This window comes from Biomphalaria glabrata, chromosome 7 (genome assembly GCF_947242115.1).
Source record: "Biomphalaria glabrata chromosome 7, xgBioGlab47.1, whole genome shotgun sequence".
NCBI lineage: Eukaryota > Metazoa > Mollusca > Gastropoda > Planorbidae > Biomphalaria > Biomphalaria glabrata.
In genome coordinates this window covers 33,071,329-33,133,822 of record NC_074717.1, presented here as the reverse complement: position 1 = coordinate 33,133,822, position 62,494 = coordinate 33,071,329, and the positions used below count along the sequence as shown (strand labels likewise).

Below are 62,494 nucleotides of genomic sequence, written 5' to 3'. Positions count from 1 at the left end.
TATATTATATAGCTGAATCTTTTTTTTTTTAGAATAAATATTTTGTGTAACTAAATGCGTGATAAACATCACTCCTGTATGTACTTTCTTATGTTAACATCTAATTCTAAGCCATCAACATTGTTATAAGTGTTTCATATTTCATTACAATATTGACTGCCTACTGTCCAATTGTGTTCACGTCCAAGGGATATTACCCGTGCTGTTTTTAGTGACTTTGCATTAAAAACGTATTTACATGAGTTATGAAACTTTGCAGAGTTACAAAAAAACAACCACAACCAAAAAAAAAAAAAAAAAACGAGCCAACACAAACCTTTAAATGAAGGAAAGTAGAATAGACGATCGAGAATCTTGATCTAATTATTTAGATCAGTGGCTTTCAAAATGGGGTACGGGGACCCCCCAGGGGTCCTCGAGACAACAGAAAGGGGTCAGTAGAAAGATGAAAATTGTATACAATTAAAATAACTTCTTCGCTAAAAGCCAGTTTATCCGATGGGATAATTTAAATAATAATCAGCTCGCCGCACACTTCTGTTTACTACTGTTAAATATGCCTTTGTGCAGGGGCGGACTGGGTGTTAATATCGGCCCGGGCATCTCTATACAATCCGCCCCTTTAATTATTAATCATATGATGGACATCCATTTCTAGGTCTACCTTTCCTCAAAATCATTCTGTTAAGTTAGATAATGTATCCATAACTGTACACATGCATACAACTCTATGTCTTTTAAAGAAATATAGTAGACCCTATGTTGCTTTTTAATCGCTAAAAATGTGGCCCTAAAAAGGATGAAGCCTACTAGTAGCACTGTCTATCGATGCAGACTATTATATTATTTCGGAAAATGTGTTACATTAAATTAACATTACACTGTAGAGTCTGTAAAATATGTTTTTAAACACAACGCTCAGAGTGCCTCCTTTACAAGAGAATATTATAAAACCTTGAATAATTTAAGACGTTCTATAGTGACATTCTAGGTGACCCTACAGCTCTACAATCTAAACTTGAGATTTGAAAACATTCTTCACTTGGATACTCCCACTGGATATTGAAACCTTTTGCGCGTGAAGAACCTCAGATCCCAATCACAGATTCTTCTTCTTCTTCGTTCTCATGTATATGTTGGAAGGTTCAGACAAGTTGTCTTATAATATTGCCACGAACTGCACATTGTTTCCAGATCTGGCAGCTCTACATATAGTTTTTGTTCTATTGGGAGTTTGGGTCCAGAGTCTTGTTCGGGCCTCTCGATAGAGTATGCAGCTTTGAAGGACGTGGTCAGCATTCTCTGGGGATACTCCACAATAGTAAATGTCATAAGTCCCTATTTTTACCTTCCGGAACATATCATACATTGTCTCATTCTGCTGTGTCAGGTTCTAAGGCGAAATATTCTATGTTGGTCATGTCGGGACAAGCTTGTAATAGGCATCTTTTTTCTTGAACTGGTGCATTTCTTGTTTATTGAGCTCTCTATTTTTTTTTATTTCTTCCGGTAAGAGAGGGACTTTGTATTGTTTAGTCATTCTCCAATCTTTGGTCAATATGTCTGCTTTTTAATCGCCTTCTATTTCAATGTGGCCTGTGATCCAAACAAGGTATGTTACCTTGTTGGTGTTGAGATTCACAAGAGTTGTCCTAGCGTCAGTCAGGAAGACAATCTAGCTGTTTGGCTTGCTTGGGTGGTTTATTATCGTGGTCGATAAGGGCTCCTCTTTCTGCTCTGTGGCTGTCCAAGAGATCACCAGTTGCAATGGAGCAATCACAGATGAATTTATACTAACGTAATAGCAGCTTATTGAAATGTGCTCTAATGAGGAACTTGAAACCGAGGTGTTGACAAGGATCTTTTGCAGAGCCGATCAATAAAATAGGGCAAGCATCTTGAGGGTCGGATCGAATGGTAATGACAGGGCCGTTTGGAAACCCAGTTTGCCCAAGAACAAAATCAAAAGATAAGAACTTTAACTTCATACAAATTTGCAGCCCTGATAGAAAACTATATTTAGAACTGCAGTTCAGAAAGAAAACTATAATTAGAATGCATAAACAGATTTTACAGGTTTGTTTGCGTTCTGTTTCCATTAACCCCCGTAAATCTTTTTACAGACCTGACCGGCCGTAACCTCATTATCTATGCTGCTGACCCCGAGGTGCCTCGGGTAAGAAATTCACTATTTCATTTCAGCAGCTCGCTCGTGCGCAATTGAGCTGACACCTTATCAAAAGTCTGCCCTAAATCAAGTACGTGAGCAGGTAGATCTTCTTTTAGAACACTAGCGACACCTGGTGGTCTGTTAACACGCCTGATCTCTGGAAAAGTTGTGAGTTTTCACATTTAGAATTAAATCAACACACGGGTGAGACGTTCTCTGCAAGATACCAGCAATGCTGGAATTTCAAGGTCTTTGGTCTGTAATACCTTGCATAGCTACTTGTTTTGATTTCTTCTGTTTGCTTCGTCTCAAATTGAGGCTGTCACCGTGTGCATGTACTTAGGTAACAAATGGGGGAATGTTGACGTTTGTCAACAAAGTGGTGATAAAACAGGCTCTTCATCACCAAGTGTTCAATGCAACTGCCTGCAAATTCTTAATGACATTGCACAGTGGTCTCTCAACACCCCCCCCCAAGCAATTTCATCCCAAACACCTGCTACGCCTTTGTAGGAGTGATTGTGATTGTGTGTTTAGGAATGTAAGACCTAGATATGCACGAATCTAACTTTAGCCTTATACGTATATTACGAAGAAGAATAACGTGACTTCCAGCTGAATAACAAAATGCAGGGTCTCTTGTCTACAAAACAAATGAGTTGGGCTTTCGAAAACCTGGACAAAAAGACAAAAGTCCCATGTTGCCTGTTACAAACGTTTGCTCTATGCTCAGAGACTTCGTGATGACACTTAAATATTTGCAGTAAGTCAGCAGTTGTTTCAGGGGGATGGCTCCTTACAAGAGGAGACCCTCTTTCACGACTGTTTAGACGTATGCCCAGATTGAGCTGTGAATAATTTAAGTGATTTGCAATTTAGCAGCTGTGCCTTAAAGGTTATTCCTATTACACTATTGTTTAAGTGATAACTGTCGCTGTTTTTTTTTCTCTGTGTGACATCAACGTTTTTCTTATGTCTCTCATCCATCTGTTTCTGTAACCCTGTCAATGGATCCATTAAAAGACGGGGGAGGGCAGAAGCAACAACAAATGTGAGTGCCATCGAACGTCCATGCCGACGAGCTAAATGATTAGGTCAAACACAAACTCGAGGACATCAAAGCAGTGTTGACGTCTATTCCACTGATTCATAGAATGGAAGAAAATCAAAGTACCGGGAACCGTACCAGGAAAAAGAAGAAGCGGGAGACAGAGAAAACGATGGCAAGACGACATAAAAGAATGGACAGGCCTGTCATTGAATATTCTATCCAAGGCAAAAGGCAGAGAGGAAAGGAGAAAGACGGTTAACAGATCGTGTATGGTGCCAACAATGGTTCAACAGATTAAGGAATAGGTTATATGTGATATTTGAAATAAAATAATGACAAATTAAAACTATGGTTTCATAATAATTATTATTTAATCAAATAGGAAATAATGCAATCTTTAAAAAAAAAAAAAAATAAAGTGTTCCGCTGAATGCCCCGAAGATTCGACGTGTTCCGTTACAGCAAAAGTTTAGGAAGCACTGCTCTAGAGCATGCAGACTAAAGCAAAAAGTTCCCTTTTCAGACCTTGCGTTCTATAGGGCAGATGATGTTTATGTCATCTGTTTCTTTGCCTATGGGTAACGAGAAGGAGGGTGTCAAGTGGCCAGCACAACGACCAACCACCTTTACTTTCCCCAGCTAAATTCAGGTACCCATTACAGTTGGGGGGGGGGGATCAGGGGCGCCCTAAGAATCCCGAAATTCAAAATCCCTTTCTTTACCGAGATTTAAACCCAGGACCACAGGTTCGGTCGCGATTAACCACGTCTCAGCCACGTCGCAGACTAATATATGTGATTACTTGAACGCCTCGGTGTTGCATGTTTGTAGGCCTATGAATGAAATGACGTCACAAGCCTATATTTTATAAGTCAAATAGGCCAGGTGTCACTGGGATTTTCACAATTCAATAAACGGCCTTTCCTAGCAATGAGGCCAAAGTTCATCACGACACAGCTTACGAGCTGTGTAATCATCATGTTTGAATTCTTGTTTTCTTTCTTTGTAATGTTTTGCTTATTTTTAATTTTTTTTTTAGTTTTCAGTCCGAGATTTACATCTAGAACTTTCACGTTGACTATTCCAGTCAATCTAGCAATGAACCCGACCTCTCGTGGGGGTCGGTCTAATCAGCTGAGCATGCGACGTGTTTATTATTTACACGGGGTCACGTGACTATATAATGCCGCGCGCGACCTTCAGCTACACTACCGATATGTGCACCAATGTCATCATTTCTGTTACACGAGTTTATTAGAAACTCGTTTTAAAACTAACATTTATTGCAGACAAAATGCTAGAGATTTAATTGTACTATATCTTTCTGTCGAAAACCAAAGAATTCGAGCTTTTAAATAAAGAACAAGCGAATTTATTCCTCTGTTTTCTAGATGTTTCAGAGGCGACCTTCATTCGCGCGTCCTTAACCCTCGGCTAGGTTATTTTAAACCCAATGTATTGTGGGGTATGTTTGGCTCCGCGATCGAGTGTGTGTGTGCGTGTCAGCAGGCAGACAGCACATCTTTAACACCGTAAGCAAAGTGTTGTGTACGGCAGACGAACAACCAACTTCTGCTTTAGGGGAATAAATTTAGTTGGCCTATTTTTTTTCCCCCATTCGTTAGTTGTATAAAATAAAATTAAAACCTAACAGAGGAGACTGTTCACATTGAGTGTGGTCCAGGCCGGCCGCTGTGATCGCCCTCGCTGGTGTGTCGTCCAGGATCTTAGCAGACGACATAAAGGGAATGTAAATGAAAACAATTGTTCATTATCGTTCACAGTCGTCACAAAACTGTTATCGGAATATTTTAGCGACTGAGGAAAGACGTGGTTAGCACTGTACATACCAGTGTTGGAAGAATTCTTTCAAAGTTTCCTGCGTCTAAAAAATTGTTGTGGTTTCTTGTGGAGCAAGTTAATTTATTATCAAGTTGAATCAAGCTCATCTTAACTTGTAACCAATGTAAGTAGCATGATTACATTGTCTAATAAACTCATTTTAATACTAAAATCTGAAATTCTGATCTGTATACATATACCGTGGTACGCAATATAAATTAGATCTACATCTTTAGATATATCTAGAGACTAGTTATAAAACTAATTATTTATTTATTAGATCTAGATCTAACATTTTAGCACTTATATCTAGTGGTACTTTGTCGGGAATTTGTCAATATAGAAAATTTATTATCAAGCTCTTCTTCACATACAGTCTATAGGCCTATTTAAGCAATATGTTTATAGAATATAGATTCTCTTATTCTAAATAATTACGTAATGGTTGTAAATTTAGTTCTTTAACTAGATCTAGTCTATAGTATTAAATTCTCCATCAAAAATATTATATAATAAAGATATCTATAAATCTAGAATAGCTTTTTTTTTCTATTATAGAGTCGAGATCTATTCTACGCATTGATTTGTTTTGGTGCCTACCGTTGCTCTGGCACGAGCTTAGCGCGTGCATTTCATGTTTTTATTCTTCCTTTTTTTATCCCTCTTTGACCTATTTCCATGAGTGAACTAGGTCACCCGAAGTGGCAGGATTCTCAAAATAATTGTTTAAAAAAAACATGAAACTGTGCAATGCGTGTTTTGTTGGCCCGGCTGTTTTCACTGACTCAACACATTTTCACACTTCTCCCAGATCTAGTCCACTCAATCTATTTCTTCCTGAAGCTATCGATTTTAACTCCCACTCACTAGAATCTCAATCTAGCTGCATGGTCTTGAGGCAGCAATGTGAGACCAGCTATGTTATACATGGTTTTATATCTAGTTAGTGACGTTGTATTTTGAAGCTTTAATTGGTTATATAAGAATGGCCATTATAGTTGTGCTGTGATAATGGGAAGAGAGGGGTGCATTTTCATGTTACTATTTAACGATATTTAACTCTGGTACCGGTTAAGTAATATTACACAGAAAATTAAGGTAATTTCATAATCATGGTGCCTGATTACGATGCACCCATTTAAAGATAATTGTTTGATAATGACTTATGAGAGCTCCTTCTCGAAAATAAAAATTATGCGTTTATAAAGAACAAGAAGAATTAGATTTATTTAATATTTTTGGTCTACACCTGTATGAATGTCATCATGACTTTATATGTTTGGTTAAAAATAAAGCTTCTTGTTCATGAAAAATCTTTAAGCTAGAATCATTTAATTCCTCTTGCTTCTTATTTAGAAAAGTTTTCATTGGGTTTCCTTTTTTTATTTTACAAAACCTCTATTTAATCTGTACCTTTGTGGAAACCTCTGGGTAATACTTGGGCTCACAAAACTTGGGTGGAAACGGATCTCCTAAAACGGCTCCAAACGATCTTTCAATAAACTTGACAGTAAATCATTGGGAAAAGACTTGCAAGCTCGTCGGCCACACTGGGAAAACTCTCTCTTTTGACCGTTATAATTTTTCAGATATAAAAAGAAATTAATTTAAATTCGGCTTGAGAACAAGAAAACGTTTATCTTAAACGGGCTATATATGTCTTCGGGTATTTCCGCATTCTTTCAAGAGTTTAACTCAATGAATGTTTAGGAACATTTTGAGCATCGTCTTCTAAGTCTAACTCTAAAGGTCTATCGGTGAGACATTCTCAAGTCTACAGGTAGGAAAAAGGTGTGCCTGTTTGTTTTTTTTTAATATAATTTTCTTGGTAAAGCATTAACCTGACCAGACTTGAATCAATTAAAAAAAATAAACAATTACTTCATTATATTTATAGCTTTTATAAAGCGCTACTTTCATGCTTATAGCATGCTCAGAGCGCTTTGGTCCAATCTCATTTGTTAATTGTTAATTATTTGTTTTTTATTAATTATTTTGTTTGATTTCAAAATAAGGGAAATAAATGATGCCGAATGAGAGATGTGTGTGTGTATATATATATATGGATTTAGTCCCCTTATGACGTTTTGACACGTGTTTTCTCCCACTTCCCATTCTCGGATTAAGTTTAAATTTTGCATAATTATTTATAGTCGATCAAACAATCGATCTAAAAATTAACCAGTTAATCATATAGCACTAATCAATTAATTGTGTTTTATGTAAAAGAAATGGAGCTAAACCGTCTTAGGCTCTAATTTTCAGAGAAATGGCAGTAATTGGCGGTTCTTTCTCCTTATATAAGCTTTGGTTTTAAAAAGTAGTATTTTCTATTGCTTGCTTTTTTTACATGAATGTAACATCATAGTCATATCTCTTAATCAAAATACCATTTTTCAGCGAGGCCAATACTTTTAATTAAACGCACTATGTATAAAAAAAGTAGTCTACTTGATAGGATGTGCTCTCATTGTAAGCCAAATCCCCTTTTCAGCAGTTGAACCTGGTAACCCATACCCAATTGTATGCGGATATTATTCTAATTTAGATGAGGAAATTTCAGATCTCTACCAAATAGAACAATTTAATCCTTCAAGTAGATATCATGAAAAGATTTCAAAACACTATACACCAAGTAGTAATTCACTTCAGTTCATAATTCAAATTTAATACCAGATTCACAAAGGTAGACTTAACATAAAGCTTGAAACGTACTAACTGAATGGACCCTGATATAAGCTTTTCTCTTCTATTTATAGTTTTTCAAAGTGAAAGTTCTATTACATTTAAATGAAAATACATTGTAAACGAATTTTATTTATAATTTCCCTTTTATTATTTACGCTTCTGTGTGGAAATACCTACAAATACCTACGTCAGCATAGTTTACAGGAACTTTTCATAGTTTTAAAGAAATGTTCAAAAACACCGGATGAACCATCAGATTGTGCTATTTAATTATTCCGGAACCAAATAAATTGTCCTTCTATATATACCATGAGAACTTGCAAAAAGACTTTTTTAAAATAACCTTAATGTCTGTTACAAATGCATCCAAACTCTGTGATGAATTGAGAAGCACTGCTGAAGATGTATGCACATTCAGATTTAGACATTTGTTGACCGAGAAGAAATAAATTGGCTTGACTTTGACTTTTGATATTAAACTCTTGTCTCTCTTTTTTTTTTCAACTGGGTCAGTTTACAGTCTTGTTGACACAGCTCAGGGATAAAAAAAAAGTGAAACTATAAAAACAACAAGGGGTGGGGTGGGATACCATAACGTGATAACAGTTGTTGGGGGAGTGGGGCTGTGCTATATTTAGACTAGTCTGGTCGACTTAGAAGGTAAAAATGGTCTTGTGCTCGTTAACTATCAAAAATGACTATTTAAACTAATCCTGCTGTTAGTAAAAAAAAAAAAAAAACTAGCTAAAATAATGACTTTGGTTAGAGTTTGAGTCATTCTGTTAAACACATTGCAGAATTATTTGTAATTAGAATTTCGTTTATGTCATCTTGTTATCCTCCCAGTCGTTGCGTTGTCCAGCCAACATTTGAATGTCTGCATTTACATGCACTTAGTCTACAACTTGTTTAGAGATTGATTGAATTTGTTTTTATTGTCTTCAGAATGTAAACGATGATACAACTTCAAGATAGCTAGGGTAAATTTTATGTTATTTTTAAATGGCTTTACTTGTAAGTCCCTACTCTAAATGGATCATGGTCACTCTAGGCATCAGTTGAACTGGTCTGTTTTCTCTTATTAATGTAGCCGAGACAATATATCCAGTCATTAATCAAACCTCGGTGATTGCCTATTTAGTCATTAGTTTTAATGGTTTATTTTGTGAGGGGATGCAGCAATAACAAAATTTTCTTGCACTAGATGATTATTTCTGATTCTGCGTTTACCGCTGTCATTAATTAATAGACGAATTCGATTGTTGTATTTTTATTGTCAAGGTCGAATCTGACACTTAATATTAATGTTTTTAAATTTTTATTTTCTGTATCGATTTAGAGATGTGGTTGTGATGTTTGATTTTCCGCCACTGTTATTTGGTTTAAATCAATTTCATTTTCGCACTAGTAATGGTACTAGACTGATTGTCGTATGGTGCAGTCACTTTTCTGAATTATGTTGTTTTTAATTACCCAGATCTAGCTCTTTTTTTTTTACGTACACACCATAAATGTAAGCATCACGTGACATAGAAGTCATAGTATCGTACTGAGTGCACGTTCTGTATATCTTATAGTGTAGATCAATAATTTTGTTAGGGAGTAGCTAGGAATTTTCCATCGTTTGTGGACCGGGGGGGGGCTTGACCTCTTCCCCTGGTTTTTGCGTAATATTTCATTTTTAATGTAAAAACACTCATTTAAGTGCCCCCCTCATGTGGTGTTCCGGGGGGGGGGTTCAAATTATCCCCCTCCCCCCTACACTATCTACGCCACTGAGTTTTGTGTTATTAGAAACATGTTTATATATATTAAGAATCTGTTTAGATTACGACTTGGTCTATGCAGACATCTCTTTCACCCTCAGGTGCACCGCTTAGCATCATTCTGAACTCTTTGAGGAACCGGGTTTAATCTGTAAAAGGATGAGTTCATTAATGACTCCCGTGCATGTTTGAATCAGTCTTCTACTTGCCCCATCCCGACATGTTTATCTAGCTTTCTCTAGCGATAATAAAACTCAACAGTCTGCTCGTGTGATGCCTACGAGGCGGGGAGAAAGGGAAAGCAACAATCTTGGCACTTAACGAACTTACTCGTTGGTTCAGTTGTTGTGTGTTAAAGGATGTTGTTATTTGCTACAGGATCTGATGAAACGTGCTGTGTGCTTACATTGGTGAATGCTGTGTACACATGTTCGCATGCAGAGTCGATTAAAGTGCAAGTACCAAGCAAACAATTAGTCAAATTCCTATTTCCGTTGTTTTGTTCAACTTTTTATCTGTGGGTCAACCTTTTCTGCTACGACTGTTTCATTGCAGTGCTAAAGCTCCGCTGTATAGAGGCAAAGCAAAGGTTTATGGTATACTTAACTGGGAAGTGTTTGCAATTTGAGAGTGCTGGAGTGTTGTGTCCCTTGGAAGTGGTCCATGAGGGAAAAAAAGCAGATGTATTTCATCCTTAAAGGTCCACAACAATTAATGGGTCTCAAATCAGAAGAATGGGCGTTACACTACGGACCGTTCCATCAAAAAATTGGGGAAAAACGGGAAGGGGATGATTTCTGTCAAAGTAAACAACATATAAACTTGGTTAAAATAAACAACATATAAACTTGGTTAAAATAAACAACATATAAACTTTGTCAAAATAGACAACATATAAACTTTGTTAAAATAAACAACATATAAACTTGGTTAAAATAAACAACATATAAACTTTGTCAAAATAGACAACATATAAACTTTGTCAAAATAAACAACATATAAACTTGGTTAAAATAAACAACATATAAACTTTGTCAAAATAGACAACATATAAACTTTGTCAAAATGGACAACATATAAACTTTGTTAAAGCCAACATTTTGTTTTCAAATTGCATAAAATACATTTGTTTTATCAGCCAAGTGTGTAAAGCATTTTCTTAAAAGACACTTGAAGATGAGAAAATAATGATGTGTAACGTTTCCTTCAGTAGTAGGTCTAACCGAGGCGTCAATGGGATAAACTCATTCTTAGGAACTTTAGTTTTATATGTACCAATCCATTGGCTAAATGTTTAAGTGTTTTTAGTCCAACCTTAATAACGAAATCCTAATGGTAAACATATTGCAATGGGATATAAGGTATTCTAGTTTAGCAACCGATCCTAAGCTATATAATAAGTGCCATTGGTTTGTGTGTGTGTGTGTTTTAAACGCATTTGAATCGATGGGCAGAAGAAAGGCTACATCACACAGAGGCCACTTTTTTATGATTCCGATAATTTCATGCCTAGGGAATACCACTTATTTTTTCAGATTGAATATCGAACAGAATAGAAAATCTTTAAAACACAAATAAATGGTCGTGTTATATTAATAAATTAAGCATTCATTTTCAGGCTGATTCACACAAGAGATGAACATTTGCTGACTCCTTGATTAAATTCTTTATGTGTTCATACCAAATTTTATCAATTTATTTTATTATTTAATTAGAAACTTTGTGTGTGTGTTAAGATTGATGTATCCAGGGAAACATAATAGATTATAACACAATTCATTTCTGTTATTGTCATTTGACTCATCCTTGTTAGTACTTAACCAAAACAGAGATATCCAATGGCGTGGCGAGTGATCTGATGTTAGAAAGTAGAAGTTCATAGCTCACACCGGAAGTACATAACTCGAGAAATAGTACTTATACTTGGCAATGTTAACGTGGGCGGGAGTCATTTTTATTTGCAAGTCAATATGTTTTTATTTTTAAAATACTTTGTTCATTGTGAATAAAATAAAACCATGTGATGTATAAAAAATCATTTTTTTTAAAAGTTATATTTCATTGTTTTATCATCTCTCTATAAAGAAATAGACGTTTGACGTAGTCAGTCCGTTGGGAAAGCTCAATTAATCTTTAGGTGCAGGCAAACGTTTGCTATTAATAGATCAAAGCAGAATGTGTTCAGTTTTTTTTTTTTGTGGTTAACAACTTTTTTTTTTTCTGTAATGTAAATTCTAAACCTTCAAGGGGAAAAAAACACGTACATTTTTAGCTTTCCAAAAAGTCCCTCTGGAACTATTTGTGAGCAATAAGTTTGTTGCACGTCAAGTCCAAAAACTTCATACTCTGCCATGGCAACAGTTTGTGTTCGTCATGTTTTACCTACCTAACCAATTCATTAAGCCATTTACCTGTCCCATAACTCAGTGTGTCAGTCATAAAATAAAAATAAAAAAAAGAACTTAACCTATAAGCAAGGACCTCAATTTGTTGCCTTTATTTCATTACAAACTATTTTTATAAACACAAACTAGATCTAGTTCTATTTTATTTACCAAAAAATATGTGAACAAAATCTGAAATATCTACTTCACAAACAACTGAAATATCTACATCACAAACAACTGAAATATCTACATCACAAACAACTGAAATATCTACATCACAAACAACTGAAATATCTACATCACAAACAACTGAAATATCTACATCACAAACAACTGAAATATCTACATCACAAACAACTGAAATATCTACATCACAAACAACTGAAATATCTACATCACAAACAACTGAAATATCTACATCACAAACAACTGAAATATCTACATCACAAACAGCTGAAATATCTACATCACAAACAGCTGAAATATCTACATCACAAACAGCTGAAATATCTACATCACAAACAACTGAAATATCTACAACACAAACAGCTGAAATATCTACATCACAAACAGCTGAAATATCTACATCACAAACAACTGAAATATCTACATCACAAACAACTGAAATATCTACATCACAAACAACTGAAATATCTACATCACAAACAACTGAAATATCTACATCACAAACAGCTGAAATATCTACATCACAAACAACTGAAATATCTACATCACAAACAGCTGAAATATCTACATCACAAACAGCTGAAATATCTACATCACAAACAGCTGAAATATCTACATCATAAACAACTGAAATATCTACATCACAAACAGCTGAAATATCTACATCATAAACAACTGAAATATCTACATCACAAACAACTGAAATATCTACATCACAAACAACTGAAATATCTACATCACAAACAACTGAAGTATCTACATCACAAACAGCTGAAATATCTACATCATAAACAACTGAAATATCTACATCACAAACAACTGAAATATCTACATCATAAACAACTGAAATATCTACATCATAAACAACTGAAATATCTACATCACAAACAACTGAAGTATCTACATCACAAACAGCTGAAATATCTACATCATAAACAACTGAAATATCTACATCACAAAGAACTGAAATATCTACATCACAAACAGCTGAAATATCTACATCAAAAACAGCTGAAATATCTACATCACAAACAACTGAAATATCTACATCACAAACAGCTGAAATATCTACATCACAAACAACTGAAATATCTACATCACAAACAGCTGAAATATCTACATCACAAACAGCTGAAATATCTACATCACAAACAACTAGCTAATGCAGTACAAAATAAAACCAAAACGTCACGTGAACTAGTCTCTAAAATCTTATCGAAATATTTGATCTTTTACTTTGATACTGAGAAAACATTTACTAAAGACTAAGAAGACTGCTTTATTGATCATTATGGAAATGTGTTGTGATTACAAGGACTACTTTCTCATATAACGACAACACAACAAAAACATACACATACATAGAACAGACACAACATCAAGAGTTCATTCAGCGGCTACACACAGGCACCCTGCTCCTTGTCATGTTTCTTGATAAGGCAATAACGTTGAAATGGAATGCTATCACCAGGCCAATTCTTTTTTATTTAATTTTTTTATCAACTCACTCTGTCTGGTAAAAAGTTTAAACATATTTGTCTGCCTTTTCCCATTCTCGGATCAAGTTGAAACTTTGCACAATAACTCCTACTTAATGAGAGATGTGGATGTATATATGGATTTAATCCCCTTGTTACATTTTGACACTTTTTTTGTCCACCTTCCCTTTCTAATCAAGTTACATAATTATTCATAGTCGATGACAATACAGGAATAAATCCAAAAATCAACAAATTAATTAATCAATTAGTACTCGCTGGTCACTTACCTCTTCCTGTTTCCTTGTTTTACGGTCCACTCGATAAAAATAACTTACTTCTAAATCTGCACATGATTTTTTTCTTGCTAACTGACATGATTTTAATTTTAGTTATTAAGTTAGTTTTCTTGTTTCTTATGGGTTGTTTTTTTTTGTTTGTAAAATGTTTTACATGTTTCGGATGTTCCTTCAGAGTTTAATTCCTAGTCCGAACCTGCCACAGGACGACGGGGGATGGGAGCGGGCAGGGTTTGAACAATCGATAAATCCAAATGACAGTCCAGCGCGCAAACCGCACGACCAGGCAGCCATCCTGGTAATTCAATGTAGGACGAAGTTCTAAAATCGGAAACGTGAGTCAGAAAACTGTCAGGTTTAATTGTTGCAGATCTATATTGTTCATTAGTGTCATCCTGGTAGGTCTATAAAGTTCACCCAGGAAGTATTTAGTCTTGATAACTGAATAAATAGGTCCAGAAGTAAATGCCACATTGTTATAAACATTCATTCAATGTGAGAAACTATTCGAGCAGCTAAAAGTAAATGTTGAAGGAAATGCCATTTTCTGTCTTCACTGACAGACTAAAGGAGCCAATAGTTTACCATTGTATGGAATATTTTCATTTACTAATTAAAATAAATCCGACTGTTTCTACGACACGGCAGTATGGTTTCTAGTTGGCACAAAAAAGACGGTAGACCTGTTAGCACGAAACGCTATTTTGTACATTTGTCAATGTATTTTTTTTTTAATTAAATCTTTGGCTCTCACTTTTATCCAGGTTAATGTATCAACCTCTCTCCCCCCCCCCCCCCCCGCATATATTACATAGTAACTTAGTCGATATAGAAACAGGATTTAATTCCAACAACTCAAAGTATAGAGCATGTATCAATCTTTATACGGTCAGATGGTCTGATGATTTCAATAACCGTTCAGCAGCCATGAATATTTTTTGACCATATATTTTTGCATATAAAATGCCCTCTCTGACTAGATGGTTTTGAACGAAGAGGCAACAACTTTAATATATGAACAAAAGTACTTCAACATAGATTTTAGAAGTCTAAAAGCCTGCAATTAGTGAAAGTTTCTGTAACACGATCACTTGGCTATCTCTTAAGTAGGCTTATAAATGAGACTTATATATTGTCAGCATCTGTTAGCGTTTAACGTAACGTGTTTTTGAACTACTAAGATAAGCAAATACTCGACCTACTAAATGTTTGTTTGTTTGACATGTTTCGGATGTTCCTTCAGAGTTGAAGATAATTACTTCCTAGTCTAAACCTCCCGCAGGACGACGGGGGATGGGAGCGGGCAGGGTTTGAACCCGGGACCATCGATAAATCTGAACGACAGTCCAGCGCGCAAACCGCACGACCAGGCAGACATCACCTTTTTTTTTTTTGACTATGTCAGAAATGTGCTCAGTTACATGTAAACGTTATGATTTGACATTGTGCTGGTTGTTCTGTCTTGACTGAATGTGCTAGACCACAAAGTGGGACTATTTCGTTCACATCATTTAAAGGTTGTTTTATCATATCATACATGCAAAAGTCGCATTAATTTTGGTGACCAAACAAGATGTGCACTTAGAAGCCTCAATACGGATCAAGCTAAAACACAAACAAGCTGTAGCTTTAAACTACGCGTCATTTCTAGTTTGTTCAATACTTCTTTTTCTTCTTCTATTTCTTATAGAGATGTTTTAATGATGTTTTAACGAGATAACACATTTCCTTTGAATGTGTTTGGTGTGTGTGTCTTGTACTTGTGTACACTATTATGTATAAATGTTGACCTGTTTACCATAGAACTGTTTACTATAGGCAGTAAACACTTCATCTATGTATGGTTTATATCATCTCAGAAAAAGCAGGAAAAAAGTTTTCTCTGATCTTTATATTAAGCTTTGTAAAAATAGCTTTAAAAATGTTTGTTTTTTTAATTGTGTTTTTTTTGTTGTTTTTTTTTTAAATTGTGTATTTTTTTTTTTTTTGGTTATAATAGAGCTACTTGATATTTTCTTATTTACCTGTAACGTTTCCCGGTATCTAAAGATATTATAATACACGCCCTATAGATCAAAGTTGCTTTATATAAACATCATTCCTCTTTCTACGACAACTTAGCAAGTTCTAACCATGTGTATGCATCTGACGGTTCAACCAGCTGGTTATGCTGACATGGGTCATCGACACTTGCAAAAGGACGGTTAAACTTGTATAGTAGTCCATCGCGGGCGGACTGCAGCTTAGGAACACGTTTGCATTGAAGATTTTCATCTAAAAACAATGGCAATGACGTTGTTATTACCGTCCATGTTGCCAACTAATTGGAAGTAATTGAGCTAAAAATTAAATTGAGGATGAATAGTGCCTGTAGGCATGGTCTTCTAGGAAGAATAGTGACTGTAGTGCCCTGTAGACATGGTCTTGTAGGAAGAATAGTGCCTGTAGTGCCTGTAGACATGGTCTTGTAGGAAGAATAGTGCCTGTAGTGCCCTGTAGACATGGTCTTGTAGGAAGAATAGTGCCTGTAGACATGGTCTTGTAGGAAGAATAGTGCCTGTAGTGCCCTGTAGACATGGTCTTCTAGGAAGAATAGTGCCTGTAGACATGGTCTTCTAGGAAGAATAGTGCCCTGTAGACATGGTCTTGTAGGAAGAATAGTGCCCTGTAGACATGGTCTTGTAGGAAGAATAGTGCCTGTAGACATGGTCTTGTAGGAAGAATAGTGCCTGTAGACATGGTCTTGTACGAAGAATAGTGCCTGTACACATGGTCTTCTAAGAAGAATAGTGCCTGTAGTGCCCTGTAGACATGGTCTTTTAGGAAGAATAGTGCCTGTAGACATGGTCTTCTAGGAAGAATAGTGCCTGTAGTGCCCTGTAGACATGGTCTTCTAGGAAGAATAGTGCCCTGTAGACATGGTCTTGTAGGAAGAATAGTGCCCTGTAGACATGGTCTTGTAGGAAGAATAGTGCCTGTACACATGGTCTTGTAGGAAGAATAGTGCCTGTAGACATGGTCTTGTACGAAGAATAGTGCCTGTACACATGGTCTTGTAGGAAGAATAGTGCCTGTAGTGCCCTGTAGATATGGTATTCTAGGAAGAATAGTGCCTGTAGTGCCCTGTAGACATGGTATTCTTGGAAGAATAGTGCCCTGTAGACATGGTCTTGTAGGAAGAATACTGACTGTAGTGCCCTGTAGACATGGTCTTCTAGGAAGAATAGTGCCTGTAGACATGGTCTTCTAGAAAGAATAGTGCCTGTAGACATGGTCTTGTAGGAAAAATAGTGCCCTGTAGACATGGTCTTGTAGGTAGAATAGTGCCTGTAGTGCCCTGTAGACATGGTCTTCTAGGAAGTATAGTGACTGTAATGCCCTGTAGACATGGTCTTGTAGGAAGAATAGTGACTGTAGTGCCCTGTAGACATGGTCTTGTAGGAAGAATACTGACTGTAGTGCCCTGTAGACATGGTCTTGTAGGAAGAATACTGACTGTAGTGCCTGTAGACACCAGGAGAATTTCTGAAGCTCAGAAGGCACGACGATGCTAACTTAGGAAGAAATCAACAGGTTTATTTTTATTCTGTCCATTGTTTGGTCTCATTGGAACACAAAACCAAAAGAATCTTTAACAGTGTTTCCCGATATGCAGAATTAAAGTGGTTTTAAAAATATTACATTTGAAAACTTCCCTATGCAGAAATATTCTATTGTATTTTTGTAAAAATCTCTTTTATTGTACGTAAGGTTTTCATGTGAGCAGACAACGTGAATCAAGTGAACGTATAGACAAGACGGGGCTTGGGTGGTGTATCAGTACTTCAAACTAGTATTACATTCACCTGTAATTAAATATAATGTAGTAATAATTCTCACCTGTGCATCAATCTTGTTATTGTTATTTGCTCCAGACGTCTAGTTTTTTTTCTTTTTGTTTTATATTGGAATTTTTCCAACTAATAACTGTTTATAACTAAGATGCATATGTTGATTTATCCGTTTAATCTACCTATCTATCTATCAATTATATATATATATATATATGTGGTCTTATAGGAAGAATAGTGACCATATATATATATATATATTATATATACAAACGTGGCTATGCATGCTTACTGAGGAAGTAGTTCAATACTCATGTATATAAAGTTCAGTTTCAACAAAACAAATACAAGGATTGGTGTCTACACTAAAAAACATGTTTAGTGTCTCTACGATACAGGAGAGCTCTTTCATACAGAAAAGTAGCAATCGCAACTTTAGACTGTCCCTAAATTTAAACTTTAGACGTCAATCAAATTAAACTTCAGACTGTCACTACATTTTGCTGGACACTTGACATATGTCGTATGGTACCAGATCAGGCAAATGTTGGACTAGCACCCGGAGCTCTAGACCTCGGTAAGCAACAGTTCATACTCCGAAGCTCTAGACCTCGGTAAGCAACAGTTCATACTCCGGAGCTCTAGACCTCGGTAAGCAACAGTTCATACTCCGAAGCTCTAGACCTCGGTAAGCAACAGTTCATACTCCGAAGCTCTAGACCTCGGTAAGCAACAGTTCATACTCCGGAGCTCTAGACCTCGGTAAGCAACAGTTCATACTCCGAAGCTCTAGACCTCGGTAAGCAACAGTTCATACTCCGAAGCTCTAGACCTCGGTAAGCAACAGTTCATACTCCGAAGCTCTAGACCTCGGTACGCAACAGTTCATACTCCGAAGCTCTAGACCTCGGTAAGCAACAGTTCATACTCCGAAGCTCTAGACCTCGGTAAGCAACAGTTCATACTCCGAAGCTCTAGACCTCGGTAAGCAACAGTTCATACCCCACGAGGTGTGTACAGTCCAAGGGCTAAACGTTAGCTTGTTTTTTCAGCTATATTATCGGCCTCCTTCAGCCGTGAAACGACTATGGTTCATCTCGCACACTTTTTCAAATGGCTGAGGAGCCCTATTTTGGAGAGACACTCCCGTCCACATATATTGCAGGTCAAGGTGGCTTTCGCTTTGATGGTAGAGGAGCTGGTCATTTTCCGTGTGGCACTCTTTTCTTCAAGAATCGAAGCCCATGTTTTCTCGCTGTCTATGGCTTTCTTGGTCAGCAACATAATCACACAGTTACTTGCATCTTAGCATTGCCGTTACTGAACTTATTCCTAGTACGTCCAGGGTTAACAGATGTACGTCTAGGATCAAAAGAAGTTCATTCGGGGTCAAAAGAAGTTTATTCAGGGTTAAAGAAGTTCATTCAAGGTTAAAAGATGTACGTTCAGGGTTAAAACATGCGTTCTGTGTTTGACGCTGTTTTTGTTTTTTTTTTGATAGATCTTTATTCTAAATGTCATAGAAGATAAACTTTTATTTCAACAAACACTTTCCTAGAAACATATTCCGTGTTCTAACTATTAGTAAACACGAGTTCATTAAGTTTATATTAATCGACTGTTTTGTTTTTAAAATATCTTCAACTGGCACGACTACTATGGCGCACCTTTTTACAATGTCTGATTTCGGCACTTAAAGTGCTTTTATATGGTTCAAGTCACAAGAGTAATTCAGGTAGTCAGGTTCGGGTTAGACGAACTCCGGGGCAGGTTATATTTCATTTCAAACCTTCCTAAACTAAAACCTTACACACTGGATGAACCTAAATATGTCTGGAGGTATTGAGAAAATTACGCCGTTCCCGTTAGCCACAGCAACCACAGCTCTACCCATCGCCACTTGAACTTACTGTACGTTAGAGGCATGTGTTTACTACTGTATACAATGTTATATTCTTTATAGCATGCACCTTTTGGTCTGAATTTTTTTTTGTGTCATCGAAATGTTTGAAACGAGGGCAAACAATTGATCGAGACATGGCATCAACAATACACATATAAAGATCGATGTATAAGTATGCATCTATGTGCCTGTGTTTGATTCCTGAGTTCGAGTTCCTTGTAAGGAATGAGAAATGATTGTACAACGTTGTACATCTTTCCGATGTTCCTTCACTAGCTCAAACTTCCCGACGGGGGATGGCAACTGCAGGACTCGAACCCGGCATCTTCGAGACCACTGAACGTCAGTCACAGAGCCATTTATGACTCCCATAACCCATCCAACTCCTATGTTTGCCTCAGACTAGTTTGGAGGGATTAAAAGCAGTTAATCGTTGTGCTGGCCACATGGCACCCTCGTTAACAGTCGGCTTTAATAAAAAGATGAACTTAACATTAATTGCTATATAGATGTCATGGTCTGAACGGGTACGTTTACTTATGTTGCTCTTCGTGGGCAATTACCAATCATCGTACACAGTATTGTCATTTGGAGAATGGCTTCATCGACGTGCTAGCCGAGCTGACTGCCGAGTGCTTAAATATCCTGGCCCACAGAGTATCTTCGAAGAAATATTTCAGGAAGTTATAAGTTTAGGAAGTTATATCATGAAAATGCTTTCATATTCAAAATAAATGTTGTTGTAATCATACCTGTGTACCTGTCCCTACTCTTTATTTTTTTTTTTGGGGGGGGGGGGGGAGGGAGTATTCTTTCAGATCTTATTGTTACAGATCACACCTCGTAATGTGCCTAAAAATTTGAGACGAAAATCTTCCGGGGATTAACCTTTGTTTCGGTGTTCTGTGATGCCAGTAACTTGAACAGTTCCCCATTTCAATGGAGCTGAAAGACGTGACCTCATTTTTCAGTTTTTATTTGTAACCGTCAGCAAAATTAGAGTATGAAAGAAAGATAGCACAGTGAAAGATAGTCAAGTCCTGTTTATCAAACACGTAGCCACAGTGTATATGTGGGATCACGTCGGACATAAAAATAGCGTACACAAATACACACACACACATACGCACATTATGTAGGTAGGAAACATTTCCAGCTAATAATTAGCACTTTAAATCTTTGCAGTGGTTCTCATAATTTTAATATTAACTGTCCTCAATGATAGTTCCTCATTGAAAAATGACAGAACTTCCTCATTTGTAAAGCATGAAAACAAAATGTATCACATGATTACCTTTTTTCTTCTTTTTACACGAAATATACGTAGGTAGGAAAGGTTTAATATTTCTTGTGGTTTACATATATAACATTCAATACACCCCTAGTTAGGTCAAGGTTTCCCTTTCAGACCTTGCGATCTTGGGTACTGTAAAGCTGAACTATCCCTAGATATCTTTACTACAATGTCATGGGATGTGGTGTATAGAGCCCCGAGGCTTATACTCAACTGCTGGAACATACAAATGGAATGTTCTGAATGTTCAACAATAATTGTTTTACTCTTCGATTCTCGGCTTGATCACGGTATTCAGTCTATCTTAAATGTCTTCATCTTGTACATAAATAACACAGCCAACTGAATTGTAAGCAACGATCTCTTATCTAAACATTTGCCCAAGCGATCCTAATATCCTTGAGAACCATAGGATTAAGTAAGGGGAAAAGAAGCTATTAGTTTGGCCTGTTTGTCCGTCCGTCCGTCCCGTTTAGATCTCCGAAACTAGAAGAGAAAATGAAAATCGGACATCATATTTTAGATCAAAGTTCTGTTGCTACGGATACTTTTTTTTTCTTTTCCGAAAAAGAACCATCTAATTTTTTAAATTATATATGCAAGCAGATTTTCAAAAAAAATACACCACTTTTCAATGAAAAATTTCAGGGGAAGTAACTTTTTATAAAAAGATCATGGACTTCTTCATTAATAACTCAAGCTTCCTTCATAGATTCGCGCATTGGTACAAAAAATTTGCATATATGGTCACAATGGTAAAAGTGTCAATGGATCATTATAAATATATTTTCCTTTTATTAACTAACTCATTGAATATAATACTGATTCGAATGTTGTTTTTTAAAAAGAATTTTGATACGAACTTCGTTTTAGTTATAAGTTTAAAAATAACTAAATACTTTTATAGCGCGCAGTTTTGACATATCCTCGTTATAGGAGCCTACGCTAAATAAGACTAAATAGAGCCCAGATCTAGATATATTTATAATATATTTATTTATAAATGTATTGATAATTTGAACACAATTTTAATTATTAATGCAATAACTTATCTTCTGACAGCTTAGGGGTGCAGATGTATTTATTATGTAAACAATAGTATCATATTAAGAAATGAATCGGATACGAACAGCATAGTACACCATTACCTGGTAACAAAAGGCCTACTATTCATGATCATAACATTGGCCAAGTTCTAGTAGTTCGAAGATTAAACGTGTAAATTCATACGAGTTCTAGTCTAGACATAGTAGATTCTATATCTAGTTCTAGATCTAGATCTAAGTTCTAGATCTAGATCTAGACTTAGATCTAGATCTAGACTTAGATCTAGATAAAGACTTAGATCTAACTCTAGATCTAGACTTAGATCTATTGCTATATCAGACTTAGATCTAGTTTTAGACCTAGATCTAGTTCTAGTCTAGACATAGTAGATTCTATATCAAGATTCTATATCTAGTTATAGATCTAGATCTAGACTTAGAGCTAGATAAAGACTTAGATTTAACTCTAGATCTAGACTTAGATCTATTTCTAGATCTAGACGTAGATCTAGTTCTAGACCTAGACTTACATCTTAAATCAAGATTTAGATCTAAAACTTGGTCTAGATCTAGCTAGATCTATGTCTAGTTTGTATGACAAATGACAATGGAGATATTAATTTTTATTAGCGAGGGGAAAGTTTTGTAGTCACTTGTACACAATTGTAGCTTAAAGTAGGTCAAGAATTATTTTTTGTTCGTGTTGCCAGTTTAACTAATTTTGTTAGAAGAATAAATCTTTTTTAGTTTCTCTTTATTATATGTAACATGTTATTAATTTTGAATGTTTGGATAAGGTTAATAATAATTATTTTAAAAAATATAAGTGTACGCTAGATGAATATATGGAGATGATGTGGCTGAGGGGTAAAGCCTTGGAACCTGAAGTCCGTGTTCGAATCCTGGTGAAGACTCTAGGTGGATCACTTTTTTTGTTTTTGAGTTTGTGTTTCCACACAAACTGTCTTTATAACCTTGTTTTTTTATATTGTCCAATTTACATTGAGGCAGTCGCGCTACATTTTATGATAATAAATAATGACTACATTAAATAGCATAGTTCACTCATAATGTTTCTTCCCAAATCTGCTTTTTAAACAAGTTTGATGACCAGCCTTGGAGTTCTAGATATTCATTCTTTCATCCACAACTCATACCACTTATATCTTGTAATTGTATCTTTGCGTTGACTTTGTCGTGTGTCAGTCTGTGTCGCGAGTACACATCGGATGTTTGCAGAACTGTACCGGGATCACAATGCGTTTCCCCCATACACCGGTGCAGCTCAGTAGTTCTCACGTTGTTCTTACAGACGACTAATTTGTTGTATTGTACACAGTCACATTACAGAGAGATGCCCAATAACAGTGGAGCTAGGCAGCTATGTTATGTCATCGTCTTAACTTCCATCACTACATCAGCTTTAAGTAGCTCTCTCTCTCTCTCTCTCTCTACTCTCTCTCTCTCTCTCTCTCTCTCTCTCTCTACTCTCTCTCGGGTAAACATGCAAGATATGTGGATCCTGTTGTACTCAAGATTATCTTTAGTTTCGTGCATGCTCATTTTGTTGCTCGATTTTTTTTTATTTTTTTTTGAAGCTGCACTTTTTCCGGTATCATTACAGAATCGTAACTTAAACAAAATTAAGCAAGACATTGATGGTCAGGCCAGGAACCGTTACTGTGTGCTGATCCATTCTAGCCATTTGTCTCTTAGCCACAAGATCTCTAGCCTTTTTGTTCCATAGCCACAAAATTTCTAGCCTTTTTTGTTCCATAGACACAAAATCTCTATCCTTTTTGTTCCGTAGCCGCATATTTCGTAGCCACATGATCTCTCTAGTCATTTTGTTCCGTAGCCACAGGATCCCTAGACGTTTTGATCCGTAGCCAAAGGATCTCAAACCTTTTTGTTTCGTAGCCACAGGAGCCCTAGACTTTTATTCTGTAGCCACAGCCTTTTGTTCCGAAGCCACAGGATCTCTAGCCTTTTGTTCCAAAGCCACAGGATCTCTAGCCTTTTGTTCCGTAGCTACAGGATCTCTAGCCTTTTTGTTCTGTAACTACAATATCTCTAGCCTTTTGTTCCGTAATCACATATTCTGAGGCTACAGGATCCCTGGCCTTTCGTCTCGTAGACCCGTAGTCACGCCCCGTAGTCATGCCCCGTGGCTACGTCTTCCGTTTTCTGAACGTGTTTCTTTCTTTTCCTAAAACATTTTCCTTTGAATGTTTGTTGGCAGTGGTTCAAACTATGGAAGCGAGGCTCATATGAATTGAAGCTTCAGAGTGACCTGCCATTACTTTGTTATTGAAAGCTGAGCGGCAGGCCCAACACACCAACATTCCCTCAATTTTTATTTCCCAGCTGTAAGCGTGTCTGGGGCAATCGATTGATTACTGGCTATTGAAACAGTGCCAAAATTTTTTTTTATTTTTATTTTTTAAATCTGTGTAACGTAATTGGTTTCTGTGTGTGCGTACTTACGTAAGTAGATTAAAGAGACTTACAAGAGTTGTGTTAACAATGAACAGCTTAATAACTGAATTGTGTAATTTGGACAAAGTAATTCAGCGTGTCTGGCAACATCTTCACCTGATGGGCTTTTGTTAAAACTGAAACTACAAGAATGGCTACAGCATGCAGCTAGTCGTTGAACATTTTATATCATTCAAATATGGCTATTGCGACACCATCTTACCTTTGAAGACAGAGAGAGAGAGAGAGAGAGAGTGATAGAGAGAGAGAGAGAGAAAGAGACAGACTGAAGAAAGACAAAGAGAGTCAGAGTGAGCGAGCATTAGATTTTCACAAATCATCAATAGTATTAAGAAAACGAATGACAATAAATGTCTTAAAACAAAAGTTCGCAACCAATACTTGAACTAGATTGTTATTTTTTGGCCGATACAACTGATTTCCCCACTGCAATAAATGAACTGTCTCCTTTCTTTAGCATTCTCTCCTTCTCAGCAGGCATTGTCTTGACTGACATTTGAACTGACCTTTAAAATTTACATTTCAAGACCTATAACTATAATTTATCTCCTGGCACAGATTTTTGTAAAACAAAGTTTCTATTTACACAAGACATGGAAATGTTTATGAGGCACCTCAATTCTCTTATCTGGCATTGATTGCTGTTCTTTACATTTCCTATCAGTACTTCCAGACATTGGGCTGCACAAGTCTAGATATACATAGCAAGATTGGTTCTTGATGTAGCGCACAATAAATGTTTAAACCTGATTAGACTTCTGAGCTGAATGAGTTGTCTGTTTCGCGCTTCCTTCAGGAAGGGAGATTATTTAGCAAGTACAAACCGGGTGCAAGTGGTTGATGGCTGACAAGATAAAAGTTAAGAATCACAACAAGAGTTCAAAAATAAATTCATTCTGTTTCTATGTACTTTTGAGTTTAAATTTTCCTTAAGCCTCTTCAGTAGACGTCGATGGTCCACCTCGTAGAAAAAAGAAATGAAATAAAAACCTGTCCATAAGCTAAGTTCAGAACGTTGTAGCAGACGCAGCTGTTCCCCCTCCAGCTGTTCCCCTCCTCAAAGGAATGGCTGATGCCGAAACAGTTTGGGAACAGCCGCGGCAAGGTGCATTCAGGGTGTAGCCTCAACACTGTCCTGCGATGTCGCAACCTATGGGAAGTGGAGTCCAATAGCTCGTTGCCACGTTGTACAGACATGTTACGTGTCAACGAGTTATTGGTCCAAACTGCCCACAGGTTGTGACGTTGCAGGTCAGTGTTCAGGCCTTCTATGACGCTTGGTCGCAGTTATTCTCTCTCGCCCTTTCTTCTCCGGGCCCAATGTCTTAAGTTACACGTGAAGGTTAGTTTTTAAGAGTTGGTGTCAGAGTCTATTTGAGACACATGACATTGAAGTTTTTTTTTTTTTTTTTTTTTAAGATTATGGAGTGCTTTTATTCATTACCACTTCCAAAATTAACCACCTTACGAACCAGTGTAAATGTTGGTTCTTGAAATTCGAACATAATTCAAACATTATTGTTTAGCTTTCTGTTTTTTTTATATTATTTATTTTTTAACTGCACTGGGTGACATCTTGACGAAGTATGACAAGGCGACGTGACAAAAAAGTATCTTCTTAAAAAAAACAACAACCTTGTGAACCGAGGTCTTCGGTTGCGCACCGAACAAACAAATTCACTCATGAACCAAAAAGCACGAGCTTCAAACATTGCTATGAACGGAGATATTTATAAATGGCGAATTTCTAAAGCTATGAGTAGGTTGCTTGTCGGTCTCGGAGACCGACAGAGATGACCAAATAGGCCTACACAGAACTCAGTTGTCTCACAAGTTCACAACTTTAGGCAATAAATATCTGTGTAGGGCCCGCAGCAGGGTTAGGTAATTAGACATTTTAGGCATATATTCCTATTTTGGCTTGATCTAGATCTAAATCGAATGTTGCAACTATTATCCTGCTTACTAGTAGATCTATCTAGAAAACAATAACAAATCGTAATTTTTAAATATATTAATCGATGTTGCTCATTGTCTATTACATATATTTCTCACAGCAAAATAATAATTAAAATTATATTTATAGTATAAAACGTTCCATGTATAAAACAAATTGTATAATAGACAATTTCTGGGCATGATAGAACAGGTATAGACACAAAATGATATTTTTCATGCATCAAGTTCTGAAGTCATGCTTCAAGTTCAGATGTCATATATCAAGTTTAGATGCTACGCTTTAAACTCAGATGCCATGCTTCAAGCTCAGATGTCAAACTACAGGTTCAGATGCCATTCCGCAAGTTAATTTCAAGTTTCAAATTCAAAATTTCATGTTATGGGTTCATTGATAGCTAACAGAAGAATCTGTTCAATACTTAGGAAGCAGCGCTGGACAGACAGTGAGAAGTGCCGATGGCTGTTCCCCGCGAGACGTACATAGCGTTCAAATATCGCTCCATTTCAAATACATTTTACCCTTATGACTTCTTCGCTTTAGGTTTCCACATAACAAAAATGTATTGAAAGTAGAATGTATAGATCTAGACTAAAATCTGATTTCCATCTTTTTTAAGCCTCATAACCACAGTTGTCTGGTGTCCATCTATCTCATCTCATCTCTGCCTGTGGTCCCTTCCAGCTTCCTCCAAGAATCTCGGTTCTGGGCGAGTCTCTTCAACTGTCCCCATGTCTTGCCCAGCTGCTTGGCATCTGCTTCCGAATCGCGGCGCCATGTGTCCATCTATATGGCGGTTTCATAGTTTGAAACATTCACCCATTCTGACACAATGCTTTAAACCCGATAATAGGATGATTTTGATGGTACTACAAATATCTGACATGGCCAGTGCAATTCAAGAACTGAAGGGCAGTATAAAATCTTATGTCGCTATGAATAGAGGCATCAACTTATATATAGCACTAGAGTACATTACAAGTGTTTCTAAAATAAAGGTGCTGTATCAGGCGTTAGAATAGCTTACTAGGAATGTGACTTGTTGATTTTGGTAACTCTAGTTCCAAGAAGTCTAAACAGTATATATAGACACACAACCACCTCGAATAGTTGACTATATAGATCAGGGGAATGGAGAAATGAAATCAAATTTTAAGATTAATAAACATAAAATTTACCAAGCCATCCATTTGACTGCTTTCAAAACAAATTTTGTTGTTTCAATACGGCTGAAAAGATTTAAATTGTAACAATTTAGGATTATATAAATGAAAAGAAGTCATCCCAAAAGCCATGGCCAGAACAAAATGTCATACAAGTCATTACATTATCAGTTTGATTGTATACTTTACTGTTGCTAATCAAGTAGGCAGTCAGTCAGCACTGGAGAGCTCCTTAATACGCATCTATTTCCCAACACCTGTGTTATGTAACACCGTTACGTTCGGCCAATTTTTTTTTAGGTCGGCTGTGACATAGTGGCTAAATAGATTTACTCGGTACGTTAAGGGTCACAGCATATGCCCGATATCATGTCAAGCTCTGGGTTACGTAAAGAGGTCATCGGTTCTGCTTAGAGCTATGACCCCCTTGTTCCATTGCCCCGCGTTTATTGAATCAGTGTGGCAATACGTGTATAACTGCACTTGCGTATACATATAGACTCTTGTTATAGAAATGTATTTGACTTTTGATGTGAAATACCTATATCAATTTTACGACGAAAGCATGGATCACTCATAAAATATAAGATCCGGTTTACCATTTTCAGAGAAAACACACAAAGTGTGTGTCGGAAAAGGGGGGGGGTGGAATTAAACACAAAAACGTGCTGGGTTCAAATGTTGGAATTTTAATGTTTTTATTCTTTTACAATGATTAGGGTTATCTGAATGTCATATAGTCGGTTATGTTGGTGCTGTACACATGAACTAAAACATTGATCCAAATCATTAAAGTTCACTGAATCCTGTCACGTACAGTTTCCATGTGTCATCATTGCGTCATGTTTGTGTGAGTTGAGTAGCCGCCTGGCGTCTTGGAAACGGACGCACTCTTTATTGCTATACGAATTCATCAACCTGTACCCTCGCCACATCTGTGTCCGAGTGAGAGGAGGGTCAGGCATGTCTGAACTTTTATTTGGTCATCTGTAGGCATCGTGAAAATATCGAAAAACAAACAGGCCCCGTTACTGATTTGATTTGTTTCAAATATTTACTTAGGCCCATAAGTATTTCGAAGGGCTTTAGGGTAGACTTTGAAACATCATCATTCATTCAAGTTAGGAATTATTGAGTCTTGAACAATTCTATAGCCCTAAATTGTTTTGTGATAAATTCTTAACGCATATTTTTATATAAAATATATTTGTATGAATGCTTATGCCCTGTTATTTTTGTTATCTCTTTTATATAACCTGATGATTAAGAACGCGCTTTTGTTCATTGCTTGACTGCTGTTAAGTAAATATTAATTGTAATCATTATTTTTGTTTTCTTTGCAGGTGTAACAGTCTGAGAGGTTCAAAAAGATCATGACAAGACATCGCATACTCTAGTCAGTGCATAGATCTACCCACAGTACACTAAATGGATTTGCAACTATAATCTTCAGTTGTCGACAGTCATAAACATTGTCACAGAAGTTAACCCCTCTTGTGTCTACGTATTACAAAGGATAGCTTGCATTGATTGGTTGATTGAACACTAAAACAACTGGTCACTGGACGTTGTATGAACATTTTCACAAAACTTCATTGATTCAACGATTTAGAGACTGGGGGTCATTGCCACTATCGGGGCGGGTCATTCCGCTTTAGTCTCAGCATCATTCAGTGCACGTGCTGTGATTGACCTCTCTAACAAACTGGACTTCTTGACCACGTTACCTCCACAACCATACTTAATCAGCCCGTGGATGACCAGGTCAGCATCGGCTGACCATGTATTTTTGTCCGTGCTCTTGCAACGACCCTGTTGACCCGGACGTGGACGATATCGCACTGGTCACTCTGCCCAGAAACTTATCTTACGTTCAGGATAGCTACCTGGACAGGTATAGCGTAAGCGCGCGCTACGTCCACAACCCGAAGGCGGAGAGAAGGCTTCAGTACGAGCTCAACCAGGCCAATATCAACGTCGGCTCCACTGAGGAAGATGAGACCATTGGACTTCTCTCTGTCATAAAAGCACAGGACTACCCGGTCAATTGCAGCGGGAATAACGTTGAACCTTTCAAGAACACTTTATCCCCTACTGAACAGTTGTACTCCCAGCCAGACTCGCCGACGTATCACGGCGCTTTCTCCATTTACGCTTCCGGTTTCTCCAAAGCGTCGCCAGAACGATTGACGCCAACATCGTATCCCAGTGTTCCCAGCGCGGTGTGCTCCACTCTACTGGGTCCCGCCGTCCGAGTCACCTCTAAGCTTACATCTCTCTTGCACACGCCGCCCAATGAATCGATGGACTCTGCTCGAGATATAGGTAGTAGCGTCGATGGTGATTTCAGTCTACTGATAGGAACTTGCTGCAAAGGAGATTCTACTACTCCACTGAATTGCCCGGACACTCTGGGACAAGACATGGACAGGGGTGTGGGTGAAACCAACACTTCTGACTCCAATTCCGCGTTGAGTAAGGAACATTCTTTTGAAGCCATGAACCACAAAGACTCTGAGCCCGAGACGGAGCCACTTGTTGTTTTCAACAACACTTCGGATGAGGAGAACGAAGAGAAAGTCCAACTTGACCACATTGTGTCACTGGCCGTTAGCGATGCCATACATGACGATCAGGAGGATTATCTTAACCCTTATGGCGTCGGTGCTAAAACGCACTACCCATCGCGATCATCTTCGCGCACATCTCATGAGGTATCGGAAAAAACTGATGAGCTTAAAGAAGAGCAAGACGGGCCTAGTATACCATTCGGGTCTCCAGACTCCGACGGGTTTAGCGAGGAAGGTGTTTTCCTTAACATGGACGATCTGGACAACACAGAGAAATCCACAACCGTAAGTGAGGTCAGTGACGATACGTGCGTGTCTGTGGACTCGGTCATCTTAAGCCCTGACGAGGCGGATCTGGAGGAGGAGGTGGTGTCCAGCGCGCCGAGGAAGATGACCCTGGAGGAAGCCATAAACCGCGCGGCATCGGACCTTAGCAAAATGACCGCCGATCTCTACGGCGAGAGTTCTAGTGACGCCAAAAACTGCAAAGAGTCTCAGAACAGCGACTCGGATGACGAGGAGCCCCACCAACATTCTAAACTGGCTAGAGCTGGCAGAGAGTCCCCTATCAGACACTCATCGGGCTTGAAGATACATATTAATGACCTGTCTGCTGGACTCAAAGATACCACATTAACGGATTCAAAGTGTGATCTTAATGACAGCCCGGTATACGAAGAGAATGAATTCAATTTTAACAGGGTGGCATTGCGGAAATCTTCTTCTCTCAAAACGAACAAAACGCCACCCGGAACACCACACCGGAAGAAGGTTGTAAGGTTTGCTGACGCCATGGGGCTAGACCTGGAGTCAGTGCGTCACGTTCTTAACATGGAGTCACCCCCTAGGATCCCTTCGTCAGCTTTGGCCGATCTGAAAGCGGGTCTTAGTGAGGAGCGCAAGGAGCTGGGTTCTAAGTATCTCTGTGCGTGCTTTAATCAGCCCGGCGCCTCGGATAACTTTGTCCAGAAGGTTATTAGTCAGAAAGTATGCTTGGAGAACGCCATCATTACTGACCTGACCATAACCGGTGTCGTGCGCGTGTCCAACATCTCCTTCCACAAGAGTGTGAGGGTCCGCTACACTCACAACTCGTGGGCCACCTTCCACGACATAGCGGCCAGTTACGTCCAGAACTCATGTGACGGCCCCACTGACCGCTTCTCTTTCAGCATCGTGGCGCCGCCGTACTTTGGGCCTGGGTCGCAGCTGGAGTTCGCTGTCTCTTACAACGCTGGCGGGGTAGAGTACTGGGACAACAACGAGGGAAAGAATTACGTCTTTGAGTGTTTCGCCAAGACTATCCCGACAGACAACGAGGTTGTCTGGTTGCACTTCTTGTAAGAGACATCTTCAGCGATGTTTCTTGTCCTTGACCTACTCTGACAGTGTATGATGTTTTAACCACTCCCGTTTCACGGAGAAGTGGCTTGTCGTTATCCTACGACATTGGAATGTTGGTGAAACGTGGAGACCGAACGCTATTTGTAGGATTTCTAAAACAAACAAAAAATCCATTATTTGCATTGTTGTGATATTATACTAGTAAAAACAAAAACATTTATAAAAAAAAAATTGCACATTCTTTATCCAGTTCTAAGTAAGCCGTGTAGATAGCGTGTATAGAGAACTAGATTTCATTGTGTAGATTTAGAGTGTTTTTCAGAATGCCAAACAAAGGTCACGTGATCATGTTATTCCTTATACATTTTCTTTCACCACTGTCTGGTCTTGCCATTCAAACTGGGACAACCACCTAGCTGTACATGGGCCAACCACCTAGCTGTACATGGGCCAACCACCTAGCTGTACATGGTCGATATCATTTCATAAATGATGCCTCATCCACATATTTTATTGACCAACCGTCAACCGGTTGGTTACACTGCCCCAAGCCACTTGTTCAATTATTTCCAGAGAACTGCTGCACTGGGCGGCATATTTCAACTGATTTTTTGTAGAGAATATTTTATACAAAGTTACGTAGATATATAATACATTCTAAAACTGTGATTGGCTTGTTTTTTTTAACAAATTTTCTTTACGATTGTCTGTGTATGGTACAGAGCAGTTGGTTATGAATTGTGTACTAATCATTACTGTGAATGCATTGATGAGAGTCGAATCACATTTATTGTCACATTTTCACTTGCAATCATTTCATTGATCATGTCACTATGAACTGGCCCTTGATTGTAAAAGCTCGTGCCTATGTGATGAGCTTCCGGTTCTGAAACCACCATTTTCAAAACTAGTATTAAATTGTTTTGTTGTGATTGTTGTGTAGATATTTACCCCCTGACCTCCTAGACGTTTAGAATGTAGATAAATTATTATGTTCAAATCATTGTTCAGTTTGTCGTACGAATTACCAAAAAAAAAAACCCATTTCATCTGTGATTTAGCGTGGCCAGATTTTTATTCCTGTTTTGAAAGTGTGTGTTTTGTTTTTCTCGCTTTTTTATATTTATTTATTTTTCTTCTTTTTTTAAAAAAAAATTGTCTTCGTTGTTCATTGCTATATATATATATATACATTACTTTATGTTATTGCCTCTAATTGAAATAAAGATACTCTACAGAGGAAACTAGACAGACTCGCCGAGCTCGTGTTTGTTTTCGTACATAAATTGCTTGCCTGGTGTTGGTCCAGGGGCGGACTGGCTATATTGGCATTCGGGTAAATGCCCGGTGGGCCGGTATCCAAATGGGCCGTAAGCCGGTAGAACCAGAGTAAGCATCTTATTTTTTGAAATCACGTCTGTATTTTATAAGATAAGGGCCGCAAGGATGCCACTATTAAATTGTTAAATGTTTTATAATATTCCCTTTTCAGGGGAAGTGGCCCCTGAGCGAAGTAGTTTGTTTTTTTAATATACTCTACTAAGGCCTATTAGTTTAATCTAACACATTTTCTGAAATAATGTAATAGCCTACATCCAAGAGCTTCATCCTTGTAGGGCCCATACACTTTGCGATTAAAAAGCAACATAAAGCCTTTATTCCTTATAAGGACTACAGTGTTCACTGTATGCATATGTACAGCTATCGATACATTATCAAATTTAACATAATGATTATGACGACAGTTAGATCTAGATCAGGATGTCCATCATATAATATACAATTTATGGGCCGGATGGTTTAGAAATGTCCGGGCCGATTTTGATACCCAGTCCACCCCTGTGTTGGTCTATTACTAGTGTGTGTCTTAGGTATACATTTGTATTCTTACCTGTAATTACTTTAAAATAAGATTGCAAGTTTGTTGAATAGGTAAGACATATTTTGTTCGGTAATAGATACCGGTACAGGCTTATTTGCAATAAGTAGATTACCATATACAGAAGACAGCACAGCAGAAACTAAAGAAATATTATATAATAGATATATTTGGTACTATAAAAAAAACATTTTTTTTTGTCAGGGTATAATAATTTATTTTTTTTCTCTTAAAAGCATTGTTTAGGAACTTATTAGCTAATGATTTGTGGTGCTTTTTAAAATCTCTTGTTTAGTATATGAGACTATATTTGTACTATATTTTACTGATACAAAAATCAACTGATACTAAGATGAACTGGTGCAATTTATCCAGTCCTGATAACGGAAAGACTCCGCAATTTCTGTAGTATATAAAAAAAAGTCTATTTTTAATACAGATTCAAACTAATAAGCAAAAAAAAAAAAAAAGTTAATGAAATTTGTTTCTACGAGATTTAAATTAAACGTTTAAAACAAGAAAGAAATACATTAACCTAATTTCATTATGGATATCGTGAATGTTGAGAATTCGAATCCAACTTAAATAATAAGATTACAAAGAGAGTTTGTGTTGTCACACAAACTCAGAGGCGGTCCCGTCGGAGTCTGATCCCAAGTCGGATCCGCCTATTCGCAAGGAATATTCAAGACGTGATTTTGTTTTGTCAAAAGTATTAATGTTTCAAAGATTTATTTGGCGTTGTAAAAAATATTTCTATTCTGTAAAATGTTTTACATGTTTTGGATGTTCCTTCAAAGTTAAAGATAATTTACTTTCTTACCAAATCTCCAGCTGGACGACGAGGGATGGCAGCGAGCAAGGAATGAAATCGGGACCGTCGAGATAATCAGTCCAGCGCGCTAACTACATGACCAGGCATTGCTGTTAACTTAATAACAAACATCCTATTATAGAGATAAGAGCTATATTACACATTACGGCATGACAACTACCAGATATGTACAATATGTCAGACGAGCGATTTTAGATAATCTTTTGGTATTGATTTGTAATTGAAAAAAAAAAAGAAAAGAACAAGGCATCGAGCTTGTAGATCTATCTAATTTAAACTTCTTTCTTATTTATCACCCTTAAGATCTATATCTACTAGATCTAGATCTAGAATATAAATTTGTAAAAAAAAATAGCCTAGATAATCTATTAATAGACTGAATGCAATATTAAATTAAAAAATAGATTAGTTTTAGTATTTTATAACATTGCAATATTGATCTAGACATTTGGAAATAAAAATCTACACTTTAAGTCTAGAAATTAAAAGATCTTGATCTAGTCTAAATCATGTCTGCCTGGTCGTACAGTTTGCGCGCTGGACTGTCGTTTGGATTTATCGATAGTTCCAGGTTCAAACCCTGCTCGCTCCCATCTCCCGTCGTCCTGCGGGAGGTTTAGACTAGGAAGTAAACATCTTACTCTGAAGGAAAAACCGAAACAACAAACATTCTAAACTAGACATAGAAATTCAAGATCTAGAATCTACAATGATTTTAATTAGAATCTAGTTTTAAAAATCTAGCTCTAGTGTAAAAAACTAGATTAGAACTAAATCTAGCTATTATGTCTTTTTAAAATACGAGTCAGATTACGAGGTTTAATAAACATTACTATTCCGAGTTGTTTTAGCTGTTCATTTGAAGGATTTATTTTATATGACGTCAAAGGAAAAAAGAATCCACTACGTCACACGGCCTAGTAAAGACTAAAAAATGTCATCAATTCGAGCAGGTTGACGAGGGTTCATAGACATTGGTGCACCGAGTGAGTTCTTTTAGCATTTCATTTAAAGGATTCTATATAACGTCAAAGGAAAAAATCCACTACGTCACACTTCCTAAAGAACTCTATATAACGTCAAAGGAAAAAATCCACTACGTCACTCTTCTAGTGAGACTAAAAATGTCTTTATCAATACGAGCAAACTGATTAGTACCATGTTTTGCCGCTACTTTTTACGCTACTGCACGAAAGTCGTTGCATAAAAAGTCCATTATAAAAAATGTGTATGATATTTGCATACAAAGTGCATTCTTAGACTTTACAAACAAACATAAATGTTTTCTTTTAACTTTAGCAGCTAGTGGACCAGAAAAAAAACTTAAACTAATATTTATATTTGATGTGAACATTTCTTGTACATTTAATACACTATTATAACTTTGTGATACCGAAAATACACAAAATATTGTCTTTCTTTGTTAACATACTATAACATTAGCTCCCTTATTTTATGTAATTGTTTTAGAATTGGTGTATTTTTAAGAAAAAAGTCGCTTGTATAATTAATTTTATAAATTAAACGGTTTGCTTTTAGAAAACCAAAAGTAGCCGTTGCACCTAAACTTTTCAAGCTGCATCGCATGGTGAAAAAATATTTTTTATTTCTCTTCTAGTTTTCGAGATCTGAGTGTGACAGACGGACATTTTGCACAAACTTAATAGCGGCTTTTCACCTTACGGGGGGCCGCTAAAAATATTCAATGCAGGATAGATTTTAACACATTCTAGCTCATTTCAGATTAAAAAAAACAATATAATTATAAATGAACTTAACTTGCTCAAATAACTTTTCCCCAAACTATAGGCATGCATTCATCGTCTACGTCATTATAAAATGGGACATCTTCACTTAAATCCTTTAGTTCATAGATGGCATCACAAGCGGCACAATAGAAAAGTCATCTCTTAACTAGACACCATGTTACGTTCTACTGCGCAGTCATTTCTGTAGACCTCAACATTCCATTAGTTTATGCCAGCTACACGCGTTGCTAACAACACGCACTTCGAGAGAATGACACATTAAGATGCGCATTTTGGTTTTCTCAGACCTATGTCTGCTTGCACAAATCACGTGCAGATATATGAATATATGCAAAATTGATGTTAGGTCGGGGTGGGGGGCAATTTACTTAAAGATAATAGAAGGCTCACCCGAGAATCACATTTTATGTACGTTTTGTGTTTCTTTGTAGCTGTAACTATCTCTCAGGTCAGAGGATGTGAACATGCCCTATGTGTTCTTGTGCTAGTCAGGTCAAGCAATATTGGTCAAATTACTTGAGTTCTTTGTGGTTATGCATCTTCTAAGGGCCTATAATATATGACAAAGAAACAGACTTTAAACTCAACACAGCCATTAGGAGAGAACAATTTTATATGCGTAATGATGCTTGAGCAATGATTAGCTATTTCTAATTACATACTTTATTACGTAAGTGACCCGACTTCTACTTTTGTTTTGTTCCCTTCTTATCTAAACATTTTGAATTCCAGAATTTCTTATAATTTTCAGTACACTACCAAATACATTTAGGATGCATCCCTCCCCCTTCTCTTTTACTTTGTAAGAATCCTGCCAGGTTCTAAAAGGCTACACTGTCTCTGAAAGGAATCCAGCCTAAGTGAGTTGCTCTGCAAGCTTCCTCTCTGCTCCTGGGTCAGACTGACTCTTGAGTTACCTTTTCACGTTTTAGCTACCTGTTAGCCGACAAGGGCAGTTCATTCTGATGTGCATAACGTGGATGATTTGCCAGTGAAAAAAAAAAAGAAGCGTGTGTAATTCTGAGTGGTTTATAGATTGTAGATGTAGACCAAACTCAGCTTCAAGGTTGAACTATAGAAACTTGGAACAGAGTGGAAACTATCTCACACTTTAAACAGTTTGATTTATAGACCTATAGATGTAGTTCTTTTTTAATACCTTCTTAGCGTTGTTCTCTCTTTCTTTCTCTCTTTCACTTCTTTCTTATTAATTTCTCATTCTCTCTGTCTTTCTTCATGGTTCTCATTATCTCCCTCTATCCCAGTTCTCTCTCTTGTTCACCTTTCTAATGTCTGATGCACGTGACTTTTTATGAAGTTCTGCTCCACATGTCTGTATTCATCTCTCTATCTAGAGCTATTAATTAATTCATTGCCCTCTTCCGCTCTCCCATACAGCGTTAGATGTCCCCCACACTTTCTCCCCCAGCCCAAGCCCCTGCCCTAATACAAACCAATGTATTACCCAGGTGTGAGGTATCAAACACGTGACTTCTACAAACAGCCTTTCGTGCATGTCTATTTCATTTCCACATGTACCCAATACACTGGGCGGTCTAGCAGTACCCACAGTCTCACGTTTGCTCCCGTTCGTGAGGCGCATAAACTTTGGTTCAGGTTAATAGCTGTCAAAACAATGCGGCATTCAGATGTGACCTAGTTCGAAATTCAGAGGCATTGTGGTAATTTCGGCTGATACAGTTGTCTCCCAAACCCTCTCTCTACTGGAAGACCTGTATTCTTTTTTTTTTAAATTATATCTAACTTAGTCATTATTCATTTAGTCTCGTTTTCCTTATATATGATATGTACATTTAGCTACAACTCTATACAAATGTGTCCACATTTTAGAAATATCGTTTTACAAATGTTTTCAGTAGCAACTCTAAAGGTTATAAACATATTGTGCGACCAGGTGATGTGGTTATACAAATAGAATAGGAATATGTTGTTTTTCATTATTATTATTATTATTATTATTATTCATTTATTATTCATTCATTAGCATTTCCGAATTGATTGATATTCTGCAGAATAACACGTGGGAGATGACGTATCACATATGTTACTACTAATTATTGCCCTTTCTTTGAAGAAAAATAAGTATGATTCATACAGTATTATTACTGTGATCTATAGAAGATTTAGGCAGATAAATTGAGACTCAATTGCCACATTTTGAAATGCAAACAATCTTGAAGGCAAGAATAGAAACAAGAACCTCCCTTCATTAATCCATTGTCTGAATCGTGTGGCCAGCTGAGATAACTGAATAAGATATATTTTCTGTAGAGCTAGTTACCAAAAAAAAAGGTCCAGACTTGTAATGCTGGAGGTCCAGACTTGTAATGCTGGAGGTCCAGACTTGTAATACTGGGTTTAAAAAAACACCATTAAGTTAACACAGTGTTATTGACACGTCAGATAGTCTGGTTTAGCCGGCCACTACAAACCTGTTGCTGGGGTTTGACTGCTGCACAGATTACAGCTACTGGGACTTAAAGACACAGGTTTGAGATGATGCGGTGGACCAAGTCAATCTCCAGAGAGGATACGACTGTCTGGTCACTAGAGGCGGAGGAAACCGACTCCCGTCGCCTCAGTGTGTCGCCTCCGTGGAAACGTCTGCCCGGGAAAGCGGAAAGGCTAAGAAGGAAAGTGAACCTAGCCTCCAGTAGGCTACCACGAATATGCTTCAGCCAGTGGACTTGCACGTGATGAGAATGGAAGACCAGCGGAGACAGTACGGGTTGTCATGGTTCATCCACGGACCGCGATGGTACCGTTTAGAAATATGAAGTTTAAATGTACTACACAGCAGCAGCATCCAATTTGAGATTCCTAAATATAGATTATATTGATTTTTTTTTCAAATAATTGTAAGTATTTTTTAAATATATATGATTTTTGTTAAACGTATAAAATGTTGTTGTTTTTTTTAAATCATCTTTTTTCTAATGTTAGATATGAATGGTAATACATCACGTGACCGGTGATAACTGCAATGTGCACCATGCGCTGAGAGCGTGACTCAATCACGTGATATCACACGAGTTCTTAGAATTTCTGTCATACACAACAATTTTTTATCGTTGAATTAACTTAGCGCCTTTTTTTTTCTTTTCTCTCTCTCTCTCTCTCTCTCTCTCTCTCTCTCTCTCTCTCTGTGTATCACAATCTAAGAAAAGAAATATTCATAACTGAATGTGTTTTTTAATGTTTGTAACAAAACCCAATTCCCCGCACATGATGTACATGTAAAGAAATTATCTCTAGAAGGTGCTGGAAAACGTAGCGAAATGTTATTTCAAAGAAGCATTTGAAGTTTGGCATGAACTTGTTTTGAAATGCACTCACGAACACGTCGATGTATCTACACATTGCATCCTTAGCTAGGTCAGATACAATCTACAAGAGATTCTTACATTCATTTAGACGGGCACGCGAGTGATAGCAGGTCAAAGTGTCTGTAAAAAGTCAAGACAAAGTTGACTTAGGTCATTCTTCCTACGGAAAAAGTTTTTTTTTTCTTAAAGACAGAAATAAGAAAAGAAAATCGTCTTTTTTTTATTTGTCTTAGGATTGATCAACTGAGTGTAAGCAGATCACCAATGTAAACAGATCACTAATGTAAACAGATCACCAATGTAAACAGGTCACCATTGTAAACAGATCACCAATGTAAACAGATCACCAATTTTAAGGGTTATTGATATTCTGTTTCTCAAAGGAGACAAGGCCCAAGGCCGAGCACCCCGGGATTCTCTTCGTATTCCTTCTTTGAGCCACCACACACAGGAAGTTTGGAGGGGCGTTGATTGTCACGAATGAATACTTAGACCTCATTCTACTTCTTTCTAGAAAAGTTGATGTCAAACTAAGTTTACTGAGTTAACACGTGTTAATAAAAACCAATCGGAGAACGAGGTCAGGGAAAACGTTGCATACGTCAGTGTCTGAAAGGTGATAGATAATAGAAATATTTGGGACAGAAGTTTCTATGATTCTAGAAAAGACTTTTTTGAAAAGGTATAAATTGGTTGAAATCGAGTCGACCACTTAGTGAGGTTGTGACAGAGCGTCGCATGAGGTTTGAGGGACATGTTCTACCACAAAATGAATTACGTATACCAAGAGTTGAGATGACATGGAGGCAAATACGAGGAGAGCGCAAACAGGGACGCCCTCGTATAACTTGGCGCCAAACTTTCATTTAGGACCTCAGAGCAATGGACACCAGGTGGGAAGAGGCTTTTCAGACATTGCCAGTGATAGATTTGTGTGGAGACAACTTGCCGTCCAGTGCGAAAGAAAGAAAGTTGGGGGCCTGGAGTTGTAGCGGATCCTTGAAGTGTTACAACGCGAAACTCGAGGTCGACAGTTGTATAGAGTTTTTACGGATCCATAAGCCATAATAGGTCTATGAGTATTTTATATCTTTGAAGTCAATGATTAGTGAAAGTTAAGAAGATATAAAAGCTCAGTAGTTCAGTTGTATCAGTAGATTGAAATGTTGTTATGTTGTAAATTTATGACTTCAGAGGTTGTGTAAGAATATCTGTCAAGTAGTGCTGTATTGTGAATTATTGAATTTATGTTTGGAAGGAGCTCATGAAAAGAAACAAAAAAAGAAGTCTAGAAGTTTTATCAATGTATTTTAGTCATTATTTATTTCCCCGGCAAAGGATTTTGTTCATGCCATTAGATATACACAAGAAAAAAAAATCATTGTGTTTTTAAAGACAGTTCTAAATATAAAGTCATCACAAAATAGGGACTAAATCAGTATTGTGCCACACGGGTTGGCGTGGGTTTGTAGCTCTAGCACCACTAAAACGGTGTGGGTGTCTTCTATTCTTAATGTAGAACTTGAAAGTAACTTCAACTTCTTTCCAAACAAAAGTATTTCTAGGCTTTATTAATAAATAAATAAATATACACAGCTGTCAACTGTAAGGTAGATGAAGAGAGAAACACAAAAGAAATAATGATAATATAAACAAGATATGACAGTAAAGAAAAGACAGGACTGTCAGTGAATGAAATTCTATCAAAGACAAAGGACAGAGAGAAAAGGAGAAAGAAGGTTAACAGATCTAGTGTGGTACCCCCAATATTCTAACAGACTAAGCCGCAGGGGTGGGAAACCTTTTTCTACCGAGGGCTAAATTAAAGAATTTTTTGGAATGGAGGGCCGCATATATATGTTTTCTTGAGTTGAGGGGTCCCAAACAGAGGATGCATATTCTATTATAGGCCTAACCAAGGTTAAATAACATTTTAGTTTAATGTTCTTATTTGATTTATAGAAATTTCTTTTAATAAACCCTTTCAAAGTCCACAATCAAGGAATCTAGATAAATTTTGTACTTTCAAACCATTTCACTAGCAAAGAAAAATGACTAAATCTGTTTCCACTTGCTTGCCTGTAGAAATAGGAAAGCTTTCTTTGGAAAATTTAACATGTACATTCATTTCATGCACAAACAACCCTCTGTTATAATTCTCATGGCAAACATAAAGTCTGTCTTTGACTCTTCAATAGAAATATTAGAAATAAAGTCACAGTCAATGTTTTTCAAAGAATATGCTGTATCGTTGGGGCACTACACAAGATCTGTTAACCCTCTTTCTCCATTCTTATCTCTCATTTGTCTTTGATATAATTTCATTTGGATGTTCTTTCTGAAAATATTGAAGCCTGCCTGGGTGGACCACTTCGGGGGCCGATTTTGAGTTTGTGTTTCCACACAAACTGTCTTTGTAATCTTGTTTAAAAACTGTTTTTCTCACCAAATCACGGGCTCCATCAGTTGTTACACTTGCCATCTTGCTCCAAGCCTACCCAACTATTTCAAAACAGTTCTTCATAGCATTGAATATATACTGGCCTGAGTTTATTGTCTTTGACTGAATGTTTTGAAATATTGCCAATAAGAATAATCTTCGTTTACTTTAAACTTTTTAGAATGACGTGTAGAGAACATGCTTCTTGCCTCTTCCTCAAGAGTGATAAGAATCAGATGTCTCATTAGTTTCTACAGATATTTAAAGTTATTTATTTTTAATACCTTTGCATTTTTATATGTATAATCTGTGGGCACACCTGATTTCTGTAGGTGTCCGCGGGCCGCATAAAACACTTCGGCGGGCCGCATGTGACCCGTGGACCGTAATTTGCCCACCCCTGGACTAAGGGATAAGTGAAGGTGATAACAGTAAAGAATAATCGTCTTTCTCTTAGTCATTTCTCGCTTGTCGACTTTGACAATCCCATTGCTTGACTTGAAGTACGAGTGACCACCTCGTGGTTTCATCAGAATCAATTCAGCCTACACAACCAAATCACCCGCCAGAACTTTACATTCCATCAGAAACAAACACATACACCTGTTACATTCCGTAACAAAGGATCACCGATTAAAAGGCGGTGCCCATGAGAACATTTCTGGTGGGTATGGACTGGGGCGACGGGAGATACAGGAGTTTGTGTCCCTTCATTTCATCCGCAATGTCGTCCTAACAAGGGGATACCTGAAGTCTTGTGTGCAGTTTACTTGGTAGTCTGTCCCGTGTCCTAATGGAGGTCACGACGTTATGCAAAGGAGTCTCGACTACATTTTTCTTGAAAACATTCACTTGATGACTCGCTAAGGTGTTACACGCCCCCAAATACATAATGGGGCCTGCTGTTGTAACGATTTAAGTTCAAGTCTTCTGTTCATTCTGAATATTTTCTAACGATTTCCGTTCAAAGCCAGACTTCTACGCACAAAGGAATCTCGTCAAACTAAACAAAGTCTGTCGAGACATGATGTACGAGTTTACGTCAGATAATTCTACCATTTTGTTTCTAAGGAATCAGTCTGCGGAACAATGACGTCATAGTCTGCCCAGAGTGAAGTCATACAAGGGAAGTCAACTTATTGTTATTCTTGTGTGAGGACATCCGTTTTCCGTTTTGACCGGAAGAGACTTCAACAGACGATAGCTGAATGAAGTGAACTCTGATATCATACGTTAAAGCTGAAATTAACATAGGTTTGATCTCAAACGTTGTCAAATTCGTGCGTGATCACAACTTAGAATTCTATTTTAATATTAGAGGCAATGCAACTCACAAAGTATAACTTTTTACTAATTCTTTTATTTTTATTGACATCTTAGTATCACTTCTTATGTCTAGATCTAGATGTAGATTTTAGTCCAAATTTGATAAGAAAATGATTTGGGATGTGCTCACATTCATTGTTGCGTGACGCGAATCACACGCTACAAAAATCAAGGGATTACTTTTTTTTTTAGGTTAGTCATTTTAACATTACTGTAACATTGAATCCTATACTCTTAAGCGAGCAATTCTTGTATGTTTGTATTACTACGCAGAGGCGGACTGGGTGTCGAAATCGGCCAGGGCATTTCTATACAATCCGGCACATATCTTGTATATCATATGATGGCACTGGCGGATCCAGGGGGGGGGGGGGAAAGTATAGAATTCACACAATTTGTATACGAATTCATTACTTATGTTAATAATATATACTAATTATTTATATTTCAACCTATTTTTAGATTATTTCGCCCCCCCTCTAGTATGTTGGCCGAATTGGTGGGGTCGGGACGGGGCGATGGTATCAATCCCGCCCCCCCCCCTAAACTTTCGAGTGGGGGGGCGGTCCAATTTCTTTGTAGAAATCACAGCTTGCTAACAGAATCAATTAAATATCTATGTGATTAAAACTTGTTATTGATATTTTAACCGATCTTTGTATTATGTCGTTCCCTGTTTGCCAATTTATCTCTACTGCCCTTCCAACCTAAACCTTTTGAGGGGGGGGCAGTCCTACTTTAATGGAGAAATCATAGTTTGTGAACAAAATTAGTTGAATTAATATATAGATTTATATTATGTCGCTCGCCTTCTTGTATCTTGGCCGTTTCGGTGAGGTTGGGGGAGGGGGAAATTGCATGTACTGCCCTTCCCACTCTAGCCCTCTGAGTGGGGGGGGGGGGCGGTCCTATTTTTATGGAGAATCATAGTTTGTGAACAAAATTAGTTGAATATCTATATAATATAAACTACATATTGATATGTGAACTCATTGTATATTATGTCGTACCACACTCTAATCTCAAATTTTATCATTAGTAAAATTTAAATGAAAAAGGGTTGTATCAGGTGGGAGGGGCGATTCATGCAATCGCCTTTCCCCCATCGGACAAACCAATACTTTTTCTTTTTGTATTACAGTTAGGAAATTACAAAACAAAAACATCTGTCACTAATATAATTTATATATACTATAAATAAATTCTTATATCGAGTCGCCACACCCCTATTCTTTAATGCCAAATGCAATCTTTAGCAGAAATTATTAAAGGAGCGAGGATTAATCGTTTTCACTCTACCCCCCCCCCCTCCCATTTCCAGACAGAGTTTATGTAATTTCACATGAATTTATCATAACTATTTTAAGAAAGACTTTGCATTCAAAAAATTAGAATTCAAACGAAATTTTTTAGTATAAGAGCCACGATTGAGATGAGTTCTAAACCCAAATCATTTTTTCATTGTCGCCTTTTTCTAACCTTTACTCAATCTGATATTTTTCTAGTTAAATAAATTTGGGACAATAACTCACAATTTATACTTTGATTTTATTGAATATTATTTATCGAATAATATTTTTCGGCGGAGATCCTCAAAGCCAAAATCTAAATATGTGGGGTATCTTATCTTTTCAAGGAACAAATCGGATTTTTTGCAATGTATTAAGGACCTATAAATTCATATTAGAATATTTTTCAAGTACAACATTATTCAAAAGGTCCATTTTTAATAGTATGAATAATGAGTTTTAGGTCTGGAGAATACGTTTCTTCTGTGAAGTATGCAAGAAAACTCTTTTGGCGGCAGGGCTTCGCCCCGAACTCCATTGATGAATAATGAGTTGTAGATGTCAGGAGAATGCGTTACTGCAATGAAGAATGCAACAAAACGCTTTTGGCGTCGAGGCTTCGCCCCGAACTCCACTGATGAATAATGAGCTGTAAATGTCAGGAGAATACTTTTCTGCAGTGAAAAAAGCAAGAAAACGCTTTTGGCGTCGGGGCTTCGCCCCGAACTCCATTGATAAATAATAAGTTGTAGATGTCAGGAGAATGCGTTTCTACAGTGAAGAATGCAAGAAAACGCTTTTGGCGTTGGGGCTTCGCCCCGAACTCCACTGATGAATAATGAGCTGTAAATGTCAGGAGAATACTTTTCTGCAGTGAAAAAAGCAAGAAAACGCTTTTTGGCGTCGGGGCTTCGCCCCGAACTCCATTGATAAATAATGAGTTGTAGATGTCAGGAGAATGCGTTTCTACAGTGAAGAATGCAAGAAAACGCTTTTGGCGTCGGGGCTTCGCGCCGAACTCCACTGATGAATAATGAGCTGTAAATGTCAGGAGAATACTTTTCTGCAGTGAAAAAAGCAAGAAAACGCTTTTAGCGTCGGTACTTCGCCCCGAACTCCATTGATAAATAATGAGTTGTAGATGTCAGGAGAATGCCATTCTACAGTGAAGAATGCAAGAAAACGCTTTTGGCGGTGGGGCTTCGTCCCGAACTCCATTGATGAATAATGAGCTGTAAATGTCAGGAGAATACTTTTCTGCAGTGAAAAAAGCAAAAAAACGCTTTTGGCGTCGGGGTTTCGCCCCGAACACCACTTGAAAACCTTATAGCGATGCCCCAGTTGTTTTGTTTTTCACCAAAGGTTGAGAAAAGCTGGTTTTTTTAAATTCTCATATATATATATATATATATATATATATATATATATATATATATATATATATATATATATATATATATATATATACGCACGTTTATGCATAGGGTTAGGGTTTACTGGGCATTAGGATTAGGGTTTGGAAAAAAATCGCCCCCCCCCACTCAAAAGTTCTGGATCCGCCAGTGTATGATGGGCACCCAATTCTAGGCCTACCTGTCTTCAAAGTCATTATGTCAAGTTTGATAATGTATCGGTATGCATGCATATAGTGAACTCTTAATCTTTATAGAAATATAGGCCTTATGTTGCTTTTTAATCGTTAAGTATGTATAGGCCCTAAAAGGATGAAGCCTACTAGTAACACTATCAACGGAACCGTGGTCGAGAGGCCAAGTGCGCTTGAACTTGGCTTGGTTTGGCTACCTAGAAGGGGGCTCGAAGTTCGACACCCGACAGCACGGAAAACCTACTCCTAGACCCCCCCCCCCTCCCCCCCCCCCTTACTGGTCCACAAATGAGATTGGACCAAAAGCCTTCTGAGCATGCTATAAGCATGAAAGAAGCGCTATATAAAAGCTATTATAATAATTATTATTATTTTGGAAAATATGTTAGATTAAAATAGTATCACTCTGTGGAGTCTGTGAAATATTATTTTTAAACACAATTTTATCTTTCAGAGGGCCCTTTTATAACGTTTTATAAAACCTTTAACAATTTGATGCGTGCCATAGTGGCCCACCGGGCATTGCCCGACAGCCCATATAGCCAGTCCGCCCCTGTTACTATGTATGAATATAAATATATAAATTTTATTTCCAAAAGGACTCTAACAGTTTTCCTTAAAATTTTAGGGTATAGGCTATGTATAAAAATGAGAATTTTTTTCTCCCCCCCCCCCGCGAATTTTTTGTTTATATATATTTATGTGTGTACATAATCTTTATTGCATTCTGACCCTTCATTCTTTCGGAAGACGTTTATTGTGCCCTAGAATAAGTTCTTCCATGAGTTAGTGGAAAAATTGTAGATTCCCCGCCAATACTAGCAAGGGGGTCTGGGGGAGTGCTAGGAGCTCCTCCAGCGCGGGGCGAAGCCCCGCCGCCAAGCACTATTTCTGATATTGAAAGCCAACAAAATGCATATTCTGAGGTATCTAAAGAGCATTTTCCTGTTATTAAAAAGTTTTATTTCCAAAAACCTAATGTGTTATTCTTACTGACTTAGACCCTCCCTAGCCGTTTGGCGAATTTGCCGTCAAGCTGTTTCCATAAAATTGTAGATTCCCTGCTATTACCAGCAATGGGGTCTGGGGGAGCGCTAGGAGCTCCCCCAGCGCGGGGCGAACCCCCTCCGCCAAGCACTATTTCTGGTATTGAAAGCCAACAAAATGCATATTCTGAGGTATCTACAGTGCATTTTCTTGCTATTAAAAAGTTATATTTCAAAAACCTAATGTGCTATTCTTACTGACTTAGACCCTCCCTAGCCGTTCGGAGCATTTGACGACAAGCTGTTTCCATAAAAATCTGTCACTGGTAATGTCTGAAGCCTCTTCCCACCTGCCATGAGGACCTCAATGAATGAGTGGCGTCAAGTTGTACTAGGATATCATTGCAACTCTTCTTATGCGTAATTCATTTTGTCGAAGAACATGTCCCTCAAACCTCATGCGTCGCTCTCTCACAATCTTACTAAAGGGTCGACTCCCAGTTCGGCATAGGATTTCCTTGATTTAGACCCGATCTTTGATTTTGATTTAGCCATCTTTGTTGAGCCACATTTATGTTTTTCAATTTCGACAGATGACTATTCACTGCAGTTTATTATGGGAGCCCTGCCACAGGTAAAAATGTGTAACCTCTCTTGAATACGCTGTTGGAATTAAGTGACTGTAGTTTTGCTTTAGATTTTATATCGAAAAGAGAAGTTTTATCGTCAAAATCATTTGTTGGGGTTTTCGACCTCAAAATGCTCTGTAGGGGGATCTTAAACTCAAAACCATCTGCAGGGGTTTTAAACTTTAAAAAACGCTATCTGTAGAAGAGGGGTTTAAACTCAAAATCCCCGATTGGATTGACTACGCTCAAATAATTTTAGCTTTTTTTTTTATATTGAAGAGGTATTTTTTAGCATCAAACCCCTCTGAATGTGGGTTTAAACTCAAAACCCCTTTTTTCAACGCTCATAGCATTTTGAGTGCGTAATTTGCTTTTTTTCTTACACTGAAGTATTTTTAGCCTCAAACCCCCTGGCGGGGGGTTTAAACTCAAAACCCCTTTGGCTACGCTCATAGATTTTAGAGTAAGTAATTTGCTTTTATTTATATTGAAGAGGGTTCCCGGTCACTTCATCCCCGGTCACTTCATCCCCGGTCATTTCATCCCCGGTCACTTCATCCCCTGTCACTTCATCCTCGGTCATTTCATCCCATGGTCATTTCATCCCCTGGTCACTTCATCCCCCGGACACTTCATCCCCTGGTCATTTCATCCCCAATTAAATATTTTATATATAAATATGATTATGTAGAATGCTTTCTTTTTTACATTTTATGACATATTACTAATGCGTTTATAGTGTTTCCTCTTCCACTTTGTATTCTTAATGAGAAATCTAATATTATATGGTAAATCTGGATGTGTACTTATCTATAGCGTAATGATTAAAGGCCAAGGTGTAGTGCAAGTAGTGGAAATCTTTTGAGAGATAGAAGTGCGATTAGAATAATTATGACCGTGCTGCTGATAACTTATCATCAAAGGCCAAGCTGTGGTGAAAGTACGACCATGTTTCACTTTATTTAATTTTTCAATCGCTCTTTCTTGAAAATGGGCGAGTCATTTTTAGCCTTGTAATAAGGTTTTATTTTTTTCTAATAAAGGCGGACTTCCTTATAAACATTAAAGTTACAAATTGTGTTATAGGACTTTATTTCTATCGATATTTCATTTCTGCATGTACATGTAAGTATGTATTTTGTTTATTGATATTCACTTTAGATATCGAAACTGGTGGGGGGCCTCTAGTTATGTGAACATACCCGTCATGATGAGGTTCTTATAGCCTTAAAATTAATTGAGTGCTTATTGGAAATAATCTTGCATGTATATTTAGGGTGTGATTCTCTCTCTCTCTCTATCTCTTTCTCTCTCTCTGTCATTTAAATAAAAAAGGAATACATTAAATATTGCTCATTTAATGCTTTTTAAAATTACAATTTGTTAGATAAAATTATCAGATGATGAAAATATCAGGGGATGAAGTGACCGGGTGATGAAGTGACCAGGGGATGAAATGACCGGGGGATGAAGTGACCAGGGGATGAAATGACCAGGGGATGAAATGACCGGGGATGAAGTGACCGGGGATGAAGTGACCGGGGATGAAATGACCGGGGATGAAGTGACCGGTCACCATTGAAGAGGTACTTTTTAGCTTCAAACTCCACTGGAGGGGAGTTTAAACTCAAAACCCCTTTGACTACACTCATAACATTTTGAGTGTATAATTTGCTTTGTTTTTATTTTATTATTAAAGAGGTATTTTGTATATTCAAACCCCGCTGAAGTGAGGTTTAAACTCAAAACTAAGTCAAAACCCATTTAGCTACGCTCATAACATTTTGTGTGAGTAATTAGCTTGTTTTTTTTATATTGAAGAGGGGGTTTATCGTAAATTTTGGAGGGGGTTTTAAAATCAAAATCTCCCTTAACTGTGCTCTTGGAATTAAGGGATTTTTGTTTGCATTTTTTTTTGTTTTGTTTTATAGAAGAGGGGGAGTTAACTGCAAAAACCCCAAGTAGGGGGTTTAAAACTCAAAACCCCTGGTAGGGGTTTTTAAACTCGAGCCCCCCTGGTAGGGGGTTTTAAAATCAAAACCCCCTGGTAGGGGGTTTTAAAATCAAAACCCCATTGGTTGGGCTGGGGCAAGTGATGGTTTAGTATTAAAATCTCACCTAAAATAAACAAAATCAAAGCAAAAAATAATTCACTAAATTCCGATCCCCCCCCCCCCTGATTTCATTTCGGGGGGGGGGGGGGTTGAACCCCAACCCCCCCCCCCCTGGCTACGCCCATGGGCCTATATATAAAATATAGGTCTGCGTTCAAACTTTTTCAATACGTCAAATAAAAAACCACTATTCCATAAAAATATCAATTTAATTGATTAAATTGTTATTTCAGAAACTTGGACCGAACTGAAGTCCACCTGAAAACGAGATGACAAAGTCTCATAATGCCAGAAACATGGACTTGTTTTTTTTTTTCTCTTGATACTTCCGGTTGGAAAAGTGAAGTGAAGAAAAGATAACTCTTACTTTTGTTTTATAATGAAATGCTGACTTGGCAGACGTGAGCGCCGAGTGAGTTGAGGTATAGCCTATATAACATGCAGACGTTAGCTGAGCCCATCAAAAGGTCGAGGGAGAGAGAGAGGGAACTGGTTGAGCACAATGTCGGTATGTGTGTGTATGTGATAGAGAGGAAGAGAGTATTTCTGTCAGATAAAGACAAAAAAACAGATAAAGTCGCGCACAATAAGAGAGAGAGAGAGAGAGAGAGAGAGAGAGAGAGTGCGTAAGGCTACTTTACTCACGGCTGAATTAATATGCTAATGTGACGTCAACAGTCATAGGTCAGCTGATTTTGAAAGCATGGCGTATTTGCCGGAAGTGGCATCTGTTGTGCGCGAGACAGATTTGAGTTATCCACACTTTCTTCAACGTTAGGTAGAAAATCAATATGTGTGTATGTGCGTATGTGTGTGTGTGCTTGTGTGTGGTGAGAATGTGTTTTATATGAGGACCCATGTATGTGTGTTTGTATAAGTTTGTAGCAAACCTTGTGCTTGCTTGTTTGTATTCTCGTAAATCAGCAGGAAACCAGATGACGTATTGTGGCACTGTACCAGACCACAAACACGTAGTATGTTTTCTTTTGAGTTCAACCTCTCCCATTTCTGATCACAAATATTCTTTCATGTTTGACTCGTATTTCCTAGGGTGGGTCTGGCAGGGCGTAGGTCCTGGGGGTGAGAGGGCTTTTTGTCTTAGGATATTGTACACTAGTAATATATATATAGTTCGTCACTAATAATATATACAACCTTGAAGACTAGACATCCCGTAGAACCGTCCCTGATAGAATTTCATATTCAAACTCTCTCTCTCTCTCTCTCTCTCCGTATCTGATACATGAGCACATAAAAATAATTCTATACACACCATCCTTTAACCCTTTTTTTTTCTTGAAAGATAAATATTTACCTTTGTTAAAAATAATTTCCAACAAAATGAGATGAGAGAGTAAAGAGAGAGAGACATAGGGGGTAGAGGGGAGACAAACTGAGATCGTGAATATAAAAAGAAAATTAAAATTGAGGTAAGAGACAAGTTGTATACAAATTATTCAAGTTCAAAGGTCAATATCTAGGTTCTCATGGCCTCAGCCTATGTTTCTGACAGACGGTCAAGGTCACTGCAGGCTTCGTATTTTCTGCAGGCTGATATCTAAACATGTTCGTAGAGCAGAAGGTATGCGGACTAGTGCCTTTGAGTGAGACCTATCGGTATAGAAGCCCTGAACGCTGAACTGTTACGTAGCAGCCTGTGGGTAATTTAGATCAATAGCTGACGTCACGGCTAAACTGTAATAGGTCTCCGAAAGAATTGTAGAAATGTTATTAAATGGTAACAAAGTAATATTATCAAATTCAATCTCTAAATGAACTGTATTTGTCTAGAATATATTTATGTCATATTTACCAAATTTAAAATACACATTTAAGACAATTTAAGGAGTATGGAACTCGAAGGAGGGAGGCTACATGCAACTACATTTATATCATGTTATCTAGTTACTAAATATTCTAATATCTAAATGCATATATTGTTATACGAATTTAAAAAGTGGAATATTGAAATTATTGTTTAATAAAAATATTGATATTTCCCCTTACTTAAAAAAATGGATTAATTATCCCTCGCTCCCTGCGTTTCTATACCTAAGAAATGTGACATCTACACATTATTATACAGACTGGCCATGACAAGTAGACTTGGCTTAGATAACTTGCAATTATAGAATGTTGTATTCAAGTTCTTGCGTTTACCATGTGAGTTATTACCTAGTCAAATATTTATTATACAAAAATATATCCTCTATGCCTAATATAAAAATCTACAAAGTTAATTTAGATTTAGATTGGCCCAAATTATTTATTTATTTTTAATTGCTTTTATAAAGCGCGTGATGGTCAAATCTCTTTTGTGGTCCATTGATGGAAAAGAAAAGTTTTCCATCTTTATTAGCCTTATAAATAAGGCGAGTTATTAAGCTCGAAACCGTTATAAAATGTATAAAAATTTGTTTTGCATGTTTCGGATGTTCCTTCAGAGTTGAAGATTATCGACTTCTAAGTATAAAACTCAACCTACTGCAGGACGACGGGGGAATGGCAACAGGCAGGGTTTGAATCCAGGACAGAACCGATAGTCTAGCACGTGCACAGCACGACCAGGCAACCATACAAGAAATAACTAAAGATTTAGCTTAGTAGACTGAAGAAAGACTCTAAGACTAGACTGAAGAAAGGATTCTTAAAACTAGACTGAAGAAAGACTCTAAGACTAGACTGAAGAAAGGACTCTTAAAACTAGACTGAAGAAAGACTCTAAGACTAGACTGAAGAAAGACTCTAAGACTAGACTGAAGAAAGACTCTAAGACTAGACTGAAGAAAGACTCTAAGACTAGACTGAAGAAAGACTCTAAGACTAGACTGAAGAAAGATAGGACTCTTAAGACTAGACAGTAAGACTCTAAGAATAGACTGAAGAAAGACTCTAAGACTAGACTGAAGAAAGGACTCTTAAGACTAGACAGTAAGACTCTAAGAATAGACTGAAGAAAGACTCTAAGACTAGACTGAAGAAAGACTCTAAGACTAGACTGAAGAAAGACTCTAAGACTAGACTGAAGAAAGATAGGACTCTTAAGACTAGACAGTAAGACTCTAAGACTAGACTGAAGAAAGACTCTAAGACTAGACTGAAGAAAGGCTCTAAGACTAGACTGAAGAAAGATAGGACTCTTAAGACTAGACAGTAAGACTCTAAGAATAGACTGAAGAAAGACTCTAAGACTAGACTGAAGAAAGACTCTAAGACTAGACTGAAGAAAGACTCTAAGACTAGACTGAAGAAAGACTCTAAGACTAGACTGAAGAAAGATAGGACTCTTAAGACTAGACAGTAAGACTCTAAGAATAGACTGAAGAAAGACTCTAAGACTAGACTGAAGAAAGACTCTAAGACTAGACTGAAGAAAGACTCTAAAACTAGACTGAAGAAAGATAGGACTCTTAAGACTAGACAGTAAGACTCTAAGAATAGACTAAAGAAAGACTCTAAGACTAGACTGAAGAAAGACTCTAAGACTAGACTGAAGAAAGACTCTAAGACTAGACTGAAGAAAGACTCTAAGACTAGACTGAAGAAAGATAGGACTCTTAAGACTAGACAGTAAGACTCTAAGAAAAGACTGAAGAAAGACTCTAAGACTAGACTGAAGAAAGGACTCTTAAGACTAGACAGTAAGACTCTAAGAATAGACTGAAGAAAGACTCTAAGACTAGACTGAAGAAAGACTCTAAGACTAGACTGAAGAAAGACTCTAAGACTAGACTGAAGAAAGGACTCTTAAAACTAGACAGTAAGACTCTAAGACTAGACTGAAGAAAGACTCTAAGACTAGACTGAAGAAAGGACTCTTAAGACTAGACAGTAAGACTCTAAGAATAGACTGAAGAAAGACTCTAAGACTAGACTGAAGAAAGACTCTAAGACTAGACTGAAGAAAGACTCTAAGACTAGACTGAAGAAAGACTCTAAGACTAGACTGAAGAAAGGACTCTTAAAACTAGACAGTAAGACTCTAAGACTAGACTGAAGAAAGGACTCTTAAAACTAGACTAAAGAAAGACTCTAAGACTAGACTGAAGAAAGACTCTAAGACTAGACTGAAGAAAGACTCTAAGACTAGACTGAAGAAAGACTCTAAGACTAGACTGAAGAAAGATAGGACTCTTAAGACTGAAGAAAGACTCTAAGACTAGACTGAAGAAAGGACTCTTAAGACTAGACAGTAAGACTCTAAGAATAGACTGAAGAAAGACTCTAAGACTAGACTGAAGAAAGACTCTAAGACTAGACTGAAGAAAGACTCTAAGACTAGACTGAAGAAAGATAGGACTCTTAAGACTAGACAGTAAGACTCTAAGAATAGACTGAAGAAAGACTCTAAGACTAGACTGAAGAAAGATTCTAAGACTAGACTGAAGAAAGACTCTAAGACTAGACTGAAGAAAGGACTCTTAAAACTAGACAGTAAGACTCTAAGACTAGACTGAAGAAAGACTCTAAGACTAGACTGAAAATAGGACTCTTAAGACTAGACAGTAAGACTCTAAGAATAGACTGAAGAAAGACTCTAAGACTAGACTGAAGAAAGACTCTAAGACTAGACTGAAGAAAGGACTCTTAAAACTAGACAGTAAGACTCTAAGACTAGACTGAAGAAAGACTCTAAGACTAGACTGAAGAAAGACTCTAAGACTATACTGAAGAAAGACTCTAAGACTAGACTGAAAAAAGACTCTAAGACTAGACTGAAGAAAGACTCTAATACGATAGAGATACTTCGCTCTTATTGTAATACATATTAGCATTAGTGACTAAAGATTCTGTAAAACTAATTTAAAGTTAAAATAGATGCATCAAACACACACACACACACACTAACCCTCCCCACGCACACACACACACAAATCCAAGGAATCTGTGAACAAGGAAAAACAAGTCGGGAACATTATATATAGAATGCAGATTACCTTGGAGTCTGGTAAGCATATCAAATAGTTCGTTGACCTAAGTCACGTGATAGCTAAGTAGGTAAAGCTCGTCTAAATTTTTTACTTGGAGATGGAAATAGCCTAGTCTCATTGCACAATAGGACAAGCCAAAATAAACACTTATTACATAACTGATAACTGACCAAGACACAGAAGACTTCATTACACAATGGGTCAAGACAAAGTTGACTTCATTTCACAAAATGTCAAGACAAAGATGACCTCATTACACACTGAGCCAAGACAAAGAAGACTTCATTGCACAAAAGACCTAGACACAAAGGACCTCATTACACAATGGGTCAAAATAAAGATGACCTCATTACACAATGGGTCAAGACAAAGATATACTAAAGTCAGTACACAATTAAGATAAAAGTGGTGTGGTTATGAGCTCCTCCCAGATCACCCCCTCCCTGGACTTGTCCACAAAAGAGATTGGACCATGGTGTACTGAGCATGCTACAAGCATCAAACGTTGTGCAATACAAAAGCAACTTAACAACCAGTCCAGCCTCAGTTCACAATCTGTTGGTCTACAATGTCTACATTCCTTGGTCACATTGGTTACTGATGTACCACACATCGATGTCTAAACCATCCATTGATCTCTTTGATCAAGATGAAACTTATATTGAGTAAAATTGCATCAATTATTTTGAATTTTGAATCATTTCATTTTAAGTAGTTCTAGACTAATATTAATAAATTTGCACAATTGGAAATGTAATTTTTTTGTTGTTTAACAAAACTTTCATACTTGTAGCACGCTCAGTGCACTATGGTCCAATCACTTTTGTGCACCAGTCAGGTGAGGGAGAAAAAAGTCTAAATTCCAATTCGAGCCTCCACTATGGAAGGCCAACTTCTTATCCACTGAGCTATTCAAGTACTTATAAAAGTAGAAGGTTGTATAGTCTACTGTTAGTTAAAAGAAATTTGCGACCTAACCACCTAAAGCTCTACACAAAACTTAGCTTCCCTTAGCTTGGAAAGCCCTATTGACTCTATGTAAAACACAATTAATTACATATGGCTTATTGATTAATTAATTGCTTTTATTTTCATTGATTTATTTGTTGTCATCGACAAAGAATATATGTGCGAAGTTATAACTTGATCCGAGAATGGGAAGTTGGAGAAATAAATTGTACAAGATTCCACACAGACAGTCCACACAGACAGTCCACACAGACAGTCCACACAGACAGTCCACACATACAGTCAAAGTGAGTTCAAATGCAGCTGACGTACTTTGTAAAAAAAAAAAAATTGCACTTTAGAAAGAGCATGTTGATTAGCTGAACTCTGAGAGAGTCGCCCAAGGCAGAATACTTGGAAAACTTGTGTCTACATAGTTATAAAGTTTACAAAGTAATCTAAAAACAAATGACTACCTGACAGTGCCGGCTCTAACAGTTGCCGTGCCCTATGCGAAACGGTTTGCGCTTGGCCCAGTCTGGGTAGGGATAAGCAAAATGTTTGAATTTAGATTTTGTATTAGAAAATACATTCATCTTTCCAATAAATTGTTGTTAAAATGAAAGCTGACAATGCAGTTTTTACGCGCGTAGAATTGGCGCCCCGAAGTGACCATTTTCTCTATTTTTTTCAGGAGATTTGTATGAGTTTTTAGAAGATTTTTAATATTCTTTATTTCCAGGATTTTTTCGTATATTTGTAATTATAGGAGATATATTTTATATAAGTTATAATGGTTTAATTTTATAATTTACACCTAGAATTAGCGCGAGGCCTATGAAGTGTGGGGTCCACTCCGACCCATAGGTTGCAGTAGCTGACAGGTCGTGCGGCATGCGGTCGTCTAAATGGTCACGGATTCATATATATGTCCGCTGCCATCTCCCGGGAGATAATAACTATGATGTAGACTGTAGATTGTAAACTATCTTCAACTCTGAAGGAGCCTCCGAAACTTGTAAAACGTAGAAACGAGACATACCGTATTGAAACAAAATCTATGACTGTATTGATGCAGACAATGTCTATCTTGTGTATTGTGTAAATCTATGACTGTATTGATGCAGACAATGTCTATCTTGTGTATTGTGTAAATCTATGACTGTATTGATGCAGACAATGTCTATCTTGTGTATTGTGTAAATCTATGACTGTATTGATGCAGACAATGTCTATCTTGTGTATTGTGTAAATCTATGACTGTATTGATGCAGACAATGTCTATCTTGTGTATTGTGTAAATCTATGACTGTATTGATGCAGACAATGTCTATCTTGTGTATTGTGTAAATCTATGACTGTATTGATGCAGACAATGTCTATCTTGTGTATTGTGTAAATCTATGACTGTATTGATGCAGACAATGTCTATCTTGTGTATTGTGTAAATCTATGACTGTATTGATGCTGACAATGTCTATCTTGTGTATTGTGTAAATCTATGACTGTATTGATGCAGACAATGTCTATCTTGTGTATTGTGTAAATCTATGACTGTATTGATGCAGACAATGTCTATCTTGTGTATTGTGTAAATCTATGACTGTATTGATGCAGACAATGTCTATCTTGTGTATTGTGTAAATCTATGACTGTAGTGATGCAGACAATGTCTATCTTGTGTATTGTGTAAATCTATGACTGTAGTGATGCAGACAATGTCTATCTTGTGTATTGTGTAAATCTATGACTGTAGTGATGCAGACAATGTCTATCTAGTGTATTGTGTAAATCTATGACTGTATTGATGCTGACAATGTCTATCTTGTGTATTGTGTAAATCTATGACTGTATTGATGCAGACAATGTCTATCTTGTGTATTGTGTAAATCTATGACTGTATTGATGCAGACAATGTCTATCTTGTGTATTGTGTAAATCTATGACTGTAGTGATGCAGACAATGTCTATCTTGTGTATTGTGTAAATCTATGACTGTAGTGATGCAGACAATGTCTATCTTGTGTATTGTGTAAATCTATGACTGTAGTGATGCAGACAATGTCTATCTTGTGTATTGTGTAAATCTATGACTGTAGTGATGCAGACAATGTCTATCTTGTGTATTGTGTAAATCTATGACTGTAGTGATGCAGACAATGTCTATCTTGTGTATTGTGTAAATCTATGACTGTATTGATGCAGACAATGTCTATCTTGTGTATTGTGTAAATCTATGACTGTATTGATGCAGACAATGTCTATCTTGTGTATTGTGTAAATCTATGACTGTATTGATGCAGACAATGTCTATCTTGTGTATTGTGTAAATCTATGACTGTATTGATGCAGACAATGTCTATCTTGTGTATTGTGTAAATCTATGACTGTATTGATGCAGACAATGTCTATCTTGTGTATTGTGTAAATCTATGACTGTAGTGATGCAGACAATGTCTATCTTGTGTATTGTGTAAATCTATGACTGTATTGATGCAGACAATGTCTATCTTGTGTATTGTGTAAATCTATGACTGTATTGATGCAGACAATGTCTATCTTGTGTATTGTGTAAATCTATGACTGTATTGATGCAGACAATGTCTATCTTGTGTATTGTGTAAATCTATGACTGTATTGATGCAGACAATGTCTATCTTGTGTATTGTGTAAATCTATGACTGTATTGATGCTGACAATGTCTATCTTGTGTATTGTGTAAATCTATGACTGTATTGATGCAGACAATGTCTATCTTGTGTATTGTGTAAATCTATGACTGTATTGATGCAGACAATGTCTATCTTGTGTATTGTGTAAATCTATGACTGTATTGATGCAGACAATGTCTATCTTGTGTATTGTGTAAATCTATGACTGTAGTGATGCAGACAATGTCTATCTTGTGTATTGTGTAAATCTATGACTGTAGTGATGCAGACAATGTCTATCTTGTGTATTGTGTAAATCTATGACTGTAGTGATGCAGACAATGTCTATCTTGTGTATTGTGTAAATCTATGACTGTATTGATGCTGACAATGTCTATCTTGTGTATTGTGTAAATCTATGACTGTATTGATGCAGACAATGTCTATCTTGTGTATTGTGTAAATCTATGACTGTATTGATGCAGACAATGTCTATCTTGTGTATTGTGTAAATCTATGACTGTAGTGATGCAGACAATGTCTATCTTGTGTATTGTGTAAATCTATGACTGTAGTGATGCAGACAATGTCTATCTTGTGTATTGTGTAAATCTATGACTGTAGTGATGCAGACAATGTCTATCTTGTGTATTGTGTAAATCTATGACTGTAGTGATGCAGACAATGTCTATCTTGTGTATTGTGTAAATCTATGACTGTATTGATGCTGACAATGTCTATCTTGTGTATTGTGTAAATCTATGACTGTATTGATGCAGACAATGTCTATCTTGTGTATTGTGTAAATCTATGACTGTATTGATGCAGACAATGTCTATCTTGTGTATTGTGTAAATCTATGACTGTAGTGATGCAGACAATGTCTATCTTGTGTATTGTGTAAATCTGTGACTGTAGTGATGCAGACAATGTCTATCTTGTGTATTGTGTAAATCTATGACTGTATTGATGCAGACAATGTCTATCTTGTGTATTGTGTAAATCTATGACTGTATTGATGCAGACAATGTCTATCTTGTGTATTGTGTAAATCTATGACTGTATTGATGCAGACAATGTCTATCTTGTGTATTGTGTAAATCTATGACTGTAGTGATGCAGACAATGTCTATCTTGTGTATTGTGTAAATCTATGACTGTAGTGATGCAGACAATGTCTATCTTGTGTATTGTGTAAATCTATGACTGTAGTGATGCAGACAATGTCTATCTTGTGTATTGTGTAAATCTATGACTGTATTGATGCTGACAATGTCTATCTTGTGTATTGTGTAAATCTATGACTGTATTGATGCAGACAATGTCTATCTTGTGTATTGTGTAAATCTATGACTGTATTGATGCAGACAATGTCTATCTTGTGTATTGTGTAAATCTATGACTGTAGTGATGCAGACAATGTCTATCTTGTGTATTGTGTAAATCTGTGACTGTAGTGATGCAGACAATGTCTATCTTGTGTATTGTGTAAATCTGTGACTGTAGTGATGCAGACAATGTCTATCTTGTGTATTGTGTAAATCTATGACTGTAGTGATGCAGACAATGTCTATCTTGTGTATTGTGTAAATCTATGACTGTAGTGATGCAGACAATGTCTATCTTGTGTATTGTGTAAATCTATGACTGTATTGATGCAGACAATGTCTATCTTGTGTATTGTGTAAATCTATGACTGTATTGATGCAGACAATGTCTATCTTGTGTATTGTGTAAATCTATGACTGTATTGATGCAGACAATGTCTATCTTGTGTATTGTGTAAATCTATGACTGTATTGATGCAGACAATGTCTATCTTGTGTATTGTGTAAATCTATGACTGTATTGATGCAGACAATGTCTATCTTGTGTATTGTGTAAATCTATGACTGTATTGATGCTGACAATGTCTATCTTGTGTATTGTGTAAATCTATGACTGTATTGATGCAGACAATGTCTATCTTGTGTATTGTGTAAATCTATGACTGTATTGATGCTGACAATGTCTATCTTGTGTATTGTGTAAATCTATGACTGTATTGATGCAGACAATGTCTATCTTGTGTATTGTGTAAATCTATGACTGTATTGATGCTGACAATGTCTATCTTGTGTATTGTGTAAATCTATGACTGTATTGATGCTGACAATGTCTATCTTGTGTATTGTGTAAATCTATGACTGTATTGATGCAGACAATGTCTATCTTGTGTATTGCGTAAGCAACCGACATACATGTTGACCTAGTTCCAAGTTTTTAGTAGATCTACTTGGCAACTTAGTTAAGGTGAAATACTTTTTTAAAAAAAATCATGATATATATATATGCAGCAGACGTACTTAGTGTCAAGGTCAAAGAAGCAAAGTTCTGTACTTTTTATTTTATTTATATACATCTACATTTACTTTGTTTTCAAAAAAACGTTTTCTTTTTTGAATAACAATTTTTTTTTAAAGTTATAGATTACTTCTTACATCAACAAACGATTTTTTTAGATAGAAATAAAGAAAACAAGACAAACTCTGACAGAATAGTTCATGAAAGTATTTCACATGCAGCAAAGTGGACATATGCTGTCAAGGTGAGTTGTCTTAAGGTTTCTGTTTCTGTTACCACCATTACCGAGAGTCCCGTTTGGACAGCAGAAAACCGACTAACTTTATAAACCTAATTTAAAGAATGTATAAAAACCACACAATGAACAAGTTCGGACAAAAGTTTCAGAAACAGTGTCACAGAGTTGATCTAAAATAAATCTTGTTGAATTTTGTCTTTAATACTAATATTACATAGATTTTACCTTCACCTGACCCTTAGTCTGTTGGACCGTTGGGGCACCACACAAGATTTGCCAATCGTGTTCCTCCATTCCTCTTTGTCTTTTGCCTTTGATAGAACCTCTTTTGATGGCAGGCTCGTACATTTTTTTTTATGTTGGCTTCCCATCGCTTTGTCTTTCCATTCTTCTTTCACCTGGTACTGTTCCCTGAAGGAAGATCTTTGCAAGCACCGAAATGGCCATAGAGGTTTAGTTTCCGTGTTATTACACTAGTTAGCAGGTCATCGTGGGCTCCAGTCTCTAGCAGGTCATCGTGGGCTCCAGTCTCTAGCAGGTCATCGTGGGCTCCAGTCTCTAGCAGGTCATCGTGGGCTCCAGTCTCTAGCAGGTCATCGTGGGCTCCAGTCTCTAGCAGGTCATCGTGGGCTCGAGTCTCTAGCAGATCATCGTGGGCTCCAGTCTCTAGCAGGTCATCGTGGGCTCCAGTCTCTAGCAGGTCTTGTGGGCTCCAGTCTCTAGCAGGTCTTGTGGGCTCCAGTCTCTAGCAGGTCTTGTGGGCTCCAGTCTCTAGCAGGTCATCGTGGGCTCTAGTCTCTATTAGGTCATCGTGGGCTCCAGTCGCTGTCCAAAACTTTCCAAAACACTAACGATTCTTATAGATAACCTTCACGCATAAAAACAACTGTTACATCAGATCTGAACAAAGTGGTCGTCTCCTTTCCATTAGGACTAAAACAGAATGATTTTAAAACTCCTTCATCCCACTTTCGGTCAGAGTGTTACAAGATCATCTGTCATCATCGAGAAGCACACAGAAGTCTAAAGAGTGTGTATGTGTTTCGTGTGTGAATGTAGTTACGCTGAGGTTGTCAATTGTAGTCAAACTGAATTTCGATTTGATTTGGATCAATAAAAATTATCTTATCTTATCTTATCTTATCTAGTAACCCTGTCTCTAATCTCGTCGTTTGTGATATGGTCTTTAAATGTTACACCTAGGATCCTTCTCACAGCATCATCAGATAACAAGAGAAATTAAAAAAAAACTTTTTAAAAAATAGGTTATACGAAGTGTAATTGTACCAATTAGTTTGGATCAGTTATTTAATTACATTTGTAATAGATCAAAACTAACAATAATGGATATGTGTGAATAGAAGTATCTATATCAATTGTTTTTGTTTAGCACAATTTCATACTTTTAGCTATCTCAATGCTAAAGTCTTTGCGGTTTTTATAAAAAGCTTTACTAAAAAAAAAAATAACAATCACACAAAAAATCAAGATACAATCTAACAGATTCATTCATCACAACAGAAGTCAATCCAATTAGTTTTAGATCACACTCGAAGCTAATTAAACTTCTTACATAAAGCTGCTCTGTACATGCTGGACTTTATTAAATTTTCCAGTACTGTTGGATTACTTCTTCACACTCCATGTCATGTTTATGATGTAGGATTCTAGTCAAGGAAATCAGAGATGA

The 62,494-nt window shown here is 37.1% G+C and overlaps 1 protein-coding gene across 2 annotated transcripts; it reads left to right on the top strand.

Annotated features, from left to right (window-relative positions):
• Positions 1-4,680: 4,680 nt before the first annotated feature.
• Positions 4,681-32,731, top strand: LOC106061843 (uncharacterized). 2 transcript variants are annotated; one of them, XM_056035284.1, is made up of 2 exons: positions 4,681-5,187; positions 28,903-32,731. In XM_056035284.1, the coding sequence occupies exon 2, from the start codon at positions 29,341-29,343 to the stop codon at positions 31,471-31,473; it is 2,133 nt and encodes a 710-aa protein (XP_055891259.1). In that variant the 5' UTR covers positions 4,681-5,187; positions 28,903-29,340; the 3' UTR covers positions 31,474-32,731. The 2 variants fall into 2 exon arrangements, with proteins under 2 accessions (XP_055891259.1, XP_055891260.1); XM_056035285.1 differs by lacking the exon at positions 4,681-5,187 and adding an exon at positions 26,152-26,323.
• The last annotated feature ends 29,763 nt before the right edge of the window (positions 32,732-62,494 follow it).

What these genes read in the sequence shown, in the direction of transcription:
- LOC106061843 (XM_056035284.1), top strand. Translation starts at nt 29,341, where the DNA reads ATGTATTTTTGTCCGTGCTCTTGCAACGACCCTGTTGACCCGGACGTG.